Source organism: Podarcis vaucheri, assembly GCF_965113315.1.
Source record: "Podarcis vaucheri genome assembly, chromosome: 13".
Classification (NCBI taxonomy): Eukaryota; Metazoa; Chordata; class Lepidosauria; order Squamata; family Lacertidae; genus Podarcis; species Podarcis vaucheri.
The window spans coordinates 31,119,992-31,190,805 of record NC_138751.1 but is presented as its reverse complement, the minus strand read 5'-3'; the positions used below and the strand labels follow the sequence as shown (position 1 = coordinate 31,190,805).

The following is a 70,814-nucleotide window of genomic DNA, read 5'->3' as shown; positions in this document are numbered from 1 at the left end:
CCTTTGCAACCCCAACACCTATAAGGAAATGGGGGTGGGGGAACTCTGCAGCATTTGGTCCCTGGATCAAGCACTTAAATCAGGAGTGGGGGACCTACGGCCCTCCAGATGTTGATTATTGGCCATGCTGGGGGCCAATGGGAGTTGGAGTCCAACAACATCTGGAAGGCCATTGATTCTGGCTTGAGATGAAATTCTGACTGAGGCTCAAGCAGATGGTGGTATAAGAACAGGCCAAAGATCAGAGCTATGATGCTTTGTGTATGTATTACTATTTACGGCAAGTAAATGTCTTAAGCCCTGCCTATGGGCTTGCAATTAAAAAAGTATGTCAAGGAAGGAAAAATGGATGGGAAGGAAAGAGGAAGATAAGCAAATTCAGGCACAAAGCTGGTGAAGGGGGCCCTGGAGTCCCAATCTCACATATGCAGTTATAGAAACCTAGGAGCTGACATACTTGAACTACTGAGTGATAGTTTCTCAACTGACTGAGTCACGTGGTTTCCTTAGAGTAACAATTCCTGGTCCACTGGATAATGTCTAGGATCTGCTGCTCTAAAGCCTAGTTTCCATTTGCTTTCATAGCTATAAAAAGATGCTATCTCTAAATGGGCCAATCATTGTTTCGAGAGTTTTTGAGTTTCTGGGCTTTATGGAGCAAAGCCGTCTTTGAGAATAAGGGAGTAGGAGAAGAAAATTATTCGAACTAACACAACTACACCTTGAGCTTACTGCAAATTTGTGCATTTATTTTATTTTTCGAGATAGTTATGTGTGTCTTAGAGATAGTGGTGATGGGGGCATAGCAAGAACCACATGGGTGAACTGCCTGGTCACAGATCGGCATGCTATGAATTATTTTACAATTCCTACAACTGGATAGTAATGGATCTCTGGTTTGCTGAATGATGCAATCATCTAAAATGTATTGTGTGTACATGAACTTAAAATGTTTTCTGTTGAATGGAATTGTAATGGACAGCACCATTGAAGATTTTTTTTGACATAGTAATTCAATCTTGTTTTTCCTTATCTTTTCTAGAAAACTGCCAGAGAATGGGCAGAGAGCATGCTACCTGCAAGAAGTAGTTCATCCAAGCTGTTGTTGGTCCATCTGCCCAGCGGTATCCTTCAAAGTTGATCAGATGCCCTACTTCACTGTCTCCAATCTACTTCCCCATTATTTTGCAGCATGCCATTTGCCCAGACTCTTGTTTCTCACCCATCATGCATCAGTGCCGTGGTTGGCAACCTGCTGACCACCGAAAACAAAAGAAGTCCAAAAAAATAAATAAACCCCTTGCTTTTCTCTTGATGCCACCCAAGGCCTCTGCGTACAAAATTGTTGTCGTTTTTCTTATCCAAATGTTTTTAAAAATCATATGGAGAATGCTGAGCCCTCCCTGCCAATATATTAAATTATCTGTGGTGTGGAGAAAGTGGATGGGGAGGTTTTCTCTCTTCCTCATGACAGTGAAAGGTCAAGCTGAATGACAGGGTAAACAACACCTTAGAGACTCACGAAATCATTACGGCAAGAGACTAACACAGCTAATGTGAAAATAAAAAAATAAAAAAAATTCCTTCCAGTAGCACCTTAAAGACCAACTAAGTTAGTTCTTGGTATGAGCTTTCGTGTGCATGCACACTTCTTCAGATACACTAACTTAGTTGGTCTTTAAGGTGCTACTGGAAGGAATTTTTTTATTTTGACTATGGCAGACCAACACGACTACCTATCTGTAACAGCTAATGTGGAGATTGCTGTCTGGTGGGAGATGCGGGAGACACTAAAGGATGTTCTTCACACAGTTCATAAAAGCTTCAGAATTTGCCACCACAGGATGTACTGATGGCCTCCAGCTTGGATTAATTTATAAGGGGATTAGACAAATTTGTGGAAGATAAGACCATCCCTAGCTATTAGTCATGATGGGTATATGTTATTTCCACTATGGGAGGCAGGATGCTGCTGAATACAGTGTTGGGGAACAGAGTGGGGAGAGGCTACTGTGCTCATGTCCTCCTTCTGGGCTTCCCAGAGTCATCTGGTTGGTCACTGCAAGTACAGAATGCTGAACTAGATAGGTTAGGTGTGGTGAACTTGTGGTTATCCATATATTGCTGAACTACAACTCCCATCATCCCTACCCATTGGCCTTGTTGGCTGGGGCTTATGGGATTTGTAGCTCAGCAACATCAGGGGGAAAGGTTCTCCACACCTGAGATAGGTCTTTGGTCTGATCCAGCAAGGCTCTTCTTATGGTCTTACATTCTTAGACAACATATGCAGGCAGCAGTCACATTAAGTCACCATATTCACTTGGACTAAAGTTATAGCTGTCTCAAAGGGTACAAAGTCAAGTGTGTGTTTTTGAATGTGTATACATAAGCATGTTTGTGTGTTAATGGAAGCATATGTGTATGACTGCACAGGCATGTGTATGTCTGTCCCTGAGTGTAGGTGTGCTACAACAACACACTACCCCTACATTAGCTGGTTCAGCTTCCAGCTGGAAGCAAGATAGACCTCCCAAAACAGATCAGGCAGACTTCAGAATTTCTAAGAGATAGTGACTAATTGTCTCATTCCTCACTGAGAAGCTTATGAATTTTCCAAGCTCCCATGAGTGCTTTTTCTCATGCAAGTATCAGGCACTCAGACTGACATTTTCCTTTTCTTCCAAGGAAATCCTTCAATTTATTCTTCAGAAGAGCCTGGCTCATAGCTGTCAACTTTTCCCTTTTCTTGCAAGGAATCCTATTCAGAATAAGGGAATTTCCCTTAAAACAGGGAAATGTTGACAGCTGAGGCCTGGCTGGATCTCAGATATCTGGTCCAGCATGTGCACAACAATGATTTGATTAGAAAGCGTTTCCAGATTGACAGTTCGGGCTCTGTCTTAGTCATGTGAGCTCTCAGATATCTTTGCAAAATGTTGTGTCCACTGTGCTACTCAGATGAAAGATCCTCCACAATAACTGAGCAATGGCTAGTTTATGAATAGTCTGGAAGAGCCCTCACCCTACCATGTGATAAATACTGTCTTGTGAACCAACTCTCAATATCCCTAAAAGAAGCATCTTGCTAGCTTCCAAGTTACGTTTAAGCAAGAGCTCATCAAAAGTGATCTCTTGAAATGCCAGGTAACCAGATTTCTTGTTTTTCTTCTGAAGTCAACATATGCCCATTTTTGTTGTTGCTATATCTCCATCCTATCCATTTATGATACTTATACACCAAGAACAGAGAACCTTCTCCACGGTCCACATTGTGTCACAGATAGCCTTCAAGGGGCTGTCTGCCCAGGGATGGCATTGGCCAGAGGCAAGCAGTGGGCAGAGCAACTCATTTAATTATTGGCTGCTTACACACTACCATACCCTCCAACACGCTGTGATGAAAAACATGGATGCTATCTTCCAGGACCCTGCTCCCATGCAAGTCGCGTGACCTGCACGACACCACATCCCTGGAAAAAGCATTTTTGTGCATGGTGCCCAAAAATGGGCATTTTGGGAGTGTTGGGTTTGGAACTTAACAGGTTAAGTTCTTCCCAGGATGCCACACCATTCTGACGTCAGTTTTGGAAGCTTGGGAGGAGCTTGGGAGGAGTTTGTCAGTCCCACTCGGTAATTTGTGGGGAAAGGATGCAGTTTTGTCATGGCTGCAAATAGTCCTGGAAATTCCTAAGAAATAAAAGCTGTAAATAGACAAACCTGGACTCTGTGTGTTTGTCTGAGAGCTGAGACAAGCTACGTGACAGTTCTACACCGCTGTGCGAAGCTCTGCTGAGTCGTGACGGAAAGCCGCAGCAGAAGTGTGCCGGGCGGCCATAAATTGCTAATTGAGGTTCGCAAATCAATTAGCGGGAGTCACGGATATAAACAAATAGCGACAGGTTATGGATACCCTAAATCACCTATCGTAAAACTGTCACGGAAGAGCTGCCGGGAGCTGAGAAATCTGCGGTGTCTAGCAGAGGAGCACGGAAGCAAGCAAGCAAGCAAGCTGAAAGACGCTGTTGCTGAATGCTGAAAGCTGTGAGCTGAGAGCAGCAAGGAATCGTTTCTCCACGCCAGAGGAGCTTTTGTGAGTACAGCTTGGGGCGATTTGGGAGAGCGTGAGAACATGGCAGATGGCCAGGAGGTGATTCAAGCTCCGTTTGAACAGCTTGAGGAACTCACCGCCCAAGCGTGGAATACCTGGGCAAGATGGGTGAGAGCGTGGTTTATAGCCACGGAGGTTTGGGACATTTCCCAGAGGGAACCAGTGCAACTGGTGGACAGAGATGCAGGAAAGCTGAAGTCTGTTTCTCTGGAGGAGAAAATGCAGAGGGAGAAGGCTATGAGAGCTGAGGTCTGCATGTTGAGAGCAGGTGTTCATGCTAATTTGCAACATCACCTGGATGGCGTTAAATCTGCGTGTGAGGCCTGGAGTGTGCTGAAACGTCTGTGTGAAGGCTCAGCAGGAGGCCTAGGGCAGATGGAAGCTGAAAGCCTAGAGATGGCCGGAGCCCCTGTTCCTGATGATTTAGCCTCAAGGAGTGCTAGTGAGCAAGTCGGGGGGGCGGAAAGTTCCAAAGGCAAGTTTGAAAAGTTTTCCACTGAATCTGCTGGAATGGAGCGGCAGTTCAGGGGGGGCGGATCTGGCAAGGAGTGCTTTTCCGGAAGAAGGAGAAGGAGGCCAGCTGGGAGGAGCCCCAGGCAGTGTTTTTCCACTGGAGTTCGTCGTTGCTACGTGTGTAAAGCAACAGGACATCTGCGTCAAGACTGCCCACAGAGAGTGAGGGCAGCTGCACAGGAAGGTTTCAAGGACACTTCTCATGGGAAACAGGCGGGTTTCCATGGCAACCGGTCTGGAAAAACAACCAGGCGTGAGACTGAGGCTGGTGGACGTGCCAGGTGCCAGGAGGAGACTTATCAAATCACGGCTAGTCTGGCGTTGGCTGAAGACAGCCGTGGGACAAGCCAAAGGCTAAGTTTTATTATTGACTCTGCAGCTAATCGCAATTTGATTCCAGAGACACCTGCTGTCGAGAGGTGGAACTGCACGGCAATTCCTGCCGGGAAAACTGTACTGTTTGCAAATGGACAGAAAAGACAAATGACTAATGCTGTAAATTTGCATTTTTGTGTTTTACAGGAAACATTGGAGTGTTGTACTGTTCCTGGGATGCAACACTGTCTTTTATCTGTGCCTTATTTACTGAAAAAGGGATTTACGGTTTGTTTTCAGGGTGATGTGTGCACAATCTCCAAAGGAGGGAGGATGCTTGCCAAGGTTAAAAAAGGGCAGAATGATCTCTTCATTCTTAAAACGTCTCTGGAGGGTGGTGGGAAGGTTGAGAAAGCACAAGCACTGCGTGCTACAATTCCCAATCATGATTCATGCGTACATGCTTGGCATACACGTACAGCTCATAGTTCTCTTGAAGAACTACAGGTGCTGCCAGAAGTTTCCAATGGTTGTAAGATCTCAGAATGTGGACATGCTGTAAGTTGTGAAACTTGCAAACTGGCAAAGGTAAAAGGTTGCAGTTATCCAAAGGTTGAAAGGATAACAACAAGGCCTTTTGAACTGGTTCACATAGATTTGTGGGGTCCTGTAAAGGAACCAAGTCTGGGAGGGTCAAGGTTTCTGCTCTCGATGCAGGAGGATTTTACTCAGAATTCCTGGATACATGGTCTCAAATCCAAGGATGATGCAGCACAGCTGATCAAAGGGTGGATTGAGGGGGTGGAACAAAGGTTTTCCACCAAAGTGCAAGCTGTCACAAGTGACAGAGGAGCTGAGTTTACAGGTTCTGCTTTGCAGAAGTACTTTCACAAGAAAGGGATACGTCACACAGTGACTTCACCCAATGAGAGGGGAGTGTCAGAGCTAAAGTGTCAGGCTCTGGTTAAAACTGCACAGGTGTTGCTGGAAGACTCTGGGTTACCTCCAAGGTTTTGGCTGGAGGCAATCAAGTATGTAAGCTTCACCTGGAATCGCACCTACAATTCCATGGTAGGGGACACACCGTTTGGGTTGTTGCATGGCAGGAAACCCCAGATTCATTTTTTGCGTATGTTCGGGTCACGTGCGTCTGTGCCGGTACCTGCTGCTTTGCAGGGGCCAGATGGATCCAAGTTCCGAAAAATGATCTTCTGTGGGTATGAGCCAACAGCAAGTGCATGGAGATTTGCATTTCCATCAGGTGATCAGAGTAAGTTGCTGATCAGTAAACACGCTGAGTTCTATGAGCAGGATAAAAAGACACAAGCTGCTGTCAAGCATGATGTTCTTTCAGAGTGTCTCTCAGAACAGGAAGATTCTGAGGGGGAGGAAGAAGAAGCTGAGTCTGATGATGACGATCAGGTAACTGACCAAAGTCAGGAACAGGAGGAGGTATCGGTAGTTTCTCCACAAGTTGTAAAAAAGGAGGCCAAAAGCGAGCCCAGTTCCCCTGTGAGTGTAATGGAGAGGATTCGAAAACGTTTTAAGTCAGAGGGGGAATCCCGTGATGCTGAGGACACATTTCCTGGTGGCAGTGAGTCAGAGGTAACGTCTGAGTTTGTGCCCAGAAGGTCTAGTCGCACAACAAAGGGCATTCCACCTGAAAGATACCAGGCAACATGTGCGTGGGCGAGATTCGCACAGTGTGATTCTGGGAGTGTTGAAAGGGTTCAACAGGTGCCTGGGAAAGATGCTGGGAAGGAGCACAAGGCAAAGGGTAAGGTGTTGAACTCAAAAAGGTCTTGTCAGAATGTGCGGCAAAGGGGGGTGTTGGGTTTGGAACTTAACAGGTTAAGTTCTTCCCAGGATGCCACACCATTCTGACGTCAGTTTTGGAAGCTTGGGAGGAGCTTGGGAGGAGTTTGTCAGTCCCACTCGGTAATTTGTGGGGAAAGGATGCAGTTTTGTCATGGCTGCAAATAGTCCTGGAAATTCCTAAGAAATAAAAGCTGTAAATAGACAAACCTGGACTCTGTGTGTTTGTCTGAGAGCTGAGACAAGCTACGTGACAGTTCTACACCGCTGTGCGAAGCTCTGCTGAGTCGTGACGGAAAGCCGCAGCAGAAGTGTGCCGGGCGGCCATAAATTGCTAATTGAGGTTCGCAAATCAATTAGCGGGAGTCACGGATATAAACAAATAGCGACAGGGAGTACCATGCAAGATAGCAGCCTTATTTCAGGGGCACAAAATCGTGTGAGATCATGGTGCCCAAAATGGCCACCATGCTCTTGTGAGGGGAAAACCCCCCCAGGATGTCCAGGTTTTACCGGGACAGATGTGGGATAAGCACCATATCTTTAAAGCACATTCAAGGCACATTCCTCCCTCAGTAATTCTAGGCATTGTAGTTTACCGCTCACAGAGTTATAGTTCCCAGGAACCAAAAACATATGACAGTGGCCAGAATTCTTTAAGGGGAGAAATGCGCTTTGAAGGTATAATGTGTACACAGCCCTTATCTCTGTACAGTGGGCCGTTGGCCAGCCACCACATGGAAGCCAGAGGTTTCTACACTTGAATCTCTCCATGCAGGCAAGCAAGAGGCCTTAGGACAGCTGAAGGACATAGCCCAGGCAGGGGAAAGATCTAAAGCAGGGTGTGGTGAAGCAGGGCTGGAGAAGGGTGTGCAGCCTGGGATCAGGCCTAGAAGGCCGCATTTGACCCTCTGGTCTGAAGTTACCCGCCCTTGCTATAAACAGACATTTGTAAACTGTGGAATCCTCTCATATCTCAGCCCTGCATTCCTCTAAAGCACCTCCACTTTACCGCCCCTCTGCTAGCACGAGACTTTTCTATTCTGTCATGGAGATTATATAACAGTAGGGCGAGTCTGCCGTGACTGCTTGGATTGGAGGAATGCCAGTTGGAGGATGCAGGTATTTGTACTAAGAATGTCTGATACTTCTAAAGGATTACAATCCAGCGCTGTGTGATGCACTCCCGGGGTCACCACAAGTTCTCTTACATCAGATAACCATCACTCTTATTGTGTGCTTCCTGGAGGAATCAGCTTGGTTGCCAATAAGTGCAGAATTAGCTATGAGACGTTCTCATTAGCATCTTGGTCAAAAGCAATGCTCACAAACATACAACGTGGAGATGTTCATACTTGCAACTGGGATATTTTGCTGGGCTTGGCTGATACACACACACACACACACACACACACACACACACACACATACATACATATGGAAGAATAGCTAAACCTTATTTACCTCCCTAACATGACTGCCACCTCAGCTTGGCAAAGAAAGGTGGGGGAGATCTCAGCAGAGAGTGCAATTCTTGGGCTTCAGAGAACCTGAGATGAGGTCCATATCTTATGACTGGGCTGCTTTTTCTTCTCTCTCTCTCTCTCTCTCTCTCTCTCTCTCTCTCTCTCTCCCCCCCCAAGCAAGGGCATTGGGTAGCTGGTTGTCCTCTCCAGGACAAATGTATCATCTAGCCAGTGTGGTGTAGTGGTTAAGAGTGGTAATCTCATAATCTGGTGAACCGGGCTCACGTCTCCGCTCCTCCACATGCAGCTGCTGGGTGACCTTGGGCTAGTCACACTTTGCTGAAGTCTCTCAGCCCCACTCACCTCACAGAGTGTTTGTTGTGGGGGAGGAAGGGAAAGGAGAATGTTAGCCGCTTTGAGACTCCTTAAAGGGATTGAAAGGCGGGATATCAAATCCAAACTCTTCTTCTTCTTCTTCTAGCCATTAGTTGAGGTGGCCCCACATATGGAAACAGCATAGCTTCATTGAAGGTGATGCAGGAGAATGTGCTTCCCTGTCCAACTTGTGCACCAGGGACTGTCAAAACCTTGCGCCCAGAATCAAGGATGCAAACCACACAATTTGTGTAACATACTCCAATTGTGACATCTAAGTGATTCATGCAATTTTGAATTCTTAAGCACTTCAGAAGAATGTGTGAATGAACAGGAAAAAAGTGTGAATATGTGAATGTAAAAAGGGGTGGGTGGGAGAGAGACGAAGGACAGTGCCAGGTGGTCAGTGTTTTCAGGTGTGATTCAGTCACATATTGGTCGGTTCAGGTTGTCCAACTACAGCGGATTGGGTGGTATTGTGCCGCAAACACACTTCCCCCAAAGATCAGACTTTTGTGACAAGGATAAGGAAAGTGACTCGTGGTTCCTGAGGCAGTGAAGCCAGTGAAGACGATGTGATCAGCAAACGAAGCCATCTTATTTGTTGGAAGATTTCCCTGCGCCTGCTCTTTCTATATTCTGCAGCATATGATCTCAAGCTGGAGATGTGTTTGCCACAATGTGGGAAAGGCTGGTCTCAAAGCCCATCAGAGCTTGTGGTCTTGTGTGCCACAGTGGCCAATGGGATGTTTCTGGAAGTCAAAGGCCTCCTTCAGTAGGGAGGGAGGGATCTGTCAATTTCAGTTCTCTTGGTTTCTCATTTTTCTGGTCTTAAATTCAGTTCTCTACATTTCTGCAACCATTTATGATTTTTCTAAAACAAAATCCCCATGAACATTCACCAGTATTTTAGTGCAAATTTCTCCGAATGAACACATTTTTTCCTGTGCAATTTAGCCCAAGGTACACATTTTTGCAAAGTAATTTCCCCTAATGCAGACATGGCCTAGCTAACAGGACCAGTGGTCAGGGATGGTGGGAGATGTAGTCCTAAAACATCTGGAGGGCCAAGTTTGGCCATGCCTGCCCTAATGTAACAATTTTTAAACAATATTTTCACAAATATATATGCACTTTTATACCCTCTTTACCCTAGTATATGCATATTTGTGCACACTACTTTGCTGGAGAACTGCGTTGCAAAATTCAGAGAAGTGGGAATTTCAAAGGATGGTTGTGTTTTGGTTCACATAATGCTTCGGAAAGCATGGAGTTGTCAGGTTTGCCTTTAAAAGCGAGCTCCCCCCCCCCATCCCTACCTTGAAATAAAAGTTGTACAAGTGTCCTGAAGGAACAGTGTGAGTAAAATCCCATGATGAATAATATTATCTTATTTTTTTTTAAAGAAAACAAGCATTCTGCATAAGCTGCAATTAAAGTAATAGGTCTGCCTCCTTGCCCAGAGGGGCTTTTGAACCGGGTCTTTGAGTCTTTGCTGACTTGCATTTAGGGAGAAGCTGGGATGCTGTTTTCCCGTTGGGGAAGTTGAGTTGTTTAGTAGGGCAAGGCAAGGAGATGGGGGAAGAACTGGGCTCTCTTGTTTGTATTTCAAGATAGCATGAAATAAGGAACAAGAATTGCAAGGAGAACTGAAGAACTGGTGTGTGGCCTTGAGCAGTGCAACATTCCCCCTCCCACAGAGTTGAGTCTGTTCCCAGAACTGTCTCTCCCTCCCCACCCACAATCCCGTTGGAGAACATTGCTGCTTCCCCTTTTGTCCGTCTCATCACATAATCAGGGTGCATTCCCCAGGGTGCATAGGGGTGTGGGAGAAATGTAATCCAGTTTGCATCTGAAGACCAACTCACCAGTTCCACACTTTCTGAAACAATACACAAACTGAAACATAGTCATCCTTTGAAACTCACGCTTCTCTGAATTTCGCACCGAATCCCTCAGCTGAGTGATGTGTATGAAAATGGACACACTGTGGCAAAATGCATATACAGTGGGTTAAGTACTTAATTCATTCCGGAGGTCCGTACTTAACCTGAAACTGTTCTTAACCTGAAGCACCACTTTAGCACGATTTCTGCTCTCATCCTGAAGCAAAGTTCTTAACCTGAAGCACTATTTCTGGGTTAGCAGAGTCTGTAAGCGGAAGTGTATGTAACCTGAAGCGTATGTAACCTGAGGTACCATTGTATCAGTGACAATAATATGCAAAGGTGCCTTGTATTAGGCAAAAACTACTTTGTAAAAACATGCTCATTGGGAGATATTTGCACTAAAATGCTGATGAATTTTCACGAGGGCATAAATAATTGTGTTACAAATTGGCATGGAAATGCAGAGAAATGAACTTGAGATCGGGAAAATGAGAAACTGAAATTAATGTACTTTCCAATCCTTAATGGTAAAGCAAGACATTTTAAGGTTTTGGCCTGAGCAAGGTTGGTGGAAGCGCCTTTACTTATTTATCTTCTATACTGCGTTTCACTTGAGAATCGCAAGGTAGTTTACTATAGAAAAATAATAAAAACACACAGTAACAAACAAAACAATAACCTCCCCCAGTTTAAAAGGTCATATATTGTTTAATTAGCCCAAGCCCTGGAAGAAGAGGCATGTTTTTGCCTGGCACCTAAAGATAAGTAATGAAGGTGCCAGGCAAGCCTTCCTGGGGAGAGCATTCCACAAGTGGGGAGCCACTGCAGAAAAGACCTGTTCTCATGTTCCCACCCTCTGGACCTTCTATTGACAGGGCACACCAAAAGTGCCTTAGATTATGATCACAGGCTCCAGACTGGTTCATATGGGAAGAGGTGGCTCCTTGAGGTATTGTGATCCTGAGCCATTTAAGGCTTTATAGGTCAAAACCAGCCATTTGAATTGGGCCCAGAAACTGATTGGCAGCCAGTGCAGTTGGGCCAAGATTGGTGTTAGATGCTCAAACCATCTTGTCCTGGTGAGCAACCTGGCTGCTGAATTTTGCACTAGCTGAAGTTCCTGAAACATCTTTAAATGTAGCCCCATGTATAACACACTGCAGTAATCTAGCCTAGAGGTTAGCAGAGCATAGACAACAGAAGTTGTCCCTGACCAAATAGGGGCACAGCTGTGCCACCAGCTGAAGCTGATGGAAAGCACTCTGAAACAGCCAGGCTATGTGAGCCTCAACTATCTGACTTTTAGAAAACGTCTGAAGGCAACCCTGTTTAGGGAAATTTTTAATGTTTGATGTTTTATATTGTTTTTAATATTCTGTTGGGACCCGCCCAGAGTGGCTGGGGAGGCCCGGCCAGATGGGCGCTGTATAAGTAACAAATTATTATTATTATTATTATTATTATTATTATTATTATTATTATTATTATTATTATTATTATCAGCAATGGATCCAGCAGTACCCCCAAGGTAGTGAAATGTCTTTGGCCAGCATTGATTCCATCTCATAATATGGACAACAAAAGGGTTTCCCCCCCAATTGCTTCAAGGAACTCCCGTTTCCTCTCCTTAAGAAAAACAAGGCAAACTTTTGATGATTCTGTACAACTTTAATAACATCTGGTGTGGCAACCTTGTTTAAAACGAGCAGTTGATGTGTGAAGAAACTGCCTATTTGGTGGGGTCATCTGGAGGCAAATTGCCAGTGGGACGAAGGAGAAGCCAGCAGCAAACCTGCGAGAAGACAAATCAGCCCTCCTTCCCCATGGTGACACCCTTAGCAAAAGGTATAAATCGAGACCTGCAGGATAACCGCGGCACACTCTGACTGAGTGTCAAACCTTGAGCGCTGGCTTCTGCTTTGGGTTGGAGCTCCAAGTTGCTCTCGCTATGAGAAGCAGCACCGTGCACAGTCCAGTAATTGTGGGAAGAAATAGCGCAAGTGTTGGCTCGAATGGGAGGTCCAGGTTTTCCTCTGTCTCTTCCAGCTATCACACCTCTTGTGGGCTCGGTAGTGCCAGAGGCAATTCCTCCCGCTTTGAAGGTCGTTCCACCCATGACTATGGAATTGGCCAAAGCAACTTTCTGAGCAGCGGTTGTCATGGTACATTTATCAGGGGTGACCATAGGAGGAGAATGAGTACAGGTAGCTGCCCCAGTGGTAACCATGGCGGTTATCCTCCATTTGGATATGGGTATGGGCTAGCTGAAGTCAGGTCCGATGGAGCTGGCAATGGAGTTGGCGGGACGGGTGGTGATCCCGAAGCTTGCGGCATTGTCTTTTCTTCTACTGACGGAAAGGCGGTCATGCAGGGCCTCAATGACCGCTTGGCCAGTTATATAGACCAAGTGCGATGCCTGGAGGCTGAAAATGCTGAGCTTCAGTCCAAGATCAGTGATTTCCATGCCAAGAACAGGTTGGCTGGTGAACTGAAGGACTACAGCCACTATTACCAGCAGATTGAGAAGCTTCAAAACCAGGTAGGAATGTCATCTCTCAGGAACACTCAAAGCATTCCTGGTGGCCTGGTTTACATGACATGATAAGCCCAGCGATGGCTTGCTGGGGTCATGTGGATGTGTTGACTTGGAGAGGGACTTGGAGCCTCTTTGCTTCTCCACAGTCATTTGTGGTGCTGTGCTGAGCTAAGCCAAGGATTGACTTAGCACAGGCATAGGCAAACTCCGGCCCTCCAGATGTTTGGGACTACAATTCCCATCATCCCTGACCACTGGTCCTGTTAGCTAGGGATGATGAGAGTTGTAGTCCCAAACATCTGGAAGGCCGTAGTTTGCCTATGCCTGACTTAGCATGTTGTACAAACAGGGACTTGTGGCTAAGCTCCTTTCCTCACCAGGGATGGCCAAATCTGTCAAGTTCAGTTACCTCTGTTTCTCATTTTCCCAGTCTTAATCTCAGTTCTTCACATTTCCATATTGGTCTGTGATTTAAATAAATAAATAAAACGCCCTTTTGAAAACTGAGCAGCATTTTTATGTGAATTTCTCCCAATATACACGTTTGTGTGTGTTATTCTGTCAAATACACACATTTATGTAAAGCAATTTCTCTGAAAATAATGCTTTTCAGTATGTTGTTTTTAGCAATATATGCATTTCTGTGGACACCTCACCCCAGTGTATGCATTTTAAGACCCATCACTTGGCTGGAAAACTGTACTGCAAAGTTCAGAGAGCTGCGAATTTTGAAGGACAGCTGTGCTTTGGTTCTTGTGCGGAAATGAGGTAGCCTTGGCTTAAAAAGGGAACGTAAATAACTTGCTGCCCCAAAGATTTATTCTTGGCTACAGCTTGTGGTTGGTGAGGACAGTTCTTAACCATGAATACTGGTCCGGATTGAAGGCTAAGCCAAACCATGGCTTAGCCCAGTATGGCATGAGAGCAAAAAGGACTGGGGAGGAACAAAATGGTTGTTAGCGGCTCTGGGGAAGCCCACCCCTTCTTGCTATCCCGATTGGCTTACCACTGTTGTGTGAACCAGGCCAGTGTGTGCATTGTAGTTCTTGTGTTGTAGGCAAAGAAAGCCATCTACCCAAATCAGCTTTTTCATCATTCAGCTCTGGACTTCATTCTTTGGTCTTTGTATAGATCAGGAAAAATTAACAAATTCCATTTCTCTCTCCCATCCCACCCCAGATTGTATGTACAACGGTAGAGAACAACAGCATAATTATCAAGATTGACAACAATCACCTGAACGTTGAAGACATGAAGCACAAGTGAGTTATGCATCGCTCTGAACGTCTCTTGCCTTTTGAGCCTGAAATCTTTGTGTCACTGTTAAATTCATATTTGCAGAAAACTTGGATTAGGTTGGGGAAGATGGCTGGAATGGGTGTATAAACAGGGGAGGTGTGCAGATGTCTCCAAGACTTTAGACATCACACTAATTTATGTACTTCTGTGCACACTTTACCCAGTCACATGCATTTTTGTACAACCTCCTCAGTTGGAGAACTGTGCTGCAAAATTAAATGTGACTTTTGAAGGATGGCTGTGTTTTGGTTCATGTATTGCTTCTGAACGTGCAAATTTTGAAGGGCCACTGTGTTCCAATCCCTGTTTTGTTTTAGAAAGTGCCGATGGTGCAAGCTCGCTTTAAATGAGCAACGAGTTAATCTTCTCTCCCATTCCTGCTCTGGAGAAGGGTTTTTATTGGGACTGAGGCAGCGGCAGAAAGACGTGAACCCTCTCCTCCTCCACCCCTGTCCCGAGACTGCTCAGGTTCACCCACCATTACACTGCTATTTATGTAATAAGAAATGCATGTAAATTGCATTAATGCAATTAGAGTTGCATCTAGTTTGGCCCTTGCTAAACAAGAGACCCAGGCCTGCTAACTTTGTCAGTAGCCACAGCTCTTTTGCAATGTCTCCTTTAATTTAATTTGATGTTAAGAAACTCAGAGGAGGAGCACTAGCTGGGACAGAACATAAGGATCCCAAATTGCTTTTATCGTTCAAATCATACTAAAGCCAGCCTTTAGTCATTTCCATTTATGGCAAACACCTACCAATTTTAGCGTGCCATGAATGAATCAGGGCTGGGCTTATCATGAAATGCATAAAGCTAATTTGTTCATTCTAGAATGGGAATCTTTTCCCATCCTATTTTATTTGTACCCTGCCCATCTGACTGTGTTGCCCCAGCCACTCTGGGCGGCTTCCAGCATATACAGAAACATAATAAAACATCAAACATTAAAAACCTTCCTATATACGGCTGCCTTCAGATGTCTTCTAAAGTCTGTATAGTTACTTCTTGACATCTGATGGGAGAGCGTTCCACAGGGTGGGCGCCACTACCAAGAAGGCCCTCTGCCTGGTTCCCTGTAACCTCACTTGTTGCAGTGAGGGAACCACCAGAAGGCCCTCGGAGCGGGACCTCAGCGTCCGGGTTGAGTGATGGGGGTGGAGATGCTCTTTCAGGTATACATGGTTGAGGCTGTTTAGGGAGTTAAGAATCTAGTTTCTCCCAGAGAGCCAGTGTGGTGTAGTGGTTAAGAGCGGTAGTCTCATAATCTGGGGAACCGGGTTCGTGTCTCTGCTCCTCCACATGCAGCTGCTGGGTGACCTTGGGCCAGTCACACTTCTCTGAAGTCTCTCAGCCCCACTCACCTCACAGAGTGTTTGTTGTGGGGGAGGAAGGGAAAGGAGAATGTTAGCCGCTTTGAGACTCCTTAGGGTGGTGATAAAGCGGGGTATCAAATCCAAACTACTACTACTACTACTACTACTACTATTCTTCTTCTTCTTCTTCTTCTTCTTCTTCTTCTTCTTCTTCTTCTTCTTCTTCTTCTTCTTCTTCTTCTTCTTCTTCTTCCCATGCTCTGCACACAGTCTTCTCATGGGCAACTGGTGGGCCACTGTGAGAACAGGATGCTGGACTTAGATGGGCCACTGGCCTGATCTAGCAAGAGCTCTTATGTTCTTACTGTGTCTCATTAAACCTATAGCTCCAGCATAAAGCAGTGGAGCGTTTCTGTGGGTTTACCTGAAGTACTTCTGTCAGGTGCACAGATTCTGAAGGCCTGTAAAAACAACAACCCCAGCTTGCTAAGAAGGCCCAGCTAACCCCATATCTCATAATTCTCCACCAGAAGACGTATGAGTTTTTATTTAGCCGGGTCTTGTGTCAAATTGTCATTTTACTGGCCTTACTTTGGTGTTTTATTGTGTTTTCATAATATTTGATCATCTGTGTTGTTATTGTTGTTAGCCCCCTTGAGCATCGTTTGGTGGAAATGCAAATAACAAATAAGAAACCAACACATTTAAAAAATAATAATACTGTTCCCCCGATGTCTAGTTGGAACACAGGTGGTGCTGTGGTCTAAACCACAGAACCTAGGGCTTGCCAATCCGAAGGTCGGCGATTCGAATCCCTGTGACGGGGTGAGCTCCCGTTGCTCGGTCCCTACTCGGTCCCTGCCAACCTAGCAGTTTGAAAGCACGTCAAAGTGCAAGTAGATAAATAGGTACCGCTCCGGCGGGAAGGTAAACGGCGTTTCTGTGCACTGCTCTGGTTCGCCAGAAGCGGCTTAGTCATGCTGGCCACATGACCCGGAAGCTGTCTGTGGAGAAACACCGCCTATAGATCGAGATGAGCGCCGCAATCCCAGAGTTGTCCGCGACTGGACCTAATGGTCAGGGGTACCTTTACCTGATGTCTAGCCTCTGAGTCAGTTGCTGCATTTGAGCATGCTCATACTCAGTAGTGTTAAAATGGGGAAGGTCTCTTGAGTTTAATTTTTAAGCGACTGCACTGGCCCTGCAGAAATAAGCAGGGTTACTAAATACCGTATTTTTTGCTCTATAAGACTCACTTTTTCCCTCCTAAAAAGTAAGGGGAAATGTGTGCGCGTCTTATGGAGTGAATGCAGGCTGTGCAGCTATCCCAGAAGCCAGAACAGCAAGAGGGATTGCTGCTTTCAGTGCGCAGCGATCCCTCTTGCTGTGCTGGCTTGTGAGATTCAGAATATTTTTTTTCTTGTTTTCCTCCTCCAAAAACTAGGTGCGTCTTGTGGTCTGGTGTGTCTTATAGAGTGAAAAATATGGTAAATAGAGTGCAGCTAAGTCTCAGAGCCCTTTCTTTTTTGTCAATATAGGCTTGATACTGAGTGTGGCCTTTGTGAGAATGTGGAGGCTGACATTAATGGCTTATACCCTATTTTGGATCAACTGGCCAGCTGTAAGACTGACATGGAAGCTGAACTGGAGTCACTGCAAGAAGAACTGTCTGGTCTCAAAAAGAACCACGAAGAGGTACATGGTTGGCTCAACAAAATAAGAGCCCCTCGTTTTCATAAAAACAACGCATGCATGAACTGCGTACATTATACAAAAAATTGGCACAAGCCACTTTTTGACACAAAGTGCCCCCAAACAGATTACATTCATGATTTCAAACACACACACAAATTCAAAGAGGATTGGGCAAATTCATAGAGGAGAGGGCTATCCATGGTAACTAGCCATAAGGTCTATTCTCTTTCTCCATGTAGTAAGTTATGCTTCTGAATACCAGTTGCTGGAAACTGCAGGAGAGGAGAGTTCTCTTGTGCTCTGGTCCAGCCATCTGATTGGCCACTGTGAGAACAGGATGCTGGACTAGATGGGACAATGGCAGGCTTTTCTTATGTCGTTCTACAGGAAAGGTTGAACAGTTGATGCAGCCAGCCCTTTTATAATACAACAGCAAAGGCATGGTTCTCATCAAAGTTCTCTTTGCAGGAATTAATCTCTTTGCAAAAACTTTGTTCAAGTGATGTCAACCTGGAAATCAGTGCCTGCCCCAGTCGAGATCTGAAGAAAATCCTGGAGGAGATAAGATGCAAGTACGAAGCGACGATCGACTCAAACCGCAAGGAGGTTGCAGAGTGGTATGAAGGCAAGGTAAATGAATCTGGCCCCTGTTAGAGAGCAAAACTTTAAAAGAAGAAGAAGTCTGATGGGAAAAGGGCAGGGGCTGCAGGAGTCTCCAGAGTGATGCTGGTGGTACGATGCACTGCGTTGTTTTGTTATTCACTACTTTTACACCCACACCTTCCCCCCAAGACCATGTGTGGTTCCTCCCACCTCCTCCATTGCATCCTCACAACAAGCCTGTGAGGTAGATTAGGCTGGGAGATGGTAACCCAGCAAGCTTCATGACCTTGCATGGAGATTGGAACCCAGGTCTCGCCACTGCTCTTCCCTTTGGCTAATCAAAGAAGTAGGAAGAATGCCGTGCAGCAGTATATCCAAAAGTGCAATGTTATTCAGGTTGCAATAACTATAGCCTTAAAAAAAAAAAAGGGGGGGGAATCAAAGCATATACAATCCTGGCTCAGCATCTCTAAAATAGAAAAGAATGTGCTCTTTCCTTTCCTTTTGTTCTGCCAAAGCCAATGTTCCACTCCCCCGCCCCGCATACCGAATAGTGCCTAAAACCTCTGAAAATGCTGATGTTTCAGTCAATCTGTGTTTCAGCTGGAGGAAGTGAACCAGGAAATCTGCACCACTAGCAAGGAAGCTGAGGATGGCAACCATAAGGCCACTGAGCTGAAACGTCAGCTGCAGGCCTTAGAGATTGATCTCCAAGCCCAGCGCAATCGGGTAAGGAGAGCGACTGCGGGATGCATCTTATTGCTCTATCCTTTTTGCGGCTCAGAGCAACTCACATGGTGGAGTCACGGTGGGTCTTCCATCCTGGGACTAATCATGTCCACAAATCCCTTGGTTTCAATCATGCCATGCCATGGGGTCCTCTCCAGATATTTAGTGGGTACAGATGCTTGGGTGCACAAGGTGAGAGCGCTCAGTTAACTTAGGTCCAGTAGTGGTTGGTGGGGCAGGACAAAGCAGAGTGGCATTGGAACACTGTTGCAATCATTAATACATAAAATAATTATCTCAGTGATCGAGCTGGGATATAAGGTTTCAGACAGTCCCTAAGCTACTCTAGGTTGTTCAGGGCTTTGTAGATTAATGGAAGAGACTTTGAACCTGGCTTGATACTAGATGAGGCTTCAGCAAAGGTGTCACATGAGGTAAAAAAGGGGTAAAGGTAAAGGACCCCTGGACAGTTAAGTCCAGTCAAAGGCAACTATGGGGTTGCACCACTCATCTTGCTTTTCAGGCTGAGGGAGCTGGCGTTTGTCCACAGACGGCTTTCCTGGTCGCATGGCCAGCATGACTAAACCACTTCTGTTGCAACGGAGCACCGTGATAGGTCCAGAGCGCACGGAAATGCCAGTGTGGTGTAGTGGTTAAGAGCGGTAGTCACGTAATCTGGGAAACCGGGTTCGTGTCTCCGCTCCTCCACATGCAGCTGCTGGGTGACCTTGGGCCAGTCACACTTCTGTGACTGTCACACTTCTGTGAAGTCTCTCAGCCCCACTCACCTCACAGAGTGTTTGATGTGGGGGAGGAGAGAAAGGAGAATGTTAGCCGCTTTGAGACTCCTGAAGGGGAGTGAAAGGCGGGATATCAAATCCAAACTCCTCCTCCTCCTCCTCCTCCTCCTCTTCTTCTTCTTCTTCTTTACCTTCCCACCACAGCGGTAGCTATTTATCTAGTTGCACTGGTGTGCTTTTGAACTGCTAGGTTGGCAGGATCTGGGACAGAGCAACAGGAGCTCACCCCGTCGCAGGTGTTCAAACCGCCAACCTTCTGATTGGCAAGCCCAAGAGGCTCGTGGTTTAGACCACAGCGCCACCCGCACCCCCCCCCCCATGTTGTAGGCCACATTGAGCATCATTGGCAGTCTGTTCCTCAGCAACTGGCATTCAGAGGAATAGCACCCTGATCCTGGGGGTAGTATACAGACATCATGGTTAGTAGCCATTGATAGGCTTGTTTGATTTATGTTCACCTATGTACTTTCTCTCTGGTTTCTGTGTAGCTTCTGGTTCCAAAAGCTTTTCATTCATGCCCACACATTTAAGGCACTTAGGATGCTGCCTCTTGTTCCCTCCTCACCCCTTTAGAGAGACACACTGCAAGTGTCCTTGGCTGAAGGAGAACATCGCTACAATGCTCAACTAGCTGAAATACAGGATCGCATCTCCTGCATGGAGCAGCAGCTGGCAGAGCTGCGCTTGGAAATGGAGGGCCAGGACCGGGAATACAAAGAGCTCCTGGATGTTAAGAACCGGTTGGAGCAAGAGATCCAGACATACCGCAGCCTGCTAGAAAATGTGCCAGGCGAAGTACATGCCACACCATGAAAGAACAGCCTAATTTCTTATCCCCTACCATTTCCGTTGCATGGCTAGATTGGGACTAAGGTTAATTTCCAGCAAAGGCCAACTATGTTGAAATACCCACATCTTAATTCTTGGTTTCAGTTTTTAATGGCTTCCGGTCACTTCTACTTCTGAATAAGGCTGAGCTGAAAGAGGGGGAGATTTCTGCAAACATGGAAAAACTCCTTTTGGTAACCTGCAGGGGACTGCAGTGAAAGGGGGAGAAAGTGTTCAGGAAGCATTGCTCTGTGTCAGCCTTCTGTTGAAGTGATCATCTTTCTGCATTATTTTTTTTTTGCTTCTGGCACCTATTCTGCTAATCCACACAACTTGCTCATTTTGTTGTTTAATCAACCCACTTGTTTCTAATAAAGGCTAATAAAGGCTTTGCCGGTTGCAACTGAACCTGAACAGCAGCTTCGTCAATTCTGACTGTGTGATGGTGACAGTCATATGAGAAACCACATTTAAGAGGCATCACAAAATGACAGGTTGCGTTCACCCTACACTTTGGATGTCCCCATAAAACTGCCTTAGACAAGACTAGTTCCAACGTGTCATTCTCATGAATAACAAACCATTACGGTTAATGATAATAATACAGATGGTCTTTGAGAAGGACAACAGGTGCAGATGACTGAGGCCTCACTTCTCTGCTGTCATCTGCCAGGCAGGTCAACACTAAACCCATCACCATCCCAGCTTCTTTGTATGCCATGGTTCTTCCAAACAGACCTGCTGTGCACCAGGTAGACCCACCTGCAGGCATGACTTCCAAGTCCCCTTCGCTACCTAACAGGCAGCTGGTGGCCTTGAGACTCCAGCAACCACATTCAATCCCACCTCTGAGCTAAGTCTACACAGCAGTGTAGAACTGTTACAATTCTGGAGGTCATGCATTCAGTGGCTTAGTGTGGGGCGGGGCAGCCATGGCGATGGTCCGGGACACATTTTAGGGGTGCACATGGCTGTATCCAGCAGCTGCATTATTTGGATTTTGTAAACTTTTCTTTATTAGTGCCACTTCGCTTTGTACGATTCCTTGCAAATGAAAGAAAATATAATTTTGGTTACAAACAAGATTGTACAAAAACAAGATTGGGTGCAGGCCTGGCCAGGACATAGGCATCCTGACTGTGACAAAGGTGACCTGTGTGCTTGCTTGCTTGCTTGCTTGATTAACAGCTGTTGGGAACTTCAAGGTTCCCAACCTTATGGTCCCAACCCTCCTTATGGTCTTTGTACTGGACCTGGAGACTCCAATAGAGAGCATTCCATGTCAAGAAGGAGGGCAAGTGGGCACTCTATCAATTGACAGGTCAGGAGTTATATGGAGCAGGGCCTCGCACTTCCCAGACCTGCTCTCTTTTGGCCTGTATTTTGGAACTTTATAAATTAGGAAGACTTTGGAAGACTTTGCACCAGGGTTTACACCAGCATAATAGAGTTGGCTCGAAGCTACAAACATGAGTCTGACCAAACTGCGGGAGGCAGTGGAAGACAGGAGTGCCTGGCGTGCTCTGGTCCATGGGGTCACGAAGAGTCGGACACGACTAAACGGCTAAACAACAACAACAATAGAGTTGGCCAGGATGCCAGAAGGGCATCCATTATCTGCATAGCAGGGGGTGTTCAGCCGACAGTGCAAAGGCTGAGCTGAAGCATTCCCTGCTGGTTACCTGCTTTCAGCAATAGGGGGTCACTGTTTGGTAGTACCCGATTGGTGTCAGATTCTAGAGCTCCCTATTGGTGGCACTTAGGTAATTCACAAAATGCAGAGTCCATTCATAAAACACAGTGTTCATTCATAAAGCAGTAACATAAATCTCCATTGCTACATATTGGGTATGTATTTCAGCGGTTGACCGTACAAGTTTGTGGCTATGCTGTAGTGTAGTGCTTATGCGACTGTGAATAAAAGGTGGCTGGGCTCATTGTCTTGGGGTTTGAGGGGGGGGGGAGAGGTGACAAAACTGATTTCCAATAAATGCCCCCCTTTATTTCCATAACAATTCCTTGAGTCTGTACTCTGAATGGTGACACCAGGGACCTAGGAGGTGCAGGGCTTGTCAGTCCAACCCCTGCACAGTCTTATCAGGGCTGACTTTAAGGCAACTGGAGCAATTGGGTCAAATTGGGTCCTGCGGACCACTCCTAAGGTGCCCTCCACATCTACCTTTCTTTCACTTGCAAAATCCTAACCTTTAAAAGTCCACTGAAGAATGTGGAATGTCCAAGGGGGTGGGGAAGGGCTGGGACTCTGTGGAACAGGCAGAGTGAGGCCTTGAATGCCAAGACAAATGCTTTGAGATAACAGAATGTGCCTCTCAGTTGGAGAGGAGACCTCTGAAATTCTTCTGGAACTTTCCCCCTTTAACATTCAGGAAGAATGTGAAAACATTCCTATTTACCCAGACATTCAGTGGCTGAAGAACACCATTCCTGACAAACCCGATGAAAGAATGCTTTTAGGTGTAATTGCTAATATATATATATATATATATGCTTTCGTAGATTTTCACGGGTACAGGAATGCAGGTTTTGGTGTCTTCGGGTGTCTTCCCGTGTAAGAGTCGGGGTGTCTGTGCGACGTTTCGACGAGGTCTCACTCGTCATCTTCAGGCTGGTGCTTTCGGCTTCTTGTTACTGGAACAGAGCAGAATCTGGTGTTTGAGTTCCTATAAATACTGTTGAGGGGTGTGGTGTATAGCCTCCAACGTTCTGGGCAGAGAGGAAGTTCCTAGATTAGTGTGCCTCTTCTTCTTTTGTTCCTTAATTACTTGAGGGATATCTTGAGTGATTTCATGAGTGATATTCTGAATACCACTGGGTGGGTCATTAAGTGTAGATTAGTTGCTAAAGCTTTTGTGTCTTGACCTCTTGAGCTTGTGAAGAGTTTTTCTGAGAAGATGGCTGTGCTGCATTTAGTTGTGCTCTGGCTTGGCTTCGTGTATAGGGGCGAGCTGTGGTTTTGTGCCTTGTGCCAGCCAGATCTGTGTAGGGATTGCAGGGGGGTGCAGCATCCGGAGGTGCCACTATAGTTTGGCTACTGGATGGACAAATAAACTCCGTAGCCAAGACTCTCATCTCCAGAACCAAACGCCTGGCTGACAAAGACCACTTGACAACTGAGTTACAGAATCTCTCAAATGTGTTAATCGCCAATGGATACCAGAAAAACAGGGTTACGAAGCTAATCCAAAAAGAAACACCCCCCAAAAACCAAGACACAGAAGAAAACAATGGCATGGCCCTCCTTCCTTATATCAAGGGCACTACAGACAAAATCAGCAAAATCCTCCATAAACACAATATCAAAACAGCCTTCTGCACCAACCAAAAAATAGCCAATATCCTCAGAAACCCAAAAGACAAAATCCAGCTGGAAAACCAAGGGGTCTATGAAATACCCTGCAAAGTCTGCCCAGCCACGTACATTGGACAAACAAACAGACGAATAAATGCACGTATCGCAGAACACAAGAATGCCGTCAAAAAAGAAGAAAAAACTTCCTCTCTTTTCCAACACATGAAAGAAACAGGACACGAAATTAATTTTGCAGATTCCAAATTGCTCTTTAACACGGAACATCACCACAAGAGAATAATCATGGAAGCCATCGAGATAGAGAAACACCCTCACAACATGAACAAGCGTGACGACACGTCCCGCCTGCCAGACATCTGGAAATTAGCCCTCCCCACAAAAACCGACACCAGAACCAGAGGCACACAGAACGCCGTCACCAATCAACCACACCAGACCCAAACCCAGACCCTCTCCACAGACATATTACAGACTCCATCCAGTAGCCAAACTATAGTGGCACCTCCGGATGCTGCACCCCCCTGCAATCCCTACACAGATCTGGCTGGCACAAGGCACAAAACCACAGCTCGCCCCTATACACGAAGCCAAGCCAGAGCACAACTAAATGCAGCACAGCCATCTTCTCAGAAAAAGTCTTCACAAGCTCAAGAGGTCAAGACACAAAAGCTTTAGCAACTAATCTACACTTAATGACCCACCCAGTGGTATTCAGAATATCACTCATGAAATCACTCAAGATATCCCTCAAGTAATTAAGGAACAAAAGAAGAAGAGGCACACTAATCTAGGAACTTCCTCTCTGCCCAGAACGTTGGAGGCTATACACCACACCCCTCAACAGTATTTATAGGAACTCAAACACCAGATTCTGCTCTGTTCCAGTAACAAGAAGCCGAAAGCACCAGCCTGAAGATGACGAGTGAGACCTCGTCGAAACGTCGCACAGACACCCCGACTCTTACACGGGAAGACACCCGAAGACACCAAAACCTGCATATATATATATATATATATATATGGTTTTGGTGTCTTCGGGTGTCTTCCCGTGTAAGAGTCGGGGTGTCTGTGCGACGTTTCGACGAGGTCTCACTCGTCATCTTCAGGCTGGTGCTTTCGGCTTCTTGTTACTGGAACAGCTCTGTTCCAGTAACAAGAAGCCGAAAGCACCAGCCTGAAGATGACGAGTGAGACCTCGTCGAAACGTCGCACAGACACCCCGACTCTTACACGGGAAGACACCCGAAGACACCAAAACCTGCATTCCTGTACCCGTGAAAATCTACGAAAGCATATATATATATATATATATATATATATATATATATATATATATATATAGACTGTAACTGCTTTTAGTTTTTTCCATTGTAACTGTTTTTAGAAAGCTTTAAAACTTTTGGAGTGTTTTCATGGTGATTTTTTGTTTTGAAATTGGGTATCCATTTGCTACTTGAGGAGGAAGGTCAGGATATAATTCAGATGATGAAGATGTTCTGGGTCTATCCAGCACTAATTTAACCATGTGATAGTCTCATTTGGATATGGGATTATTTTTTTTAAATGAATCCACTGTGACACCAAGAAAAGGGGATGAATTAGAATAAGGGACGCCCTGTCAGCCAACATAATACAGTCAAATATATATTAAAGGCAACCCCATCATTAAAAAGGAAAAAAAAATTGCAGCACTAACATTTTCCAGGTTGTAGCTGCGCCTCCTGAAATGTAATGAATACATGAATTAAGTAAACATGTAATATAGAATTAAAATTTAATGCCTCTCTCTGTGTGTCTAACACGCAAACACAAATTAAAAGCCCACATTCATTATTTTTCCTATGTTAATTTCTTCCTCAACATTACTTCCCTAGCACATCAAAGACACGGAAAAAGTCTTCATCAGATGGTGCCTGCTAGGCATTATGTAAATCAAGCAAACTCATTATGACAGGCAACAATATTTTTTTAAAAAAAGCTTTGCATAGTCGCTGGTGGAAGCAAAGCATTTCTCAGGGAATGGAAGAACTTCTTGGATATTCTGTTCTCTTAGTGGGACTGGGTGTTTAGCCAGGCATGCCCATTTCTAGGATACAGTTGCACCTTGGCTTTTAAACAGCCTAGTTCTTGAACGTTTTGGTTCCCAAACGATCGAAACCCAGAAGTGAGTGTTCCGGTTTTCGGACGTTCTTTTGGAAGCCAAATGTCCGATGGGGCTTCTGTGGCTTCTGATTGGCTGCAGGACTTCCTGCAGCCAATCAGAAGCCACGTTTTGGTTTTCAAATGTTTTGGTAGTTGAACGGACTTCTGGAACGGATTCTGTTTGACTTCCAAGGTACTACTGCACTCCATTTGACACCCCCTTGGTTTTCTCCAACAATTAGCCAGCCTTCTGTGGCCATGGTTCTGCTTAGTTCTCAGAGGCTGCTTTTGTCCTCTTCTTGTTTCTTTTTCTACTTTTTTCTGACTTCCACAAACCTTGGGATTCATCCAAACCTGCTGCTATCTCCCTCTTGTGCATGGATTGTGGGGTTGTTGTTTTTTGGTTGTGCAGAATCCATACCCTATACAAATTACCAGCAGAGTCAAAGCACAAAGCAGAAATCAAAAGTGCACACAGCACACAAGTCAGGCAAGACGAGCCTAGCTGCAATTACATGTCAAGGCATAAGTCTATATGTAGAGTATTATTAAGGAATTAAGCCTTTAGTAGATTCTAGAACACATTAACCCATTTTGCAGATAGAGAACACTGAGAATGAAATTAGTCCTGAAAACAGTTAGTGAGTCTATGGCAGAGAATGCAAGGGCATGTATTCCCAGGTGTCAGAAAAGGTTATTTATGTATGTAACAACTGCGGCCCACATTTTGTTAGCCCAAAAATGGAAAGTGAGCAAGGTCCCAACTAAAGAGGATTGGCAACTTAAGTACAGTGGTGCCTTGGGTTACAGATGCTTCAGGTTAAAGACACTTTAGGTTACAGACTCTGCTAACCCAGAAATAGTACCTTGGGTTAAGAACTTTGCTTCAGGATGAGAACAGAAATCGCGCGGTGGCAGCGGGAGGCCCCATTAGCTAAAGTGGTACCTCAGGTTAAGAACAGTTTCAGGTTAAGAACGGACCTCCAGAATGAATTAAGTTCTTAACCCGAGGTACCACATTAGCCAAAAATGTTCATGGATGCAGCAAACTAACCTCTTACAGCAGCCTTGTGTTATTACACGATTGCCTGGTCACCATAGTCAGTGCAGTTGGGCCAGGATTGGTGCTATTTGCCCTGGCTGTTTTGCCCTGGTGAGCAGCCTAGCCACTGAATTCTGCACCAGTTACAGCTTCAAAACTGTCTTCAAAGGCAGCCCCTTGTACAGTGGTACCTCGGGTTACATACGCTTCAGGTTACATATGCTTTAGGTTACAGACTCCACTAACTCAGAAATAATACCTCGGGTTAAGAACTTTGCTTCAGGATGAGAACACATATCATGTGGCGGCAGTGCGGCAGCAGCGGGAGGCCCCATTAGCTAAAGTGGGGCTTCAGGTTAAGAACAGACTCCGGAACGAATTAAGTACGTAACCAGAGGTACCACTGTATAACGAATTGAGGTAATTTTGCCTAGAGGTCACCAGAGCACAGAAGCAGAAGATGTCCTGATTGGGGCATAACTGGGCCACCCGCTGAAGCTGATAGAAGGCACTTCATACCACTGAAGATGCTTGAGCAGAAATGGACCCAGAGGTTGCGTTGTGTAGGTGAAGTGGTTTGTTGCAGACAGTTTGTTACGCAATTCCATCACGGATGCAACACAGTGCAATCAAAACAAAACAAAACAAAACATTATGCTAACACCTGTCCTCTTGCACAGCCACTCCCCTAAACCAATTAGGATTCCCTGAGTCTTCCCTCCTTGCCCAGAGGACCTTTTCATCCATGATTTCAATTTTGGAGATATTTGCTGAGCTTGTACTTGGGGACTGACTTGAGTGCTGTCCTGGGGGGAAGGATGAGGAACTGTCTGCAGAGCTGAGTTTCTATAGGGACCAGCGGTACACCCCGGGGCGGACTGCTCTCAAACCACCAAATCATTTACGGTGCTGTTGCCAACCAAGCTTGTAAAACAGGGATTGAAGAACCTTAAGACTTAAATGGGGATTAAGTATTCTCCTAAAATGTCAAAGAGGAATCGAGGAAACCTAATCCTTTTGCTGGATTTGTGGCAGCAAATCCACAAGCTCAGACGTGGTCTGTGTTGCACCACTTGTCCCTGTCAAGTAGGGCCGGCCCACCCATGAGGCAAGGTGGGGCAACAGCCTTGGGTGGCAGAATTCACAGGGGCAGCCGATCTGGCCTCCAAGGAAAGCATCGCTCACTGCTACCGCCGCTGTCGTAGTGGCAGCAATGGCTGTGACACACTGCTTGGAGGCTGGATCTGCTGTTTTCTTGGCAGCCCTCAACAATGCTGTCTCTACAGTGGTCTCTTGGTGAGTAGGATGAGCTGCTGGTCTTGTCCCATCCCTAGGAAGGAAATGGTGGGGTCTCCTGGGTTCTGCACCTGCTCAGCATGTTTCAGAACAGACTCTTCCCTCCTGCAATGTCCTTTGATTTTCAGGGCAACCGTCAGCTAAGTTTGCTTTGATTCCACCCCCTTGTACTAAGTGTAGATCTTCCTTTCTCCCTTTCCAGTGGTGTAGCCAGTGTGGTGTAGTGGTTAAGAGCGGTAGACTCGTAATCTGGTGAACCAGGTTCGATTCCCCGCTCCTCCACATGCAGCTGCTGGGTGACCTTGGGCCGGCCACACTTCTCTGAAGTCTCTCAGTCCCACACACCTCACAGAGTGTTTGTTGTGGGGGAGGAAGGGAAAGGAGAATGTTAGCCACTTTGAGACTCCTTCAGGTAGTGATAAAGTGGGGTATCAAATCCAAATTCTTCTTCTTCTTCTCCCCCCCCCAATGTGGATCTTCACTCATCTCTTCTTCCCTGCTGGGGTGGGAATCATTTTGTGGTTTGCCTCAGGTGCCAAAATGTCTCGGCCTGGCCTTGCTGGTGCTGAGTTACAGACCCAACTAGAGGCCATGACTCCTGACTACACTTTCCCGAACTGAGGGTTGAGCTCTCTGTTTAGAGTCCCTCATCTTCCCTTCACTGCCTCTGCCTACTCCTGCACTTCTCGCCTTGAGGGTTATCCCAGTCTTGCTTTGAATAAGGTGTTGAGTCTTAGAGAGGCTGCCCATAGCCTCAGCCTGGTCTTTATACAAGATTGCAATCATGGCTCAAAACACAATCTTGGATTTGATGGTTTTCCAGGTTATAGAGATTAGCAATAAGAGTGATTAGCAGAAAGTGTGCGTTAAAAAAAATAATGCGCTCCTGAAAACAGCATGCAGATTCCCCACCTATCACATTTGGCCTGCAAGAGTAGGAGATGGGAGGATCTGGTGATCAGGTTCCTCGCCTCTGCTGTAGAGGCAAAGCACACTTTAGTGGAGAGACTAAGCCACAGCTGTGGAGCCACCACCAAAAAGGATCTTCCATGGAGCCTTGCATTGTGCACCTCATTCAGAGGAGACCCTCAACTGCTGTCTTGAATGAATGGACAAGTTGACACAGGAGAATGTGGTTTCTCAGATATCTCAAGCGTTCAAACACCACCTGGCGGCTGCTAGAATTGCTCTGCTGACTGTGGGAAAAGAAGTCTTGAACAGCTACGTTAAATCCTGTTTTCTCAGTGGAAGATTTAGAACCTCAAAGCCAAAGTGAGAGCATTTGGGTCGAAATTAAGGGAGAGAAGAATAACAGTGACCTCATTGTGGGAGTTTACTATAGATCCCCAAGCCAAACGGAGGACATAGATGATGCCTTCCTGGAACAGATGGCCAAGCATGCAAAAGGAAGGGAGATAGTAGTAATGGGGGACTTCAATTACCCAGATATTTGTTGGATGTCAAACTCAGCCAAGAGCATAAGGTCAAACAGATTCCTCACTGGCCTTGCAGACAACTTCATTGTCCAGAAAGTGGGAAAAGCAACAAGAGGAACAGCCATTTTAGATCTGACCTGGTTAGTGGGGTGGAAGGGACAAGACTATAGTGCATGTCCTCAGCAGACTTTTTGCTCATGACAAAACTTACTTTTTACTCATGACAAAACCAAGAACGACTATCAGTTTGGCTAGATAGGCAAGCTTTTCTCCTGCCAACCATGGACATTCTTCTTAAGGGAGACCCCACACCACCTTGACAACCGCTAAATTCTCTCTCCCGGCATTGCGGATTTGTCCTCTGCTGGATCAGTTGCTGGTGCTTCATCATGAGAAAGAAGCGCCTCGCAGCAGCCTGTTTTCTTTCGCCAACACAGCTTTTCCATGGCGCCACATGTGATGCCACGTTTGTAATAAGGAGGTGCAACAGAAGGTCCCCTAAAGGGCTCGAGAGTTGCATTAGGCCCAACTCAAAAGCCAATTACTGTTAATAGCTGCTTTCTGCCCTTACTGGAAAAGGAAGAGTGCCCTTTCTGCGTGCTGGGGAGGAGGAAAAAAGTGCTCTGAGATATGCTTTAAGGGGTACATTTGAGCCAAAGCTCACACCACTTTGGGCGTGCTTTCAGTGCTGGGAACCTCCTTGGAGTGCAGGTGCAGATCTCTGAGATTCCATGAATGTTTCAGGTGATTGCTGTCCAGCTGAGATGGGATAGGCAGATTCTCCTTCTTTCAACTGAACCTTACACCCGCTTTACACATTATGTTTTCCGGATCAACACCTATTAAGTGTTAAGTGCACACCTAAATACATGTGAGGGGAGCAGTCGATGTCATGCTAATTGATTGAATGCAATCTACATACAGTCATACCTCGGGTTACAGACGCTTCAGCTTGTGCATTTTTGGGTTGCACACCGCACTGAAACCAGAAGTACTGGAACAGGTTACTTCCGGGTTTCAGCGCTTGCAGTACTAAAAGTACTAAATCGCACAGAAGTACTAATTCGCGCTTTGTGCATGCGCAGAAGCATCAAATCGCAACCCATGCATGAGCAGATGCGGCACTGCAGGTTGCGAACGTGCCTCCTGCAACCTGAGAATCCACTGTATAAGTTTTTGTTGTTGCAGAAACACAATAACATAACAAGAGGCTGCTGGATCAGGCCACTGGCCCATCTTGTCCAAGATCCTGTTCTCACAGTGGCCAACCAGATGACTATGGGAAACCCACAAGCATAATTTGAGCACTGTCCCCTTCTGTGGTTTCTAGCACAGTTGCTGTCTCCAACTATGGAGGTAGAGCATAGCCATCATAGCTATCGGTAGCCATGGGAGTGACTTTCATAGTTTAACTATGTGCTGAGTGGAGAAGTACTTTCTTTTATATAATCATGGGAAGCCAGAATGACTTTGGTGGGGATTGGATGGGAGAGTTTTTGAGTGTTTTCTGCAAGACGTCCTTGATGCAATCATAGTGCAATAGCGGTAGATTTATACTGGACTGTCCACACACCATTCCACTTTATTGGATATTCAGCAGTGCTTCCCCATTGTTATTGCATTATTGTTGCTTGGAGATATAGACTCTTGAACTGTGGTGCCACAGAATAAGAAACTGTAGCATTTGTGGTATAAAAAGTGACAGGATTCCAGCAGGACATTACAGGACGTTCACAGAATGGAAATGAAGCAGTATGTCTGCTCTGAAACTTTTGCAGGCAGAAACAGCATTGAAAGTGGGATTGTCTATAACTGCCCCGATACCACCATGAGCACAGATAATCATCATCGCAAAGGAAACTAAGCATCTAGAACAGGGGTCAGCAACCTTTTTCAGCCGTGGGCCAGTCCACCATCCCTCAGACCATGTGGTGAGCCGGACTACATTGTGGGGAAAAAATGAACGAATTCCTATGCCCCACAAATAACCCAGAGATGCATTTTCAATAAAAGGACACATTCTACTCATGTGAAAACATGCTGATTCCCAGGCCGTCCACAGTATGGATTGAGAAGGCGATTGGGCCGCATCCGGCCCATGGGCCCAAGGTTGCCTACCCCTGCTCTAGAAGTTAGCAGTGGAATATATCTTCTTGGCTCATTTTTGCCACTGAAGCAACAACATAAACATAATGCTTGATGGTGGATGCTTGTTTTTGTGGGTTGGAGACAGGGGAGAACCGAGGCTGAAATGGCTTTTTTGCACGGATTCCTGTGAAACCCACAGGGCTTCCTAAATTTGGCATTTCATAATCAGAGCTTTTAAAAAGGCTGAAGTTCACATCTTCCAAGCTAGGCTGGAACATCGAGACAAACTGGAGTATCGCTCATACTGAACGCTGGCTGGCACCAAACCCGAAAGCTTCAAATGTGAATTGTAGATTCTGAACTTCAGCTTCCTTTATCTGAACATCTGAACAACTGTGAATATGAATGAGAATTTTCCCCCACGGCATCACATTAATGTGTCTTTCAAGAAGCTCCAGATGTTTTCATACTGTCATTGCTTGGTTATGTAATACAGCCTCCTGGAACAGAGAGAATGGGACATATCCCAAATATGTTATGGATTGTCAGATTTATTTATTTTTTAAAAGTGGAGGATGCACACACAGACAGAAGGATAGACAGAAAGAGAAGGAGAAAGAAGAATGTTTATGAATGTTTGTTGCTGGAATTGCAACAGCAGAGATCGTTCCATGTGCAACTTAAGGGTTAATCTTGTTAGTGTTAAAGCCAACTAGCCAAGAGGGGATGGGTGGAGGTGTTGTTTAGCAACCATGCAGAGTGGCATGATGTTTGCTGAGGTAGTCTGTGCTCTGATTGGTTGTGTAGTTCTGAGGGAGTTTTCCTCTGTGAGTTTGATTGTATGTTTTCCTGATATGTACAAAACCTGAGCTAATAAAGATAAAAATCTCTCTGGTCCTTCCTCATCAAATTATACATTGTTTTTGTTAAGTTCCCTCAGTAAAGCATTAGCAGGATTAATTTCCTTGCTGGATTCCATCTGCACTGTTTCAGTGACTTTGCTCACCCCTTTAAGTAGAGGCTTCTAAAGAAAACAGAATAATGGATTAGAGAGATGTTGTTGTGATTTAGCAAGTACTCGTGAGATACAGAAAGAGAAAGGTGGTCAAGTCTGAAGGCAGGACAAACAGAGGAAAATAAAATCAGCAATGTTAACAGAAAATGGAAGGGGTAGTATTTTCCTCAAGACTATATTAGTATTAAGGGAAACTGAAAATATTTAAGTAAATTGGAATCTTTTACCAAAAATCCAACATTATTTAGGAAAAACCAATTACACAGATTTGACGAGTATCAACTTTATACCCATAATTTCACCTTACTGCACGTATGTAGGAGACATAATGCTCATAGATTGTAATTTGTATTACAAGGGGGAAAACATAGTTAGTTTTGCATTGTTTCTGTTTCAATTTCTTATAGACTTTGGTTTCAATTTCTTGGAATCTCTCTCTCTCTCTACTTCTAATTTTGAATAATAATTTTGAATAATTTTACAAGATTGATATTTTTTGTACAAGATCTTTGGGTCTTGGGAAGGAAGAGGCAGATTTTCTGTTTCTTCATGCTGTCATTTTCCTTCAGACTATAAAAGAAATGTAGGCATTCAGAGAGTTAGCATGGCAGAGATCTTCATTGCATGAATAACTTCCACTCCCTGACTTGTAAAAAGCCCCACCAAAAGTGTCTCTAGTGCAGAAGCATTCAGCAAAAATACCAATAACTTGTTTTCCAGCTTTTTCTCTGCAAATATGAGGACAAGAGATCTGTTTTAAACACTGTGGGAGGACAGAGTCTTAGGATTGTGCAAGTCGACAGCTACTAGGATATAAATGTGAAGTCAGGTATGTTATGCTGAGCTGCCTCTGAACACCCCATTCTTTTGTCAAAATAAGCCTTGGCTATGGGGAGTCTTTGCAAGGTCAGATCCATAACAACAAATGGGTCTGGCTTAGGTCCAGGAAATACCAAGGCAGCTGGCAAGCAGGTAGGCAAAATGAACTCTGGGACATAGCAAGGGCAATAGTCTAATGTAGAAGTGCAGAATCTGCAGTCCCCCAGATGTTGTCAGGCACCAGATCCCATCAGATCCAGCCAGCATTACAGCTGATCAGGAATGCTGGGAACTGTAGTCCAGTAATATTTGAAATGTGGCTGGTTGTGCGGATTCCTGATGATCATCTTCCAAAGCAAATACTCTATTCCGAACTTAAAAATGGAAAGTGCAATGCTGGTGGTCAACAAAAGAGGCTCAAAGACTGTCTCAAGGTAAATCTTTAAAAATGCAGTATAAACACTGACAACTGGGAAACACTGGCCTGTGAACGCTCCAGTTGGAGAACAGCCTTTACCAAAGGTGTCATGGGCTTTGAAGACACTCAAACTCAGGAAACAAGGGAGAAACATGCTAAGAGGAAGGCACGCTTGGCAAATCCACACCATGATCATCTCCCACCCAGAAACCAGTGTCCCCACTGTGGAAGGATGTGTGGATCCAGAATTGGCCTCCACAGTCACTTAAGGACTCATTGTTAAAACTGTGTTTATGGAAGACAACCTTACTCAGCTATGAGTGATCGCCAAAGAAGAAGAAGAAGAAGTAGTCAGGGGAAAGGTTTCTTTGTGACATCCAATAATATGCTCCATTATGAAACTCTTCCCCACCCAGCCAGGAACCTCTTCCTGCTTCCTTTCCATGGGATGCTTTGGATCTGGCCATCCTCCTAGGGACAAGTACCTGAATGATTTTGGCCTTGTATCTGTGGTTTGATTTGCTTCTCTGCTTGTTCCAAGGTGAAGCAAAGCTGGGTTGACTGAGAGGTGTTATGACAGCCACCTTCCCATATCCCAAGGGCTGTCACATGAAAGATGATGCAAGCTTGCTTTCTGCTACTCCTGAGGGTAGAACCTGAACCATCAGATCCAGTCGTATCTTGGTTGTCGATCACCTTGTTACTTGTCCGTTTTGGCTCCTGAACGCCGCAAACCCGGAAGTGAGTGTTCTGGTTTGCAAACGTTCTTTGGAAGCTAAACATCCAACATGGCTTATATGGCTTCCGATTGGCTACAGGGAGCTCCTGCAGCCAATCGGAAGCAGTGCCTTGGTTTTTGATTGTTTTCGGAAGTTGAACGGACTTCTGGAACAGATTCCGTTAGACAACCAAAGTACGACTGTACAAGGAAGGCGATTCCAACTAAACATTAGGAAGAACTTCTTGGGAGTAAGAGCTGTTTGACAGTGGAACAGAAGGTGGTGGACTCTCCTTCTTTGGAGGTTTTTAAACAGAGGTTTAAAAGAATCTGTGAGGGATTCTTTAGCTTTGATTTGTGCATTGCAGGGGGTCAGACTAGATAACCCTTAAGAATCCTTTCCAACTCTACAGTTCTATAGTTCTATGATGAGGGAAGCCTCCACATTCAGCTTTGTGTCTTTGCTGCTAGTTAAAGAAAACCCCAAAGCTCATTAAGTAAAAATAAAATTAAAATGAAATCAAAATAAAATATCTCTAATGACAGCAGAAGGTTGCTTTGTTGCAATGGGCTGTAATTATTTGTTCTCCACTCATATTTTAGGGCTGTTTTATTTGATGATGCTCTCCGGTGAAGTGTTCAGTATGGGGCAAAGCCTGATGATTCACAGGACAATGCTGCGGATGATATTTTTGGAAGCAAGGTGCTGACGCCATGAAATGCCTCCCTCATGCAACTCAGATTTCCACAAGCAAGTTTGCCCCAGGGACAATTTTTTCTTGGCAGAGGCAGCCAGGTGAGCCAGCCCCATGGAAGAAGAAGAGCAGGAAGACAAAGCAACACCCTCACGGCTACACCCACGCTGTGGAAGGTATAAATAGAGACCTGTGTGGATGCCAGAATCTGCAGTCTTGTCTTCCGTCTCGAGCTTTTGTGTCTTTGGGGCTTTTGCTTAGTCTTTGGGCTTCTTTCTGAAGGTCTTTCGCGATGAGCTGCAGCACCAAACAGGCATCCACCATGTACACGAGAGGCAGAAGCAGCAGTGGGAGCTGCGGTGGAATCCGGGTTTCTTCGGGAGTCTCTGGGAGGTGTGCTGCCCCTGCCGTAGGTAGCGTTAGATGTGATATGTCTGGGAGGAGCTACTGCAGCGGAGTGAGTTTCGGAGGGGGCCTGAGTGGACGCAGCTGCATCGATGGTGGCTTTGGTAGCGGGTACATGTGTGCTCCTGGTGGCGGTGGCGCCCGCTTTGGTGGCTTTGGCATTTGCCATGATGCGCCCTTGATCTCCTGCGACGAGAAGATGACCATGCAGAACCTCAACGACCGCTTGGCCTCTTACTTGGACAAAGTGCGGTGCCTGGAGGAGGAGAACGCTCAGCTCGACTGCAAAATTAGGGAGTGGTATGACCGCCAAGGTGCCCTCTGTGACCCCAAGGACTACAGCTGTTATTACCAACAAATTGAAGACCTTAAAAACCAGGTAGGACTATGTTTCCTCTGCAGCTTAGAACCAGATGTAGCATCAAGCTAAGTGAGATAGAGAGATGGCTCCTTGCTCTGACAACAGAGCACTCATTCGTTATTATTTATGGCAATAGATCTTTCCAATTTGACTTACGAAGAATGTAAAAAAATAAATTTATTTATTCTCCGAGGATTCTTGTCAAATCCCTTGATGTTTGGAACTTTATGCTTTTGGATTAATGACGGAGTTTACGGTTGGACTTTAAAAACCATGCTTTTGATAGCACCCAAGAATGAGTAGAGGCCGTATCATTAGATTAATGTATTCCTTTGTGGGGAGAGCATCTTAGATTTTTTTTTGAAAATGCTATTGCCTAAAACAATTAAAAGAAAAGAAAAGAAAAGCTTATTGGCTGTAAGAATGGCTATATCTACATATGTTTAGATCACAAACACATCAATGAAACAAATCAAGAGTGGTATCATGGCCCTCAATGGTGCTTCTGCTGCTGTAGTGGTAAAACTGATAGAAAAAAAATGGATGTGAGGATGGAATGAGACCTAGGGATGTTCTGGCACAGAGATGTGGGGCAATAGGTTGTCTAGATTTAGCCAGACATTGACCCCATTTGTGTGACACATTCAAAGCAGCATCATAGCACTTCACACAGCCATGGCTCCCCCCAAAGAATTCTGGGAACTGTAGTTTGTTAAGGGAGCTCAGAGCTGTTAGGAGACCTCTATTCCACAGAGTTATAGTTTTGAGTGGTTTAAAAGTCCATTCTCCTTCCCAGAGAATTGTAGCTTATGAGGGAAATAGGGGTCTCCTTACAAATCTCTGCACCCTTAAGAAGCTACATTTCCCAAGATTGTTTGGGGGAAGTGTGATAATGCTTTAAATGTAATAGTGCAGATGGGGTTGTTCATGGATGCAGAGAGTTACAGGATGGAAGAAGCCCAAAAGTCAATTGGTCCAATACAATCCTTCTGGTTTCAGGATGACCCTGTAAATGAATCATAGACTTTGAGACAGTAGAATGAAAAATAAAAAAACTGCAGTTTGATGCATGATGGCATCAAGAAGAAACAGATGGACAAGCTCAAACTGTTTTATCACCCAACCAACAGATTATCTGTGCCACTGTGGACAACAGCAAGCTTGTTCTGGATATTGATAATAACCGGATGACTGCAGATGACTTCAGACTGAAGTGAGTCCCTCTTGAGTTGTACGAGGGGCTCTGGGTGGGTGGGGTGAACGCTTTATTTTGTTTCCCTTAAATCCTAAATATGTGGTCCCCAAAGGGCCCATAATGAGTCAGCACCCAAGTCCACTGATGAGCTGTATACAGAAGGGTGAGATCTTCCTTTGTATATAAAGAAAGCCCCGGCAGAAATATATAACACACACACTTTCTCTCTCTATTGGCCCCTGTAGGGACCAACAATCCTTTCCTCTCTTTTTTGGTTCTGTAGGTATGAGACTGAGCTGGCCCTCTGCCAAAATGTGGAAGCTGACATCAATGGCTTACGTCAAGTCCTGGATCAACTGACCCTTTGCAGGTCTGACTTGGAGGCTCAGCTGGAAGCCCTCCGAGAAGAGCTGTGTTGCCTCAAGAAAAACCACGAAGAGGTGAACCTTGACCCCACCAGCCCCTTACAAATAGAAGAAGGGCCTACAAAGGAAGGGGGTCCCCCTCCCACAGCCAGCTCCTGGCGCTGGGAAGCACATTTAACAACACACAACAACAACAAAAGCCACATTTCAATTAACTGGAATTTCCTTTTCAGGAAATCAAGGGTTTGAGGAACCAAGCAACTGGGGACGTGAGTGTGGAAGTCAACTCCTGCCCAGGCCCAGACCTGAAGAAGGTCTTGGAGGAAATGAGATGCCAGTATGAAACTATGATTGAGAACAACCGCAGAGAAGTTGAACAGTGGTATGAATGTAAGGTAGGTTATATACTGTACGCAGCCAGGTATTGAAAGAAAAGAAGCTTGAAATCATCCATGCATATTTGGTAGGGGGTAGTAGGAGGCAGCTCTGAGCCAGATCTCACCCTTTAGGGGGAGCTGGTTTCGAACCTCTCTCCCTTCTATGTTATGTGAAGTTACTCTGAAGCTAAGGGGCTGGTGGTAGGAGAATAAGCAAGGAAAGACACGCCTTCTCTCCTCCTGGGAAACACTGGTTTGTCCCAACACCCTCCCCCTCAAAAGGCTCATCCAGCAAAATTAAATCTATTGGCGAGAGAAAGTAGGTTACCTTGTATAGTAAGTCCCATGCTTGATTCATGGAGATTAAGGCTGCCAATAGCTACCAATAGCTACTAACCACAATGACTGCTCTCCTTTCGCTGTTGCCAATACCAGTTGTGTGGAATTGCAGGTGGGAAGACATTGTTGCGTTCAAGTTTTGCTTGTGGGCTTCCCACAGGCAACTGGTTGGCCACTGTGAGAACAGGATGCTGAATTTGATGGGTAATAATAATAATAATAATTTATTATTTATACCCTGCCCATCTGGCTGGGTTTCCCCAGTCACTCTGGGCGGCTTCCAACAGAATGTTAAAATACAATAGTCTATTAAACATTAAAAGCTTCCCTAAACAGGGCTGCCTTCAGATGTCTTCTAAAAGTCTCGTAGTTGTTTTTCTCTTTGACATCTGGTGGGAGGGCGTTCCACAGGGCGGGTGCCACTACCGAGAAGGCCCTCTGCCTGGTTCCCTGTAACTTGGCTTCTCAAAGCGAGGGAACCGCCAGAAGGCCCTCGTCACTAGACCTCAGTGTCCGGGCAGTCTTTGGCCTGATTCAGCAGGGCTTACTTAAGTTCTTATTTATTTGTAGGGTTGTTGTTGTTGTTTTGCAGGGTGAGCTCAGAGTTCTCTGTGAAACTGCCATGGGTCTGGCAAGGCTTTGCTTCAAGCCAACAGCTCTTCTGCTGAGCTATGGTCCCTCATATGGGTTTTGGTACCCAAGTAGGAAGCACTAGTGAGGGCCTATCTACAACACGGTATCTACCGTGTTTAGGAAGGATGAATTGAAGGTGGAAGTGGTGAAGTGAAGAACAAATATAGCAAACTTGCCTTTGGGGCAAGATTAAAAGAACTTGGCTTCATCAGGTTAGGAAAGAAGAATGCTGAGAAAGGGCTGTACAAATAGAGGTAGCTCAGTTTAAAGAGGAGTATTTGGTTTAGTGAATATCATGAACCAATGGCCACAAGTGATCCTTCAAGGAAGGGCGATTGAAAAGCAGAAGAAGGCAGTTAACCCTTAGAGTTAAGCCTCCCAGAGTGGCGGGAACAACCCAGCCAGATGGGTTGGGTACTAATAATAATAATAATAATAATAATAATAATAATAATAATTTGCAGACAAACTTTGGAATCATCCTCATGAAAGTGTTTTTTTTATCTTCATGGAATTTCTTTAGTTTTTTCTTAAAATCTAACCTATACCCAAATTTTCTATATCCAGCCAGTTGGTCCTTGATTAATCTTTTTAGTGGCTCTTTTGACATCCTCACCATCCTTACCTTCATTGTTTGTGGTTGTCATTATTATAGCCTTTTGCTTGGCTGAAACTCATCATGAAAACAACTCACCAATTCCCCCAATAAGCCCTAAACCCCACCACCCCAATTTTGTGTTTGCTGCCTTTTCAGATGGAGGAAGTGAATCAGGAAGTCTGTAACAGCAGCAAGGAGGTTGAAGACTGCAACAACCAAGTTGTTGACCTGAAGCGCCAGCTGCAGACCTTGGAAATTGATCTGCAGGCTCAGCTTAGCCTGGTAAGTGTTTATGCGGGCAGCCCTCCACCTTGGACCCAATAAACCTTACCTTTGTATCTGCTTCCCAAAACTGTCCCGCTAACAGTGCCACCTGTGCAATAGGTATATATTATTGCCCTAAAGTAATAGTATCAGTAGCTGCTCAACAGCTGTGGGAATCTGGAAGGTTGTAGCTTTGAGGCAGATGTGCACATGCACACACATACACCAGCTTAGTGTAAACAGGGGGCTCCATATACTTTCAGGGGTCTGGACAATTCCACATTCAGGTCCCTCTTGCATGGGACAAACTGTAACCAGCAGGCGACTTCTGACACCATTAAGAGGGAAAGTGGGGACTTGTAGGAAGAAAAGAGGCTGAGCCAAAAAGAATCCACAGTGAGGCAGGAGTTGTGGCGAAAGCAGGAAGGAAAAGGAAAAGGAGACATAATCTGTGGAATTGCCTGTTATTATTGCTAAAGTACCACAGACTATTTTAGAGAATGTTTCCACACACACAAAATGTGCATGCAAGTGGCAAAGTTTAATCCCAGGTAAATGATAGTCTCCATCCACTCAACAAGTTCTCTTCTTTCCACAATAGCTTGTAGGATATTTTGCGCTCTCTCTCTCTCTCTCTCTCCTCCTCCTCCTCCTCCTCCTCCCTTAAACTTATTTGTGCTAAAAGTTTTGCCTTTGCATTTTTTACTTCTTCAGAGGGACACGCTGCAAGGATCCTTGGCCGAGACCGAGTGTCGATATAACAGCCACTTGTGCGAAATACAGAACCAGATCTCTTGCGTGGAGCAGCAGCTGGCAGAGTTGAGGGCAGAGATGGAATGCCAGAACCGAGAATACAGGGACCTCCTGGACGTCAAATGCCGCCTGGAACAGGAGATCCAGACCTACCGCTGCCTGCTAGAGGGAGGGCAGAATGACATTGTGTAGGTAGACCGTCAAGTTCTCGGGTTTCCCCTGTGCTTCCCCTATCGTTCATGAGTGACTAGGGAGCAACTCTGTGGAACAGATGTGCTTAGACCCGAAATGAATACTGGCAAATTTTTAATTCTTAAGAAAAGCCCTGCTGGATGAGACCAAAGCCTGTTCAGCCCAGCATCCTGTTCTCACAGCGGCCAACCAGATGTTTACTGGGAAGCTCAGAAGCAGGACCAGAGTGCAAAAGCACTCTCCTCACTATAGATTTCCAGAAATTGTGGCCAGAGCAGTGTGTGGCTTAACCACCTGCAGTGGGGCTGATGTATTGATGACCCTACTTTGCATGAGAGGCCTCTTGATCCCTAGTCTTCATATATATATTTATTATATTTATATCCTGCCTTCCCACAGGAAGCACAAGCTGGTGTCCATAGGTCTCCCCTTTCCCATTCTATCCTCACAGCAACTCTGTGAGGTAGGTTAGGCTAAGAGAAGGTGACTGGTCATCTAGCGAAACTCAGCGGGGATTTGAACTCAGGTCTCCCAAGTCCTGATCTGGAGTGTGCATTCAATCCAAACGATGGTCCAGCACCAGTATCCTGCCAGCCTTGTCCTCCATTGCTGTTTCCCCCCTTCCCCACTGCCAAATATGCTGTTTATATTGGCATAAAGGTAAAGGTAAAGGTACCCCTGCCCGAACGGGCCAGTCTTGACAGACTCTGGGGTTTGTGCGCCCATGATGACAGAAAAAAAGTCTGCTTAGAAGAAGTAGTTCAGCCTCGGATGACTATGTCCTCTAAGCCATTACTTACAAAAAAACCATTTTGGCTTAGGGAAGCACAAAACATACCATACCAATAGGATTCAGTTCACATTTAAAGGCAAATCTATCAAATCTGTACTTTCTGAAGCGATACAAGAACCGAAGCCCAGCCACCCCTCAAAATTCGCACTTCTCTGAATCTTATGGCGTACTTCTCTGACCAACCCATGTTTATAAAAATGCATAGATTGGGTAAGAATGAATATATTCCTGAAAAACACACACACAAGAGGCATTATATTAGAAGAAACTGTTGGTAAAAAAAGTGTACAATAGTTAAAACTGCAGACAAAAATGAGTTTATTGGGAGAAATATACACTAAACAGCTGAAGAACTTCCATGACAGTTTAAAAAAAATGCGGAGAACGGGATGTGAGATTGGAAAAACGAGAAAACCATGAGAATTGAAATGAACAGATCTTTGCATCCTGACTTGGAACACATCAAAATCTGTTCAAATAACACTTTAGATGATTTTATACTGGAGGTGAAGCATGCATGGATTTGATATACAGTCATACCTCGGCTCCCAAAAGCCTTGGGAGTCGAACGTTCTGGCTCCTGAACAATCAAAAACTGGAAGTGACTGTTTCGGTTTTTAAACATTTTTTTGGAAGCCGAACGTCCGACGGGGCTTCCGTAGCTTCCGATTGGCTGCTCCTGCAGCCAATTGGAAACAGCGCTTTGGTTTTCAAACGTTTCAGAAGTCGAACAGACTTCAGGAACAGGTTCTGTTCGACTTCCAAGGTACGACTGTAGTTGTCTCCTTGAAACATCCCCTCACCCCCCCACTCCAGCCCTGGGTGCATGGCATAAAATTGCAAGTATCGTTAGCTTCTAATGCTGTTCACCTACTTTTGATCTCATCCAACGACCCTCTTCCCCTCTCTACACCAGGGGTTCAAGCAGTGGTGGTTCAGGAGGCGGAGCCTGCAGGCAGTCAGGAGGAGGTGTGACTAGAACTTCCCACACGTATACGGCCTCCTCTTCCCCGTGTCAGCCTTGCCAGCCTGATGTCAAAGGTAAGTGGGGAACGATGGCGTCTCCTACATTCACCAAGTATTGAAACTTTACAGGTATTCAAGAAGGAACAAACTTTCTTTCATATGTGGTGGTCCTGTAAAAGGGTAAAGGAGTATTGGGAAATAATTTATAATGAATCGAAAAAAATGTTTAAAAGCACTTTCCCACAAAAAATCCCAGAGTCCTTTTGTTGGAGATAATTCAGATGGAAATTCCCAGGTGTCCATAAAGGTTATTTATGTATGCCGCTACTGAGGCCCGTGTTTTGTTAGCCCCAAAATGGAAAATGAGTGAGGTCCCAACTAAAGAAGAATGGCGACTTAAACTGATGGAATATGCGCAGCTTGCAGGCTTACCATATAGAATAAGAGAACAAGAAGAACACAGGTTTAGAGAAGATTGGAAAATGTTTATTCAATATAGGGGAGGGGGGATTGTGTACACCTGAAAACGTTGGCAGCATTAAGACAAATTCAGCAGTGTAAATAAATTTTGATGGAAGCAATAATGGAATACTGAAGGGTTTAGTTTATATAAAATATGCCGGGATTTATGCTATGCAAAACGAACCATGGAAAGAGAAGAAGGGAAGTCATTGATATTTTAAGGTTGTTTAAATGTGTATTCTAAATTGTAAAACAGAAAATTTAATAAAAATTATATATATAAACTTTACAGGTATTAATCTGTAACTTCCAGTCTAATTTAAAAACCATATGAAAACGATATGAATGTCCTCTGGAGCCTTGGGAAGACTTCTTCCTTTCTGCCAGGCTATCATCACCATCTTCAGTGTTAAGGAGAAAAAGGCTGCATGCTTGAAATATTCTTTCTTTGGTCATAGCTGAAGTTTTTCCTCTTTTTCCCACTCTCCAGGGTACAGCAGATAAGAGCTGGAAAGAGAAGAGCATCTTCTGTAGATGCAGCTATTGCAATTCTATCCTGTAAACCTTCTAGGCTCATATTGAAAAGCAAGAAGAATCTCTCCCCCCCCCCCAGCTACTGAACACTATAAATACTAACCATCCACCAGTGGGCTGACCTCCAAGCTCATTATATTACTCACTTCTATAAGCTCCGGGATATTATTAACCATGGCTAAATGTTAACCAGCATTGTGGGGTTGGTCTTGGGCATTGTGGGACTTCAATAAAGCTATGCTTCTGCCTGATGCAAACAAAAACTTTGTGTCTCTGTGTCATCATTTGGAGTTATCTTTGTTGTTCCTTTAGCTGCAGACCCTGTAATGACAGGCAAGCAAAAAACCCACTGAAATTGGTAAATATTAAGCATTACCTGAGCTCCTTAGACGTTGGGAAAACTGCCACTAGTTATCTGTTTTATTCCTGCTGAAAGGACAGCAGAGGTGGCATTAAAGCACGGCTGCTGGAGAAATTTGGTTCAACATTCGATTCCAGAATGCATTAACTAGTGTAAAGCGTGCATATAAATGCATATATTGATGAAAATGGCAGACCATGTGCATTATATCTGGGGCAACTGCTTCTCAAAAATGTGTATGTTAGTCAAATCTGTATGTGTATGTTAGTCAAATTTTCTTGAAGATTTATTATAATTGCTATTTTTGCAAATTGCTGTGGCAATGTGGTGAACTGAATTTAAGATTAAGAACATGAGAAGCATAGAGAACCTGGATATGACAGATTGATGCATCCCAAATAGTTACTGGCCCAGTAGCACTCAGGTACTTTGAGTAGGTGCCAGGACCTACTGTCTGTGGTGGCACTGACACCTTGCCTGGGCTGATGAGTCACTTTTCAAAATTTCCCACAATGCTCCAGAGGGATGCTATACTGGGGGTGTTTAAAATGGTGACCCACCATCACCCACTACTGCTGCTAGGTAAGGTGGTCTACTGACAAAGGAACAAGTTCACCAGGGGACAATTTGACAAGGAGCCCCTCAAGCCTGGAGCCAAATCTCTTTGGAAGCATAAACCCCGATATCAGACAACACCCCAAGCCACTTAAATGGTATAGATTCCTTTTTTTAAAAAAAATCTATTATATGATATGGTTTAGAACATGGGTAGGCAAACCAAGGCCCGGGGGGCCGGATCTGGCCCAATTGCCTTCTAAATCCGGCCCGTGGACTGTCCGGGAATCAGTGTGTTTTTACATGAGTAGAATGTGTGCTTTTATTTAAAATGCATCTCTGGGTTATTTGTGGGGCATAGGAATTCATTCATCCCCCCCCCTTCAAAATATAGTCCATCCTCCCACAAGGTCTGAGGGACAGTGGACCGGCCCCCTGCTGAAAAAGTTTGCTGACCCCTAGCTTAGAAGGTGCAATGCACACACTCTACACTTTTAGCAGATTATTTAGTTTAATAGAGAAAGCAGAACTGCAAACACAGAATTAAATCATTAGGATTTTTGTGGTTAAAAGAATGATATTCAAACTGGCTTAGCAAGAAATGCTGGCGAATGTCGATAAGGCTTGCCAAAGCAGCATGCTTAACATAATGCTGGTTTCAGAGGACAGGTTTCCAAAGTCGAGAAATATCAGCCAGAATTGGCTAGCTTTTGATCTCAAGCTTCAAGATACAGCATTTGGAACGGACTGACAGGTTCTCTCCTCCTTGGTCAGAGAGACCACTCGAAATAAGGCAAAGGCAAGAGAAAAGGAGGAGCAAGTTCGAGGAACAAAGGCAGGGTGGAAGCAGAAAAAAGGTAAGTCCAATCCTCTCTGACTCCAAAAACATCGAAACCCTTTGAAGGACCACACGGCATCATTTCTAGCCAATCCCCTTCTTTCTTATGGTGGCCTTTATGAACGAGAACAAAGAAAGATGGAGAGGCGATGAACTTGGTGTTACAAAGGAGATGAAGGAAGAAAAGAATTTAATAAAGTTAATAGGTAAAGGTAAAGGGACCCCTGACCATTAGGTCCAGTCGTGGCCGACTCTGGGGTTGCGGCGCTCATCTCGCTTTATTGGCTGAGGGAGCTGGCTTACAGCTTCTGGGTCATGTGGCCAGCATGACTAAGCCGCTTCTGGCGAACCAGAGCAGCGCACGGAAACGCTGTTTACCTTCCTGCCAGAGTGTGGTACCTATTTATCTACTTTCACTTTTTGGTGTGCTTTCGAACTGCTAGGTTGGCAGGAGCAGGGACCGAACAATGGGAGCTCACCCCGTTGCGGGGATTCGAACTGCCAACCATCTGATAAATTTGAGACATGGAATTCTAATATATTTATATGGCTTCAGAAATACTTATGGGGGCTGACCCAGCGTTCTGTAGGAGGAGAGGAACTTTGCTGACCTGAATACAGGCAGTGACCAATTTGAGCACATTGAAGTGACATGTGACTGCCGGCGTGCAGGTCCTGCAGGACCTGGAAGAGGGCAGAAAGGGGGGGTGGAACGGTGGCGGAATGGGGCAGAATGGGGTAGGGCGGGCTTATTTGTGCTGCCCTGACACACGAGGGGGCAGGAATGGAGCCCCAGCACAAAATGGTTGCTGCCTGTGACATGATTCCAGAAAGGAAGTGTAGCTGCAGCATTCAGAGCTCTAGTTCAGAGATGGGGAAACTGCAGCCCTTCAGATTTTGTTGAATTCCAGCTCCTATCACCACTGACCATTAGCCATGCTGGCTGTGGCTGATGGGAACTGGAGCCCGACAACAGCAACAGCAGCAGCAGCAGCAACAACAATTTATTTATACCCTGCCCATCTGGCTGGGTTTCCCCAGCCACTCTGGGCGGCTACCAACAGAATATTAAAAGCACAATAAAAGATCAGTCATTAAAAACTTTCCTAATCAGGGCTGTTTTCAGATGTCTTCTAAAAGTCAGATGCAGTGGACGCTTGGGTTGCGAACGTGATCCGCACGTGAGGGTTGCAATTTGGCGCTTCTGTGCATGAGTGACCACCGAAACCCAGAAGTAACCCGTTCTGGTACTTCCAGCTTTCGACGGGTCCGTAAGTGAAAAAAACTCAACCTGAAGCGTCTGTAACCCGAGGTACGACTGTAGCTGTTTTATTTCCTTGACATCTGATGGGAAGGCGTTCCACAGAGAGGGCACCACTACTGAGAAGGACTTCTGCCTGGTTCCCCATAGCTTCACTTCTCGCAGTGAGGGAACCACCAGAAGGCCTTCAGAGCTGGACCTCAGTGTCCAGGCTGGACGATGGGGGTGGAGACGCTCCTTCAGGTATACTGGGCCGAGGCCGTTTAGGGCTTTAAAGGTCAGTGCCAACACTTTGAATTGTGCACGGAAATGTACTGGGAGCCAATGTAGGTCTTTCAAGTCCATTGTTATGTGGCCTCGGCAGCCACTCCCAGTCACAAGTCCAGCTGCCGCATTCTGGATTTAGAGGGCCGGGTTCCCCATCCCTGCTCTAATTAAAGAGAACACTTTTCAAATCCCCCCAAAAGTCAGCAAATGCCATGACAATAAATTCCCCGAGTCTCAGTCTGAACCAGAAGAAGTCAGCCCAGTGACTCATTTTCCATATTCCATATCAAATTAGGGGGTGTTTAACAAGCAAATTTCACCCTTAAATTTCTGTGAACATTAATTGGAATATTGCTACATAAAATATTTCAGTTCTAATTGTTCTGCTGTTGTTCTTTAAAGCCTCACAGCATCCTTGCTTATAAAGATGTATGGGCAAGCCCAATGACTGAAGGCATCTGGAACCCACATTGCTTGGACAAGACTGCTGGTCAGCAATGGCCCTGGGTGCACACCTTTCCTTCTGTATAACTGAATACAGTGGCACCTCGGGTTACAGATGCTTCAGGTTACATATGCTTCAGGTTGCAGACTCCACTAACCCAGAAATAGTACCTCGGGTTAAGAACTTTGCTTCAGGATGAGAACAGAAATCGTGCAGCGGCAGCAAGACAGCAGCAGAAGGCCCCATTAGCTAAAGTGGTGCTTCAGGTTAAGAACGGACCTCCGGAATGAATTAGGTACTTAACCCAAGGTACCACTGTACTTTTCTACACAAAGTTTTGCAGAGGTTCTACAGAATACTTCAAGTATTGTACTAGGCAACACCATTGTGCCGCTCCCTGAATATTATACTGTGTAGCTCTTCTTTCATGGGTCCCTACAAAATAGAGTTTCTACTTCCACCCCAGGCAGAAATTCCTAGTTTTTAATAAGGTTTCCTAATTATGTTTTTCTCTCTCTCTAAACCATTTAAGGTACCACACGTGTGTTATCTCAGCAATATTTGCAATTATAAAGTATGCAGGTACGGTTCCCCCATTTTACGGATACGCCAGACCTCACAGAAGTGGATCCATTTCTTCCCTGCCTCTGACTTTGTGATGTTTCTTCCACCTTCATTTATACTCGAAGGCTTCATGCGCAACAAGGGTGGAAGATGTAATCTTCCAGGAAGTTATTTTAATGACACACGTTTCACACGCTGGCACTGACTGGCCATTCTCCATTTCCCCTTTAGAGGGCGCTCTGCTGCCAGCCTCGACAAGGGCGTCTCTTATTTCATTTTTTCTGGAGGCTTCAAGCCGTGTTCCAAAACATGTGCTTGCTTTTTAGTGTGCTTTGCTTTGCTAATTAGGGGATTAAGTAATCTTTGGCTGCCTGGCAAAAATGTGCCTGAATGTGGGTTTAGCATATTATTTGCATTCTTTATTTTTCTTTTCTTTTCATGTTTGTGGGGAGGGAATCCAGTTCAGTATTACAGCACTGCAGGAGGGCATCCCTTGTAACCTTTCCACTTAAATGGTTATTTCTATAAAGAGGTGGTTGTAACCTTGGTCATAGGTTGCTGTAAAGACATGCACAACCTTTTCCATTGCTGCTGTTGCTGCTGCTTGTGTTGTTGTTGTTATTTTTATAGGAGAGAAGTGGCTAAGCTTTCATCTGGTTCACCCTTGCCCAGTCCTCTGGGATGCCAGCGGTGGGTGTGGCCAAAAGTGGATGTGGCCACAAGGGATGAGTGAACCCGTCAAATACATTTTCTATCGCTTTCTCATTTTTCCAGTTCCATTTTCCACATTTCCAAATCAGTTTGCAATTAAGAAGAAGAAAAATCCCATTAGTATTCATTCATTCATTCATTCATTCATTCATTCAGTATATAGCCCTATACCCACAGGTCTCAGGGAGGTTACAACATAAAATCACAATATATAAACACATTTTAGTGTGAATTTCTCCCAGTTGTCACATTTGGACATGCAATCTGGCCTAATATATTGTATTTACTCAAGTCTAATGCACCATCAAATATAATGCACACTCTGATTTTCAAAACCTTGAAACAAAAAAAGAGGATTTGCTGGTGAATGTAAATGCGCCATCAGATCTTAATAGCACCTTGATTTTCACAATGTGATTTGGCTGAAAAAAGGTGCGCATTAGATCCGAATAAATACAGTAATTTATTTATTTATTTATTTGCAAAGCATCTTTCTTTAATACAGTGGTACCTTGGGTTACGGGACGTGGGTGGCGCTGTGGGCTAAAGCCTCAGCGCCTAGGGCTTGCCGATCGAAAGGTCGGCGGTTCGAATCCCCGCGGCGGGGTGCGCTCCCGCTGCTCGGTCCCAGCGCCTGCCCACCTAGCAGTTCGAAAGCACCCCCGGGTGCAAGTAGATAAATAGGTACCGCTTACCAGCGGGAAGGTAAACGGCGTTCCGTGTGCGGCTCTGGCTCGCCAGATGCAGCTTTGTCACGCTGGCCACGTGACCCGGAAGTGTCTCCGGACAGCGCTGGCCCCCGGCCAATAGATGTGAGATGGGCGCACAAACCCCAGAGTCTGTCAAGACTGGCCCGTTCGGGCAGGGGTACCTTTACCTTTACCTTTACCTTGGGTTACAGATGCTTCAGGTTACAGACGCTTCAGGTTACAGACTCCACTAACCCAGAAATAGCACCTTGGGTTAAGAACTTTGCTTCAGGATGAGAACAGAAATTGCACGGTGGTGGCGTGGCAGCAGCAGGTGGCCCCATTAGCTAAAGTGGTACCTCAGGTTAAGAACAGTTTCAGGTTAAGAACGGCCCTCCAGAACAAAACAAGTTCTTAACCTGAGGTACCACTGTATAATGCATTTTAGTATGCTATTTTCACTCATATTTACTTTATATGCAAGTTCAGCATGGCACATGAAATTTCGTAAACATTATTTGGGACTCAGCTACATTAGTCAAAAAAACATTGTTTTGAATGCTTTTTAAACATGCAACACCAGATGGTGCTGGAGAACAGCAAAAAAAGTTCTTTGTGATTTTCCATGGTGGTTTTTTCCATTTGTTAAAATGATTTAATTTCTGACTTATTTAAAGCATTTTTTCCCCAAGCTCAGACAACTGCATTGCAAAATTCAGGGAAGTTTGAGTTTTGAAAGGCGGCTGTGTTTTGGATCATGTATTGTTTCAGAAAGTGCAAATGAAGCAGGTTCAGCTTTAAGTGTGAACTAATCTGAACTTCTCCCTCAACTCTATTTATCACCCAACACTCTCCCATGTGCACCCACCCCCACAGACAGAGCCCCCCCCCCCCCAAGCTGATCTGTGCAGATCTGATGAGCAGGAAGTGCAGAATTCACATCCCTGTCAGGGCACTGTCCTGGGAAAAGGTATTCAAGTGCCTCCAACAACCACAGCACCATGTGCACTTTATTTCTCCCTGCCTCTGTGCTGCCTCCTCCAACGTTTTGGGGGACCCACAAAAAATTACTTGGGGGTAAAGGTCAGGCCCTCAGATTGGGAGTGAGACATCCCTGATTTAGGCTTTTGGTTAATATCCACCCAAGATTGCCAGATCAAGATCCTGAGAACATTTTTGTTCCTTAATGAGACACGTAAAAGGGAAGAAGCAGTTAGTGGTAAGTTTCATAGGGCTGAATTCAGCCAATGAGTCCTGCTAGTGGAAGCTAGTGCAAGGAGTTCCACTAGTGCAATGGGGTTTTTCACCCCATCTCGCCCCCCCCCCGTGAACCCCCATGCCCCCCAAAATTGGCTTGTGCTGGGGTTCACGAGAACCCCGGAACAGCCTTCGAGGATGGAGAAGCAGGATTGTTCCAATGGGCAAGCTGAAATTATTGTGCTGACAGAAGGATCGCCGCAGTGCTATCTTGCAAACTTCCCTTAGTGTCTAGTTCCAGCCAGTTTCCTGCTGCAAAAAATGCCCTAGAAGCAGAGCCATAGCTAGGTGATCTTGAGCCCCTGGCAGAACTGTCCAGATTGTGCCCCCTAACCACTGGCAAATTACCGTATTTTTTGCTCTATAAGACTCACTTTTTTCCTCCTAAAAAGTAAGGGGAAATGTGTGTGCGTCTTATGGAGCAAATGCAGGCTGCACAGCTATCCCAGAAGCCAGAACAGGAAGAGGGATCGCTGCTTTTGCTGCACAGCAATCCCTCTTGCTGTTCTGGCTTCTGAGATTCAGAATATTTTTTTTCCTTGTTTTCCTCCTTCAAAAACTAGGTGCGTCTTATGGTCTGGTGCGTCTTATAGAGCGAAAAATACGGTAGCTCTTCTTTCCGCCTCTCCTCCAACCCCCCCCATTCAATTCACTCTCAATTAAAAACCCTTTCTTATGAAGCAATAATATTTTTATTTATAGACATATTTATGGACCTATTTTTTAGTCCATTTTGTGCCCCCCCGCCTGCGCCCATGGCGGGGGCCCACCTTGCCACCCCCTAGCTACGGCCCTGCCTAGAACATGCCTTTGGTATCAGGGCTTTGCTATACAGATTATGATCTCCAGAAGGTGCTCTCAGCTGAATTTAGAGGCTGTGATTAGAGGTGAAACAGAATTAGAAATTCTACTTTGAAACTTGCAAAGGAGTTCTGTACAATAAAGCGAGTGAACTATGCCAAACAACTGATTCAAAGATACCTGAAGGTAACAGCCTCATGAGTGTCCAACTCAGCATGGAATTTTAAATGATGAGAACTAGCCTGAGAATCTCACCCACCTTCCACATATGCATAAATACTAATTGTAGTGAATACTGTACAAATTTCATCCCAGGAATTTTATTTTAAACTCTTATGTGTTCGGGGATTTTTTTTGCTAGACAGTCTCATCCTAGTTTATAAACTAGGCCCTGATCTACAGAGCATAGCTGAGAGTGTAACGTACGTAGACCACACCAGGAAGATGGGAAAATAGCTGGTTTTATTTCTTGGTTTGTTTTGACACAGTTCTCGGTCTGGTGTCCATTTTCTAATTATTCCCGTAATCACTGGCACAGAGCATGCTCAGTTCCAACTTTTCTAAAGAATCACTTTTCCCATTTGCCCACTAGGTGGTGTCCACATAAACCTATTGCATATAGAGTTCATTTAAAAAAAATATGTATTTTTATTAAAGATTTTCTTGGTTTACAAAAGTATGTGCAATCTCTCTCTCTCTCTCAAGTAACATTTTTTACTGATCAGTTTTGTTTGTTGAGACATTAGGAAGAAAAGGGGGGGAGAGGTGGAGGGGGGAGAGGTGTGTGGGGGTGGGGCCGGGTGGCGATATTTCTACTTTACTTAATATATGTGGGGTTTTGTGTCAGTGTCACTTGTGCAGGTTCTCTGCTGTTCACTTGTGTTCCTTTGGTGGTGAGAGAGGTTGGGGTTGGCCTAGGGTGTGGTTGTTAATTTGTGATTGGCTGTGGTGATCTTTGTTTTCAAGTGCGAGTGGGGTGGGTGGGTGTTTTGAGTCAGGTTAGCCATATTGATCTGTATGCTGTTGGTGGATTTTTGTCATTGTCTTGTTGAGCTGTGTATGTGATGAAGGGGAGCCATACCGGGGTGAAGGCGTATTTAAACCACCTGCCTTGAGGGACAGCAGAACACCAGTCCTTTCATTTAAAAGACCAACCCATTCCAACAACCTCAAGATGGGGCTGGTAGAAACAAGACGAGGAACTGCAGCTACCCACTCCAACCACTTGGAGGAGGCAAAGATTAGTTGCCCAAGTCAGCTAATTGACACATTTGTGGACATGAATCACATCGCCCACGCTGACCTGCAACACTTGCTTGCCACCCACGCAACAAGACAGGTGCGCTGTGTTCTCCTGACACCTGGAGGGCTGAAGACATCCCATGAACACCCTGCCTAGCCACCATTGAGCACTCCTCAATTTCTTTCAATGCACACAACAAGATGTACACAACTATGGTGCGTCTTTCCCCAACCTGGTGCCATCCGGGTATTTTGGACTACAACCCCCATCAGCCCCACTAGGATGTGGCTGTTGGGCAGGGATAATGGGCATTGTAGTCCAGCAAGATCAGAAGGGCATCAGGATAGGGATGGCTGGTGGAGTGCTCTCCTTTCTATTCTTTCTCTCCTTCTTTCAAGTCGTTCCCTTCCATTACCAGAGGACATGCCCTCAGGCTAACAATTTAGGAGACTATTTTGTTCATTGAACTTATATCCCACCTTTCCTCCTGAAGGAACTCGGGGCAGCAAAACTGTCCACCAGCTGACTGAGATGGTTCATCAGCTAGGAGCATCAGTCCCTGTCCCTAAAGATCAGAAAACATTTCAGGCAAGGAGAGTCATCGGCTCTCCTCAGATCCCATAATGTGAAGCATAGGAGCCAACTCTTAAGAGGCCAAGGTCCCTTCAGTGCCCCCAATAAAATATTTGAGGGGGTTCCCACCCCAAAGTTGATGGGCATTGCCATTCAAATGGTGTGCACTTGCCATGTCTTGTGATCGATTATGCAGGGTGGGGCTTACCTGAACCCCCACAATATTTTATTCAAGTTGGCTCCCCTAAGAAGGCTGCATGGATACCATCAAATGGATTTGCTCAGCTTAATTTGGGGTCTTCTGGGATTTTACTTTCGAATAGTCTTCGCTTTCCCCGTCAAACATTTGTTCCAGGAAGTTTCTAGGCTCAGGAATTGTAGGAAGGATCAACTCTTTAATCCGTTTCCGGTAAATGAGAAAAATGACAGTCAGGACGGCCACACATAATGGAGCGAGAATGTATGGGATATATAATGTGTGGTCTCTCTCATCCCAGTCCACCACCTCGCTCCAATCACTGGTCCAGATTTCCCCACTATTGTAGAACTTTGCTCTCACTCGAAAAGTGTGGTGTGCCTTAGGCTTCAGACTGATTGATATATTAGTATTAGGAGTTGACTGTATGTCTGGTCGCCCAGAGTTATTAATTTCTACTTCATAGTTCATGTTGTTCCATAGGGATGGTTTAGTCCAGTTCAAAAAAACACCTCCATTGTTCTTTGTGATGTTTACAATCGATGGAGTCTTCAGTCTGACTGGAAATCTGCCTTCTCCCGACATATTGCTAAGGATACACACAGGTTGAATGTCCTTGGAATTGCCTTGTAATGAAATGCTAAGTTCTATCCATTCATATTTCAAGTCAAATGCACATCGAAAGGCACCACCTTGCTTTGTGTAATTGGTGCATGGCTGTTCTCTTCTGAGTTTTGGGATCCACAAAGTCAAGCTGTAGTTTGCATCACGACTTGCATTCTCTCCACGAAGCCATGAGCACTCCAGGGATCTCTCCATATGCCAAACACAGCTGACATTAACCGCTCCTGTACCTGGAACACCGTTTCGTGGAAGAGAGATATTAAGCCACTCTCCTTTCTGGCTCTGTTCTTGCTGACATTTCGTTCTGACTTTGACTCCGAAAACAACTTCTTTACCCAGAGGTACCTGCACTCTCCGGGAGTGGTTTGTATGAATATGCTCCTCGACCCAATCTCCACCGGTCCTTATAGCACTCTGATACTTTACATCGCAGGCCCCTTCCATTCTTACAGGAGTCCACGCCACATCCAGCTGGCAGCGTGTTTCATTGAGGGTATAACTCACGTTTGATGGGCGAGGAAGAGTCAGCGTGGCTCCTCTGACAGCCCCAATGAGGGTGACAAGCAACAGCACCAGTGTCCCCATGAAGTTTCCCTGCCCCATCTCATCTCCTGATCTCGACCAAGGGCTGGCTTTCATAGGAAAGACTGCAGGCGGGGCTTCCGTTCATTGACGCGTTAGCTGCGGTTCGCTCACCTGAGAGATACAGACAGGGAAGACAGGAAGTCATATATAACAGTTCGATGGAAGCCATTACTTTCAAAGGCATTTCCTTGGAAGTGACTTCAGCAGAATCGAACCATACATTATATGTACTTGGCTTCACTTATCCCAGCTTTCAACTGCAGTGACTGGAGATGGCACTTTGGGTGTTGGCTGGCTGCGTGGGTGAGAGACTGACGTCATGGTTTGTGTTGAGCAATGAGGCGGAAGGGGACAAAACCTCTGTAAAAGTTGCTAAATCTTGCTGCAATAACACAGCCATCTAAATGAGCATCAGTCAAAAGCACAAAGGGAGGCATATTGGGAAGGTAGTGCATGAGAGATGTTCAACACGCCAGAACAAACGAGGCCAGTGGGTGATGCTGGGTTTATTGACAAACACGAGGAGCTGTTGATATGGTGTAGTCCACTAGAGAATCAGCAGGCAACGCTCAAGATATTATAGGCTGGGACAGGGGCGCCGACTTATAAAAAATATTGGGGGGGCCCATACCAGGGTCCTGCCCCGGGAAGTTTTCTAAATTTTAGATGAAAATTAGTGAGTTTTAAAGTTTTTTAAAAGTAATCACTAAAGTCGGAACGCTAAACACGTCTGCAGCATGCACTGAACGAAACTAACACACTGAATGACTGCGCCAGCAGGGTGGGCTTTATATAGCCGTGGCGTCATAATGTCTCGAAGCGTCAAGGCGACGCGAGGTGGAGGATTCCAGGCGATTCTGCTCCAGTCCTTTTGATGTCGCCGCGGCCGCAGCACTGGCCCGCCAGACTTTACACGAAGGTTCGCGCACCGGGACAAATTCTAAGTGTGCCCGCAGCACCGTAACACTATCATGATTCATTATGACATTATGTTTGCTGACTGGGAACAGTTATGGACCACCAGTGTTAAGTTCACGGCATGTAATGCCTTAAGAGAAAATATCATGAAAATGATTTACAGGTGGTATATGACCCCAGTTAAGCTTGCAAAAATTTATCATTTGCCCAATAACAAATGTTGGAAATGTAATGAGGCTGAAGGTACTTTCTACCACCTTTGGTGGACCTGTCCGAAGATTAAAGCCTTTTGGGAAATGATCTATAATGAAATTAAGTCCTTAAAAGGACTTTTCCTAAGAAACCTGAGGCTTTTCTCTTGGGCATGGTGGGCCAATTGGTGTTAAGGAAGGATAGGACGTTTTTTATGTATGCTACCACGGCAGCAAGGATACTTTTAGAAAAGTATTGGAAGACGCAAGAACTACCCACGCTGGAAGAATGGCAGACGAAGGTGATTGACTATATGGGACTGGCGGAGATGACTGGCAGAATCCGTGACCAGGGGAAAGAGACTGGAAGAAGACTGGAAGAAATGTAAAATATATCTTTAAAACTGTTGTAAAATTGAGGAGTGATAAGATGTCAAGGAATAGGGAAATAGAGAATTGCAGCTGTAATCAATAAGTTAAAGAAGAACTTAAAAGAAATTGAATTGAATAATTAGTTAATTGGAGGAGTTGCTGAAGAAATGTAAAACAAGGAAGCAGAAAAAGGGAGGTATGGGGAAGTCCGGGAAGTAAGGTGTATGAAAACAAGTGTATGAAATTATACATGTTTATATGTTTGTATGTCTGTGTATTGTGCATTGTTTGTTTTTATTTTGTGTTTGGAAAACCAATAAAAATTTATTTAAAAAAAAACCACTATCATGATTCACACCACTCTTTTCAGTTAATAATTTTCTTAAATTATTGGGGGGAGGGGGGGGAGTGGAGGGCGAAGGATAATGGGGAGGGGGTGACTTAGTCTCCCAAGTAAGACAAATGCTGAAAACAGCTAATATAATGATAAATGCAAGGCAAATAAAACTATAAAATAAACGCACAACCGACAACAATAGGACGGAATGTCAATATGAGCCAGAAGGGAGCCGCAGCACGGGGAAGGGTAAAACTATAAATTAAAGGCACAGCCAGCAACCATAAGGGGGAAGGGGGTTGGTAAAGGAAATCAGAGTCAGGAGGGAGCCACGATGGGGGCGGAGGGTGCCTGTGGGGGTAAACAAAGCACGGAGAGAGACACAAGGGGTTTGAAGGACAATGGAGGCTTGGGTCCGTGTAAGGTAAGCAGCCTCAATGTAATGTCTGCAAAGAGATGACCACCTTCAGCCATTTTAAGCACAATTTCAATGCCTGCACCCCCAACCAATGCTAAGACCGCTGAAAATCAGCAGCTTGAGGAGCAGTTTAAAGAGACAAGCATTGCTTCCGGGAAGTGAAAAACTTCCGGAGGTACACACAGACCCGGTGGGCAAATATACCCCCCCACGAACTCTGCACACACACCAGCAGATTCAAAGTAAAGCGTTTCTGCAATCGCACAAACACTCAATATATCCACACACAGTCTCAGGACACACCCCACAGATTTAAACAATCGCTTCTGCAAACCCACAGACTCTCCAATTAAGGAAAGCCTTTAGCAGTAAGAGGGGTAATATTAGCAGAGTAGAATTAGCACCCACAAAAACGTAGCAGTGAAAGCTCCCCCGCTTTTTTCCCCAAACAGCGCAGCAACGTTGAAGACACACACACACTCCAAATTAGCTAAACAAGGAGGCTAGATGGGATGTACAAAGAGACTCCCCAGATAGAGCAAATCAACACACACAAACTCCACTTGCACACACAGAGGCACTCAACCCTCCCAAATCAACTATCGTAGAGAAAAGGTAAGGCAAAACTTCTATGTTAAAGCTTCTCTTCTTAGTCAGATCCACGTGGTCGTCGCTGCTGGGAACGAACGGGGAACTATCCTGACTCGCTGCGGGACGACGAGGAGGAGGAGGCGGAGCTGGCCCCGCAGCATTAAGCTGCTAAACACGCCCACCGGAGACACCTGGTTGGCTGCCTCCGGTGGGCGTGGGTGCCAGCCCAGGTGAGGAGGGGCGGGGCCTAAGGCCCCCGGCCAGGAGGCGGAGCTCGGGCTCCCGCCCACAACCACTCCCCTCTCTTCCAGGGAGGAGAGTCTTAATAATTTTCTTAAATTATTGGGGGGGCTGAGCCCCCCCAAACGAATTATTGAGGGGGCTCGGGCCCCCTCAGGCCCCATGGAGTCGGCGCCTATGGGCTGGGATAAACAAATACATTTGAGATATCAGGTGTGCCTCTTGCAAACTCAACAATTTGGACAAATATCCCTTCTGTCCAATAGCTGGGCCTGTCTGCTGATACCGCCACATAAGGTGGCCCTCCAGACTGGTGTTTTATTGTGAGTGTATTCTGTAAGATGTTATTGACACAAGAATAGCCCATTAGTGGGGGATTCATTCTGCAATGTGTCCCCAATGCTAACACATTATTAGGGTCTGGTGGAGCTATAGTGCAACAAGAGCAGGACAAAAATAAACCAGAATATTTGTGGTTTAAAGGGTTACGGGGTGTTAGCAAGAAACTACAGGGTGTGCACTATTAGAAATGAAGCTGTGTGACCACCCCAACACTTTTACAGGTGCAAACAGTATTAAAAGTGGGATTGCAATAGCGTTATGAACACAAATCAGCATGAATGTGCAATAAAAAGGATGTCTGGAGGAGCCCAAAGATTCTCATACACATTATATAGCAGATGCAAATGTTAAACACACACACATTATAAAATGTAACATGGATGCACAAATTTCAGGCTTGCCAGATCTACTCCCATCTTTTGCTAAAATGCCAAGCGCTACCAACCAACCAAATGCAAAATGCAGGCAGCTGGAATTATAGAACAGGATGCCTTTGATCATATCCTGAGCCTAGGAATTTGCTTTCACTTCCAGAACTGAACTAAGTTCACAGTCCTTTCCGACACAGAAGTCCACTCCTGGTTACAAGCCCCCCATTTTGGCAGCCTAAGAACAAGTCATTTTGTCATTACAGTGGTTCAGCAATTGAGAGACAGAAACCTTACTGGTTTTCTGCAATACCAATAAGGCATCTTCCAGTATCTCTTTGATTGATACACACCAACTTGTATATAGCACAAAAAATGTAGTTTTTCTCCATCCGGTATGCTGCTTTCAGTCAAGAGTGATTCTAGATCCTGCTGCCCAGGATCTGTGTGTCCAGGACCTGTCTGTGTGCTTTTGGAAAAATCCTTTTCCTCCCTGCAAATGCCCCAGAAGAAGGATGTGGAGGAGGTGATATTGATATATGCCCACATCATTGAGTAGTTGTGGATACATTCACCTGCTTTTAAATGGACAGGCTGTGGGGTAATACAGAATCAATCTGCAATCAGCTTTTATTTCCAGAATGCAATGAGCTTCTGAAGACACACTTTTCGCGGGCAAAAAATATGCAATAGATCTAGACAGTGTGTGGACTATGTCTGTGTGTGTGGGGAGACAAGTGCTCAGTCTCCATTGGTTCTAGAATAAAAATAAAAATAAAATGTGTGTACAAAGAGTAGATCCTGATTTGCCCACCTCTGCACTAGAGAAAGATTATATCCCTGTACGCACTTTGAAATTCTTAAGACTATTGAAGTGCATCTTCTTAATAATGGCAGAATATCAAAAGGAGAAAGGACACTGAGCTCAAATATCAAGGAATACAGTGGTACCTCACGTTAAGAACTTAATTCGTTCTAGAGGTCCATGCTTAACCTGAAACTGTTCTTAACCTGAGGTACCACTTTAGCTAATGGGGCCTCCCGCTGCCACCGCACAATTTCTGTTCTCATCCTGAAGAAAAGTTTTTAACCCGAGGTACTATTTCTGGGTTAGCGGAGTCTGTAACCTGAAGCATCTGTAACCCGAGGTACCACTGTATTACCTATAACAGGTCCACAGTTCTCCTCTGACAGAGGTACAAAGCATCAAGAAACCTTTCTGTTTGAGCAGGTATTGGGTGACAGACAGCAGCTGGTTGACACTGTGTTTTTGCATACCACCCTCAGCAACACGTTTTTGCATATCTTATGAGGCAAACCACACATGTTGCTGGAGAACAGTGATAAGATCTCCCCATTTATTTATTTTTTACTTTAAAGCAGCTCTGCGCCTATACACAGCTGCAGCCCTGGGAGAATATGTGCTTTAACTCTTTCCCCCTTGCCATTTCCCTGATTTGAATATAGCCCGCCTCCTGGTTGCCCCATGGCAGGGAAATGTAGGCTTGTGCAACTCCCTCATCCTATCACTGACATCTTGATTAATTGCATGGTTTAACAAAAATAAAAATAAATCAGGAAAACAGCATGGTGAAAAGTGAAACACCCCTCTCTCCAGATCAAGTTTGGTGTTCCTTTCATCTGCTTAACATTAAAAGAAGATATGGATCAGATCACTAATCTCCACCACCCCATGTGGTTTGACCTCGCTTCACCAGGACAGAGTGAGCTCTAACATAATGTGTCAAAAACACATTGCAGGAATTTCCAGTCTGATTACATCCACACCACACTTTTAAATCACTCTTATACCATTTTAACAGTCATCCTGAGAACTGTAGTTTGTCAGAGGTGCTCACCTCACTGAGCTACAGTTCCCAGGATTCTCCATGAAGAGCTCAGGGCAACGTAAATTCTGTGTAGATTGTTTCGTTGTGACGTTTAGGCTTGATTTCATCTGGCTGGAGTCAGGAGTTTCCTGTGGTTATTCTGTTCTCAAGATAAAAATTATTGCCTCACTTCCTGACTAGTTGGTCCTCTAAGCTTTCCATGCCAAACTGGGTAGTTTTCAACCACTTTATCCTCACCTCCGTCCTGTGAATTCGAAGCACAGTGAACTTCATGACCCACAGAGGATTTGAATACAACTCTTCCTGATTCAAACTGAAAGCTGAGCTTGGTCAGTCCTTGTAAGCAAATGTGTGTGGGTGTGTTTAGGTCATTGTGGCACCTGAAGTGAATTTGAAAATTGCACAATCCAAGGATTGTAGTTTGTTAAGGGTCCTACACACAGATGGAAGAGTCAAGCTTATTTCTTATAGCAAACAACTGTTGATGGCATCCGCCTGTCTTGGGAGACAGTGAAGGAGTGCATCTTTGGAGGTTAGCATTGAAGAGTTACAGTGCCTACCACTGTGGGACCAGGCAACAGGCTCCCCATATCCCAACCCATATAAATAAGAGCCCAATAAGACTGGTTTGGAGTCAAAACAAGCCACAACTTTATCGAATACAGATGAAAGAGGTTTGGCTTGGGCATGGGGCAATCTACCGTATTTTTCCATGTATAACACCCCCCCCCGTGTATAAGACCCCAAATTAAGGAAATGGGTAGTGATTGCTCAGAGTTGTTAAGCTATTTTGGGGGGGGGATTGCCGCCAATCGCTCACCCACCTGACCGCCGCTGCCAATCACATGCTTCGCCATAGCCACCAATCGCCTGCCCAATTGCCGCCGCAGCAGCTAATCATCAGCAGGCCTTGACTCAGCCACCAATCAACTGCCCAATCGCCGCTGATAATCTCCTGCTCGCGGCTGCTACCAATCGCCCGTCCTTCCTCTGCACTATCTGTGTATAAGACGACCCACAATTTTAAACATTTTTTAAAATAAAAAAAATTGTCTTATACCCAGTGAAATACAGTAAATACTTCTGGCCCGCTGGCTGAAAGTGACACGTGGTCAATCCAGGTGGGGGTTCCTAAGGTGACCATCCAATAGGGTGACCCCCGCAGGGACTGCCATCTGCGGGAGTGGTTTCAACCCTGGCTCTACCTGGGCATGCGGACATGGCCACTCCCCCCAGATCTCTTTAATGGGAAACCCCAGCATACAACCTCCCCTCCATCCAAAACAAAGGATTGCCCCAATGCCCAACCAGTTGTGACGATTGCCATGAGATAGGCAAAACCACCAGGTCAGTGCCAATTAGCCAGGTGGGCAAATTCCTACCGGGCCCCTTAAAGTACAGCGACCACCGTAGCCACAACAACATCATTGACTATCAGCTTAAACCAAGGGTAGGTGGGTGGGGAAAACTGGCAAGGGAAGGAGCAGGTAGTGCGGGCTGCTTAAATGGGCAAGGGGCGGATCTGAGGGAAGCCCAACGTTGGCTATGTCGGCTTCGCCCTGTCACAGCCCAAGTCCCAGCCTGCACCCCCATTGGCCAAAGCAGGGTGCAGGCTAGGATCTGATTCCTGATAGGCGGCGGGGGCTTCTGCTGCCCCCTGCCTATCAGGAAGGGCATGGCAGTTCCAGTTTTAATATCAGGGCCCCAGGAACGCCTTTGCCATCCCGCAATGCTGCCGCACCAAGAGGGATGAGTGGACTTGCATAAACTGCATTGCTGTTGCATACGGAACTTTTCTCACTCAATATACAGTTTAAAACAAAATACAGTTCAGGAAGAGGAAAGGAGGGAGTGTTGGCTGCCCTCCAGCTTAGTTTTATGTATTTTGCACAGCAGTGGCAGCAAAAACCAAACCAAACCAAACCAAACCCAGAAAACTAAGGGTTTTTGTTTTTGCAGGGGAGGGAAAGCAGCCAACACCAGCAGCAGATCCAGGGAGCTGTGAATGCTCAACATCTGGGAGAGAAGCACATTTTGCACTTAAAAGCAGATCAACTGAAACACAGGAGGTTTATTTACGAGAGGGGGGGCGGGAGGCGTCAAGAGCAGGAGAGTAGAGGGAAGCAGAAGACTTACTTGTAAGTCAGCTCCACCGTTTAAACACACGCAGGAATGGAAGACTTTGCTTGCTGGTTTCTCCTTGCCGTAAGGAGCGGAGTCGGGGAGGGGAAACCAGGAAGCAAGGCTGGAGAGGAAGGCCTGCCTTTTGCTGGAATTCTTAGTAAAAGGGAAGTGCATGCAAGACTTTGCTTGCTCATCTCTCTCCACGCCGAGGCAGGGGAAACACAGCTGGAGGAAAAGCTTCAGGGGCTCAGGCCACAGCAGCTGCGGGGGCATGGAGGCGGCAATCATTTCATCTTACTTCCTGGGTGGGGGGCTAGTTCTGCTTTTAAGACCCTGTTATACTGAGGCTGGCAGCAAGCAGCAGCAGATTTACATATGGGCTGAGCAGGCATATGAGCAGATTTACACATGGGCTGAGCATAAATGAGGTATGTGTTGGGGGGGGCTTGGCTTCTTGCCATTTTCTTTTCTTAAGAAAACAGGCAGAGTTTTCTGTTAGAGCTCAGTTGTGCAGTAATGTGATGCACATGACGTATGTGTCTATGACTGTGTAATAGTCACGCAAGTGCTAGCTTACTGTTGAGTAAAGTTCGTGGAAGCTTTAAAGCTCCTCAGAATCAAATAGTAAAGTCAGCTATGAAGCAATACAAGGGCTCCGATCGCTGCCTATCATTACAGCACACATTCTGAGAGCAAGTGAGGACTCATTTACATGTTGCTGTGAATCACAGTAATGCTTAATTTTGTCTTTCTGTGAAAATTAAAATGAGTAAGCGCTATGAAAGCGGCGCTAGTAAAAGAAGAAGAAGAAGAAGAACGGAAGGAAATACCGTATTTTTTGCTCTATAAGACTCACCCTTTCCCTCCTAAAAAGTAAGGGGAAATGTGTGTGCGTCTTATGGAGCGAATGCAGGCTGCGCAGCTATCCCAGAAGCCAGAACAGCAAGAAGGATTGCTGCTTTCACTGCGCAGCGATCCCTCTTGCTGTTCTGGCTTCTGAGATTCAGAATTTTTTCCCCTTGTTTTCCTCCTCCAAAAACTAGGTGTGTCTTATGGTCTGGTGCGTCTGCTAGGTTGGCAGGCGCTGGGACCGAACAACGGGAGCGCACCCCGCCGCGGGGATTCGAACCGCCGACCTGACGATCAGCAAGTCCTAGGCGCTGAGGTTTTACCCACAGCGCCACCCGCGTCCAATATATATATCTTAAAAGGTTTCCAATCCTTTTTAAAGTCATTGGGATGGGAATTGTAGTCCAAAAGCAGCTGGAGACCCACGTTTGGGAAAGACTGGACTAAATGATCCTCAGGGTTCCTTCCAGCTCAAGGATTCTATTATTCCATCTCTCTCTCTCTCTCGCCAGTTTTTACTGAGCATTTGTTCCAATCTGTTTGCAATGAGGTTGTACCACAATGAGCATCCATCACACATCCCTCCTGATTTGCCTGCAAGCTGTTTGCACATCTTCTCGTTAATTGTTTGCTCATCCCACACATTTCAGTACATGTCCTCATCAGTTTCCTAACTGCAAACAAAACACCTGAAAAGTGGATTTGTTGCACCAAGGTGACAGAACTCTTTAATCCCCTTTAATTGCACAAACCTAAAACCCTGGCATCCTCTCGAATCCCTCTTCCAAAGCATTGACAGTCTGGAGGCGACCTTACTTTAGAGTAGGAAACATTTCCGCGTTCCCTTGTGTTTTGAAACATGGATGTGAAAGGTTGCAGCGCTTGCCTGGGTTTTCTTTGACCGATTAGCTGGAGCGCAGTTTTCAAGTATGTGCTCACCAAGACGTCTCAAACTATTTTAGTCTAACCACAGCCTGGAAACACAAACCAAATCTTGTGCAGCCAGGAAGTTTCTTGTAGTAGCAACAGGTAAATCTTGCCACACAGTGCCAGGCAGACACCCAATGACAACGAAGCATGACCACAAATCATCTGCAGCACGCTTCCAAAATATAATTATGACAGCTTTTCTAAACACACTGCCTAGGCAGGTGAAGGCACTGCTGAAGTCATCTATTGATTTAAAACCAGCTACTGTACAGGAGTATACAAAACACAGGTCTTTAAAAGAGCCAGATTGTTATTACCTGGCTATTATCTGTCCAAATGCCGGTTGTTGAGTGTCTCCATGGGGAACAGGGGGGCAGTCCTGCAGGCATGTGACCAAGATCTCAAGTGGAGCATATACAGATTTGCTGAAGCTACTTTTGTCATTCCAAAGGTTAAAAATATACACAAACTGAAGGTGAAAGCCACAGTGATGGTAGGTGTCACAGGTTCCAGCCACGTGAGGACAAACAGTGGCTGCTGTGTGTCATTTAAAGCCATAATGACCATTTCATGTCGTCAACTAACCAGCTCAAAGACTCTTCTGATCATGACTCTCCTTATGATCCCTGGACAGTTCCATGATTTTGAGGGCTATTGAGGACAAGTGTGACTGCCCTTTCCCAAAAATTGATGAGCAGTGAAGAAAGGCAAGTACAGTGATACCTCGTGTTAAGTACTTAATTCATTCTGGAGGTCCGTTCTTAACCTGAAACTGTTCTTAACCTGAGGTACCACTTTAGCTAATGGGGCCTCCCGCTGCTGCTGCATCACCACCACATGATTTCTGTTCTCATCCTGAGGTAAAGTTCTTAACCCGAGGTACTATTTCTGGGTTAGTGGAGTCTGTAACCTGAAGCTTCTGTAACCTGAAGCATATGTAACCCAAGGTACCACTGTAACAACTACAATAACAGCAAGATGATGATGATGATCATCATCAACAACATCTCCAGCCTTCAGTTTCACCTCTGCTCCATAGATTCCTCTGTTTTTGGGAAGGTTAGAAGAACCACAGAAGAACACAAGAAGGCCCCTGGTGGATCAGGCCAATGGCTTATCTAGTCCAGCATCCAGTGGCCAGCCAGATACCCACAGAAAACCAGCAGTCAGGACTTGAGCACAAAAACACTCTGCCCTACTGCAGCTTCCACCAACCAGCTTTTAGGAGCATTACAGCCTCAGACCTTGGAAGCAGAGGATTGCCGTCATGGCAACTAGCGATTGATAGTCTTCTCCATGAATTTTCCATCCAAAGCCATCCAAGTTAGTAGTCATCACTACTTCCTGAGGGAGAGCACTGGTCTTCCCGAGAGCCCCAGACAAAATAAGAATCCCTCCATTGCAGAGGACTCAGTTGTATTGGACCCCAACTCCTATCAGTCACAGTCAACATGGCCAATGGCCAGGGATGATGGGAGTCGTAGTCCAGCAGCACTGGAAAGGCAGCAAGTTAAGGAAGGCTGAGTCTCCCACTCTCCCCCAGTCTTCATCTAGCAGAAAAAGTGGGCCACTTCCAGGAAGCACATGTCGCCCACTTAACTGGAAAAGCTTCACATGCGCGCAGTACAGTGATACCTCAGGTTACAGGCGCTTCAGGTTACAGACGCTTCAGGTTACAGACTCCGCCAACCCAGAAATAGTACCTCGGGTTAAGAACTTTGCTTCAGGATGAGAACAGAAATTGTGCTCCGGCGGCGCAGCGGCAGCAGGAGGCCCCATTAGCTAAAGTGGTGTTTCAGGTTAAGAACAGTTTCAGGTTAAGAACGGACCTCCGGAACAAATTAAGTTCTTAACCTGAGGTACCACTGTAACATGAAACTTTCCCATTGCCCTTTTCAGGCTTTCCATCATGCCTTGATTTGACAACACCATTCTTATATTAATATACTGGTATAATGCTGAGCACTCTTGAGCTCATTCACACCCACAGTAGCTCTGAGGAGAAGATAAATACTTTTAAGCACATTTTCCAAATGGGGAATCTGAGACTGGGGGGTTCTTTCTCACAAAAGATGCAATTTGCATATGAATGCTTTTGGAGTGATTCCTTTGCAAGCAGAAACTAGGCACCCACGTGGTTCTCTCGGAAAGAATCCTGACAGGAGAAATGATCAGGAATCCAGAACCCTCCTCCTCAAGAATTCCATGTGGGTGCTTAGTTTCAGCATCACATTAGCCAAGGAAGTTGCTTTAGAGCAGGGCTTTCGTTTTGCTGTCATGGCCCCAGCCTTATAGAACAGGCCACCCAAAGAGTATCCAAGCTAGCAATCATTCTGTCAATCAGCAATGCATAATAGGCTTGGAGAACACCTAAACTTCAGCTCCCCTCCTCTTTTCTCCACCACTTGCAAAACCACACTTGTTTATTTACATTGTATCTCGTGGGGACTTTTAATTGTAACTCACTCAGGGAGCCAATCTTATCTGAAAAGCTGGGTATACAGTGGTACCTTGGTTTTCAAACTTAATCCGTTCCAGAAGTCCGTTCCGAAACCAAAGCTTTCCAAAACCACGGCGCGCTTTCCCATATAAAGTAATGCAAAACAAATTAATCCATTCTAGACTTTTAAAAACAACCCCTAAAACAGCAATTTAACATGAATTTTACTATCTAACCAGACCACTGATACATAAAAGGAAAGCAATAATCAATGTACTGTACTATGAAATAAATAAGACAGTATTGTAGGTGATAAAAATTAAAATTATTTCCCCCCCTTACCTGTGCTGATGATAGTCATTGTTTGGATGGGGGGGGGTATTCATTTCCACAGTCACACAATCAATCAATCAATCAATCAATCAATCAGTAGCTGAACTGAGTTCCACACATTCGCAAAAACAAATTAACCAAAAAAGCCTTAAAAACAAAAAATGCAAAATAAATAGCAAAAACAAAAACGCCAAACTTAATTCATTCTGGAAGTTTGTTTGGCTTCTGAAATGTTCAAAAACCAAGGTGCAGCTTCTGATTGGTGCAGGCGCCCGGCAGACAATAGCCGGCAGCCACATCGGATATTCGGCTTCTGAAAAACATTCAAAAACCAGATCACTCACTTCTGGGTTTTCGGCGTTTGAGGACCAAGGCGTTTGAATACCAAGGCGTTTGAGAACCAAGGTACCACTGTAATAGTTTGGGCCCAGGCTACCTGAAAAATCATATGTCCCTATATGACCCTGCCCAGGTACTAACATTCTCAAGTGAGCACCTTCTCTCCGTCCCATCAACATTAGTGGCATGGTTGGTGGTGGCATGAGAGCATAGGTGCCAACTCTGGGGCTGAGGACATGTTGGCCCCCCAAAGTATGGGAGACAGGGTTGAGCCCCCCCCCATCTTGAGGGGCCAGGTATTGGCAGGCCTTCCTGTGGAAACTGGGCCCTACTGGCCTCCCTATGGTGGTGGCGGGCCTTGGCGGGCACCCCACAGTGGTGGTGGGGTCAGATCTCCTCATGGTGGCGACGGGCCTCAGCAGGTCTCATGGCCACCTCCCACTGTGTGTGACATCGTACATGTGTCTCACATGTGTGGCATCATGCGTATGCGACAAGTTCCACCCAATGTTGGGCGGAACTCAGCGCCTCTGAGAGAGAGAGAGAGAGAGAGAAAGAGAGAGAGAGAGAGAGAGAGGGTCTTTTCAGTGGCTGCTCCCATATTGTGGAATTCCCTCCCAAGAGAAGTCAGACTGGCTCCTCTTTGCTGTCCTTCCACCAGCCAGCTAAGACTTTCCTTTTCAAACAGGCCTTTGAAAATTAAGGTGCAGATGATGCTGACAACTGGGCCACTATCATGGCAAACTGTTTTTAATTGCTCGCTTTAAATGAGCTTTGACGTAGCTTCCTTCAGGGTTGCCATATTTCGAAAAGTGAAAATCTGGACTCAAAAGTTGTTGAGCAACACTTCCAATATGGGTAGCCATTTTCAAAAATTCCGCCCTGACGCCATTTTCGATGAATGAATCCCAGCTATGCCCCGGAAATTCTGAACGTATGGCAGCCCTAGTTTACTTACTGTTTTTAACTACAGTGGTACCTCGGGTAACATACGCTTCAGGTTACATACGCTTCAGGTTACAGACTCCGCTAACCCAGAAATAGTACCTCAGGTTAAGAACTTTGCTTCAGGATGAGAACAGAAATCTCGCGCCAGTGGCGTGGCAGAAGCGGGAGGCCCCATTAGCTAAAGGGGTGCTTCAGGTTAAGAACAGTTTCAGGTTAAGAACGGACCTCTGGAACAAATTAAGTACTTAACCCGAGGTACCACTGTAGTTTTTTTTTGTTACTTTGTATTTCATAATGATGTTTTTAAATATTGTAAGCCAACCCGAATTCCAGCTTTGGGGAAAGATATATTAAGATAAGATAATAAATATATTAAACAATAAAATATTAAATATATTAAGCTCTCTCTCTTTCTCTGGGTGTCATTAGACTAAAACTACCACCATGCCTGACAGTTGCCAGATTACCTGGTCTGATGGGAGTTGGAGTCCAACAGCAGCTGAAGAACACAGGTAGGCGAAGGCTGACCTGTACAATTTTATGACTCTTCCGTTTCAACTTTCAAGTCCCTCTCTAGGAGGTCACTTATGTGGGCCAAGCAGGCTGTATGAAATTGCAATTCTACCCATAGATCTCAAATAATCCTTGCTGCAATTTTCATGTTATTGCAGGGCTGAAAGAGGCTAAGTCCAAACTTGCAGGAGACACTCGGGGTGTAAAATCGTGGAAGTGATCAGAACGAAACATGGAGCCACCCAGGTGAAAATTACACCGTTGGAATTTTAAACAAACAAACAAACTCACACAGACTGGGATTGTTCGAAATAATGACAGTCTCCTTTGGCAAATCATGCCGGGGATCAGCAAATAAAGCCAGACAAACCCACATAGGATGGAGAAACACCTGGAGTAGAAGGTATAAATAAAGATCGCTTTGGACAGAATCCCCACGGAGCCGTCATGATGAGCTGTATCTCTAGCTTCAAGCAGACTTCTACCTCTGGTGGTGGTGGTGGCGGCGGCGGTGGAGGAGGAGGGTCTTCCTCAGTCTCCTCTAGGAGAAACACTTCCTCCATGAGAAAAAGTCAAGGGTTTTCTGGTGGAAGTTATAGTGGAGGAAGATCTGGCTCTGGAGGGGGGATATGCCATAGCATGCCTGGAGGGTTTGGTGGTGGGTTTGGTGGTGGGCATAGCTATGGGGGTGGGAGTGGCTTCAGTGGTGGGAGTGGCTTTGGTGGCGGTGGCTTTGGTGGCGGTGGCTTTGGTGGCAGTGGCTTTGGTGGTGGTGGCTTTGGTGGCGGTGGTTTTAGTGGTGGCGGCTTTGGAGGCAGCTCTGGGGGGTTTGGGTTTGGTGGCGGCGACGATGCTGGGTTCCTCTCCAACAACGAGAAGAGCACCATGCAGAACCTCAACGACCGCCTGGCCTCTTACCTCGACCAGGTGCGGAACCTGGAAGCAGAGAACAACCAGCTGGAGCACCTGATCGAAGAGTGGCATCGGAAGCATGGGCAGAGTGGCACACCGAAAGACTACAGCTCTTACTATGACGAGATTGACAAGCTCTCCCACGAGGTAGTGTAATCGTCCTTCCCCGTCAGAGTTTCTAGCTGGCGCAATCCGAGTAAGGTCCACTATTCGATTGCTGATTCAGGACCCTAAAAGTGTTTTATATAATCGACTTTTTATTTTGTTCTGTGTACATCCCAGTGTTCTTTGGTTGCTATGGCCGGTGGCTGACGCAAATAAAGTTTCATTCGCCCTTCCCCATCTGTTTTGACTCTCGGAGAGGGGCTTCTCTTTGGGCTCCAACTTTGGGTCATTTGTGGAACGCTGCACAAAGCAGGCAACATCTTCTCAAATCCAGTAGAATGGGGATTATGGTGAATGGATTGTGAGAACTGCTCAACAGCAAGGATGAAGGAGGACTCCAAATAGTTGACATTTTAAAGAGAACCAAACCATATTAACTTATTCCAGATTTATACATATGGAGAAATGTGTATTTTAGGGAAAGTGGTTTTTTAAAAAATAAGAATTAAAAAACGTGTTACTTTAGGGGTAGAATGTATATAAAATGTGCACAATTTTGATGTGAGTTGTGTGTTTGTGTGTGTTTAAAAACAATTCACAAAAAGAAAAAAATCAGGGAACAGATCTATGACTAGAATAGAGCCTTGGGGAAAGGTTTCCATTGGTTTTTTAAAAGAAGATTATTGTCACATATCAACCCTCACTGGTGCCAGTGAATACGTTTTCCTTAAGGCACCTAGGACTCAGCTACATTAGTCAAAAAACAGTGTTTCGGATGCGTTACAAACATGCAACACCAGATGGTGCTGGAGAGCAAAAAAAAAATCTAAGCGCTTTTATATAGTGTCTTTTTTCTTTTGTTATAACGATTTAATTTCTTACTTTTTAGGGTTTCCCCCCCTGTGTGTAGATCCACCCCTAGTGACATGTGTGTTTTGTTCAGATCACAATGGGGAGGGACATAAGAATATAATAAAGGCCTCGCTGGAACAGGGAAAAGGCTCACCTCGTGCAGCATCCTGTTCTCATAGATGCCAGTGGAAAAACCACGAGTGCAATGACATTCTCCCATTCTGCAGTTTCCAGCAGCTAGTATTTTACTTTATTGTATGTATTTTTCCATAAAATTTATGTACCGCTTGATGGGGGGGGGGTTTACAAAAGGTAAAAAATTAAGAAAAAATAACAACCCTACTTTGA

The 70,814-nt window shown here is 45.3% G+C and overlaps 4 protein-coding genes, 1 long non-coding RNA gene and 1 pseudogene across 13 annotated transcripts in view; 4 read left to right on the top strand and 2 right to left on the bottom strand.

Moving 5' to 3' along the window:
- LOC309517779 (keratin, type I cytoskeletal 19-like) overlaps positions 1–1,320 on the top strand; it is a 10,044-nt gene extending 8,724 nt beyond the window's left edge. Inside the window, exon 8 of the mRNA XM_082197289.1 lies at positions 1,043–1,320. The gene's annotated coding sequence lies outside the window, so the exon portion shown is untranslated. The remainder of the gene's footprint in view (positions 1–1,042) is intronic.
- Positions 1,321–12,678: 11,358 nt separating this feature from the next.
- Positions 12,679–20,695, top strand: LOC309516616 (keratin, type I cytoskeletal 19-like; the record flags this gene model as incomplete). Its single annotated transcript, XM_082195376.1, has 6 exons — positions 12,679–13,063; positions 14,168–14,282; positions 17,171–17,327; positions 17,742–17,957; positions 18,534–18,659; positions 20,033–20,695. 6 exons carry the CDS (start codon positions 12,679–12,681, stop codon positions 20,270–20,272), a joined length of 1,239 nt encoding a protein of 412 aa, XP_082051502.1. The 3' UTR covers positions 20,273–20,695.
- Positions 20,696–33,130: 12,435 nt separating this feature from the next.
- On the bottom strand, positions 33,131–42,517 carry LOC309517881. Its single transcript, XR_014213323.1, has 3 exons — positions 42,437–42,517; positions 38,319–38,504; positions 33,131–33,207 (listed from the first exon to the last, which is right to left on the bottom strand). It is a non-coding gene; the product is annotated as an uncharacterized lncRNA (long non-coding RNA).
- On the top strand, positions 33,906–43,787 carry LOC309517847 (keratin, type I cytoskeletal 19-like). The gene is made up of 8 exons (XM_082197436.1): positions 33,906–36,071; positions 37,184–37,266; positions 37,532–37,688; positions 37,847–38,008; positions 39,717–39,842; positions 40,539–40,765; positions 42,479–42,603; positions 43,481–43,787. Exons 1-8 carry the CDS (start codon positions 35,580–35,582, stop codon positions 43,492–43,494), a joined length of 1,386 nt encoding a protein of 461 aa, XP_082053562.1. The 5' UTR covers positions 33,906–35,579; the 3' UTR covers positions 43,495–43,787.
- A 7,929-nt stretch (positions 43,788–51,716) lies between these two features.
- LOC309517786 (interleukin-13 receptor subunit alpha-1-like) lies at positions 51,717–62,614 on the bottom strand (annotated as a pseudogene). Its single transcript, XR_014224614.1, has 2 exons — positions 62,258–62,614; positions 51,717–54,605 (listed from the first exon to the last, which is right to left on the bottom strand). The product of XR_014224614.1 is annotated as an interleukin-13 receptor subunit alpha-1-like (transcript).
- A 6,409-nt stretch (positions 62,615–69,023) lies between these two features.
- LOC309517754 (keratin, type I cytoskeletal 19-like) overlaps positions 69,024–70,814 on the top strand; it is a 12,676-nt gene continuing 10,885 nt past the window's right edge. For 6 of the 8 annotated variants that reach the window (XM_082197218.1, XM_082197216.1, XM_082197217.1 and 3 more), the window contains exon 1: positions 69,024–69,656. In XM_082197218.1, the coding sequence (XP_082053344.1) occupies positions 69,045–69,656 (612 nt within the window). In that variant the 5' untranslated portion in view covers positions 69,024–69,044. The remainder of the gene's footprint in view (positions 69,657–70,814) is intronic. The other 2 variants (XM_082197220.1, XM_082197219.1) reach the window with 1 other exon arrangement.

What these genes read in the sequence shown, in the direction of transcription:
- LOC309517847 (XM_082197436.1), top strand. Translation starts at nt 35,580, where the DNA reads ATGAGCTGCAGCACCAAACAGGCATCCACCATGTACACGAGAGGCAGA. An exon ending in TTGAAGACCTTAAAAACCAG is followed by an intron (nt 36,072 to 37,183) that starts GTAGGACTATGT and finishes CCCAACCAACAG; the next exon opens with ATTATCTGTGCCACTGTGGA. An exon ending in AACAGTGGTATGAATGTAAG is followed by an intron (nt 38,009 to 39,716) that starts GTAGGTTATATA and finishes CTGCCTTTTCAG; the next exon opens with ATGGAGGAAGTGAATCAGGA.